Genomic DNA, 67,608 nt, shown 5'->3' on the forward strand with positions numbered 1-67,608 from the left:
TTGGTATGGAATGAACACCAAGATGCAACCTCTCATGCCTTAAGCACCTAGAAACTAGGGTTTTGCACCTTGATCACCATGATGGGCTCTTTACAATGATTGTAAAATCACAAATCCTAGGGCTTGATCCTCAAGCAAACCCTAGGTCCTTATTAGGTATAAACATCCTTAAACCTTTAAATATATGATGATGTTAGTGCACTAGATGATATGGATGTTTATGAATGTACATATATCTCAAACCAAAAGGTTAGATGAAAATGAAAAGGGGAGAGAAAATTTTGGGGTATGACAACGTCGAAGAAGAATTATGTATCGAAAAGGTTCAACAAGCTTTGTGCAAGTTTGGCATCCAATGTTAGAGTGACTATTATTATACCTTTCGGGCCCAAAAATAGCATTTTACTATTTTATGAAATTTTCTATTTTATTTATGTCTTGGATTAAAACCCATTAGGGTTTCTTTGTTTCTATATTTAAACACCTTTGGCGTGGCCATTAGGATCACTTTTGATCATAATAAAATTCAGTATTTTTCTCTACCTGATTGATTCAATAAGTTTTATCTGACAAGTTTGTTGCTTGCGAACCTGTATTTTCATTCTATGTTTAGTGCTTGCCAATCCGTATTGTTTCCAACTGCATCACTAAATATCGCCCTTGAATTTACAAAATGGCAATATACTTGTTTAGTAAAAAATCATATATAAAAATAAAATATGATACAAGAGATGATACAAATAGGGAAACTAGGTTATCCCCATTAAAAGAGGAAAACATGTTAGGAAATTATCAAATAATCAGAATATTTTTTAAACCTGTGCAATTTAAACAAACAACCAGCATAACCAGTTCCAGAGCACAATAATAATAACAACAAAAAACTAAATAACAGGGACACCAAATTTTTAACGTGGAAGACTTCCACAAAAGTGAGAGAGTAAGAACCATGAGACCTAGTCTAGTAAAACTTTATGCTATATAAATAATGGGTATACAAAAGTCTTCCTAGTAACACTAAGGAATAACAATCTTACCGATAAACAATAAAAGATGGAAAGCACACTCCAAACAACTGCTCCACAAAATATGTATATACGAAAACAATTTTAAGAGAATGTAAAACTACTCAATAGGAATATAAATAGAATTAATTAAGTGACAGAAACTACATACTGAATGTGTAGCTCAAATTGATAAAATTTGCTACACCCATTTATCACTCGGAGTCAATTTTCTCTTCTTATCTCATAACAGCCGTCGTACCTTTTCCTCTTCTTTATTTTTGTTGTTCTGAAACTCTTATTTTAGTTGCTTAGTTGTTGTGTTCCTTTAGGGATTAAAAAATCCCTTTTGAGTACATGTCAAATGGGTTTGACCCAAATAAATAATACTAATAAAAACTCTTTTTTTCTTTTATTATTTTTGCCTTTTTTTCTTTCTAAATAAATGGTGGGACTCACTTTAAGAGTGAACTGATCCTACAAATCTTCCCCTCACGACTCAAGTGAGAACGAGCTGATCCACCATACCCTCCTTCTTTATGCAGTTAATCATCATTGTCACAAGTAAAGTCTATTTCATCATATTTGAACCACTCTCGTCAGTATAGATCTTCTCAAGTGAAAACAATTGTGTCTCTAATGCATCTCGTATCCCATGATACCATGCCTTAATGTGCTTTGATCTAGATTGAAACATCGGGTTCTTACCATGATGAATTGCATTCTGGATGTCACAAAACACCATGAACTTCTCTTTCTAAACACCCAACTCTTGTAGGAATTTATTCATCCACAAAATTTTTGTAGACGCTTCATTTGGTGCAATATACTCAACCTTGGTAGTAGATAAAGCAACACACTTTTATAACCTTTATTGCCAAGACATTTCTCCCCCTGTAAAAGTCATCATGTATCCATAAGTAAATTTTATGAAATCAATATAATCGCCCATATCTACATTTGTGTAGCTATCTAACACAAGATAACTGCTCCCAAAGCATAAGTACACTCTAGAAGTACCTCTAAGATATATGAGAATCCACTTCACTACTTGCCAATGATCTTTACCAGGATTAGAGAGAAACTGACTAACAACACCAACAACATGAGAAATATATGGTCTCATTCATACCATAACATACATCAAACTAGAAATTGTGGACGCATAAGGAACATTATTCATATTTTCTTTGTCTTCTTCACTTGTAGGACATTGTTCAAAGTTCAATTTGAAATGACTAGCCAGTGGAGTACTCACATGTTTTGAATTTCTCATGTTAAACCTATCTAACACCTTTTCGATGTGATTTTTTTGATACAACCACAATTTACTTTTCTTCCTGTCACAATAAATTCTCATGCCAAGAATTTGCCGTGTATGACCTAAGTTCTTCATTGCAAAGGACTTCATTAACTTTTTCTTTAAGCTTTTAATTTTCTTTGTATCATGACCAACAATCAACATGTCATCGACATATAACAAGAGAATAATACAATAACCATCAGAGAATTTTTTTCATAAACATACAATGATCAGCAGTAGTTTCACCATAACCATTTATTTCCATGAAAGAATCAAACTTTTTGTGCCATTGTCGCATAGCTTTCTTGAGGCCATACAAACTTTTATTTAATCTACAAATAAGCTCTTCTTTAACTTTGACTTCAAAGCCCTCAGTTTTCTCCATATATATCTCTTCCTTCAAATCACAACAAAGAAAAGCAGTCTTCACATCAAGTTGTTCAACCTCTAGATTCAAGCTAGTTGTAAATCTCCATACAACTCGAATATATGTCATCTTCATCGCAAGTGAGAAAATCTCTTCAAAGTCAATACTTTTTCTCTAATTAAAACCTTTCACAATCAATCTTAATTTGTATCTTGGTTGAGATTTATTCTTTTAAGACTTTATCTTATATATCCATTTACTCTTGAGTGTTCTTCTACCCTTTGGAGATTTCACCAACTCAAATATGTGATTCTCATGAAATGAAATAATCTTTTCTTACATGGCTTTCAACCACTTTTCATTATAAACATTTGAAATGGCCTATTGGTAGTATTCATGCTCTCCATTATCAATGATTATCATATACTCGTGTGAAGGATATCTATGAGAAACTTGACGCTCTGTAGTATATCTTCTCAACTCAGGCTCAATTGGTTATTGGTTACATTTTCATCATCTACCTGCATATATATCCCATCAACAAAATTTCCACTAGGAGGTTTAGGCACAACATCAATGTAACTTCTACCATCAAATTTTGGTTTCTCTATTTTATCAAAATCTACAATAGTTTGGTCTTCAAGAAATATCACATCAGGGCTTTTGATAATTTTCTTGTCAACTGGGTCCCATAATCTATAATCAAACTCTTCATGACTATAACCTACAAACACACACTTTTTAGATCTTTATCAAGCTTGGATCTCTTATCTCTTGGAATTTTAACAAAGTCTCTACAACCAAACACTTTCAAGTAACCATAAGAGACATCTTTCCATGTCCATACTTTGTTTGGAACATAACGATCAAGTGGAACAGAAGTAGAAAGATTGATCAAATTCACTGAAATTGCCAATGTTTCACCCCAAAAGGATTTTGATAACTTTTCATGAGAGAGCATACACCTGATTCTGTCATTAATCTTACGGTTCATTCTCTTTGTAAATCTGTTATGTTGAGGCGTCTTTGTAACACTCTTCTCAAGCTTGATTTTACTCTCTTTACATTACTCTTCAACTGGGCCTCTATATTCACCATCATTATCATCTCTGACACATTTCAACTTTATTCATTTTTCTCTTTCAACACTTGCACGAAAATGCTTAAAAACACTGAATACCTGGTTTTTAGATATCAAAACAAAAGCCCACACTTTTCTAGAGTGGTCGTCAATAAAAGTAACGAAATATGATGCACCACCTAAAGATTTACCATCCATCTGAAGGAGAATTGCCATCCAAGGTGCAGCGGAATTAAAATATTTCTCCATTTAGTGATCCTTACGAATGGGCATGATCAGTGATAGAATCGTTACCTCTTGTGGCGATTCAAACCTTTGGTGCAGATCTCTTATAACGATCAAAACCTTGGATACAAATCCACGAAGCGATCACGAACGTTGAACGATGACAACGTCTCTACTCAGTCCACACGAACGGATTCCTTCAATCGCAGTGCTAACTGTTATGAATGAAGGCTTTGAGTGAGAGATAGAGGGAAATGAAATTCTAAGTCTTCACTTGAGTTGAGTCTGAGTGGAGTGACAATGCTTCTACCCAAGGGGTTCTATTTATAGAACCACTTGTGTGGGCTTCATGCTAAAAGCCCACTTAAGTGTATTTTGGCCCATATCTTATAATATGCCCAAAATCACTTAAGTATTTGGTACCTTACCATATTTCGTATTCCACTTAAGTGCACCGTACCTTACGATGTTCCTTAGTTACTCTATCTCTCATCAATCCGTCCTTTGTGTGTGACCCTGTAGGTTTTCCCGACGTTGGCAATTATGTTAAATCACGCATTTAACATAATAAATAGTGAGCAGTATCTAGCAACACATCACTGCTACCCAAGACACGAAAATGTCATATGATCTGACAAAACCTCCTGTGATAATAATTATGTGTATAATTACCCCTTTGACCTTATGTCTATATTGAACACAAGGTATAGACCGTGTCATCCTTGTCCAGTTCAATATTGGGCCCATAGACATTTATCCTGTTACGCAGGATGGGCAAATTCCATCTAGGTCACTCATGTCCCTCAGCATGCTTTGTGGAGTACCCATCAACTGTCTTTATAGTCATCCAGTTACGGACAATGTTGGATCAACAACAAAGCACTCGACTCTACATCTAGGGTCCATAGTGGTTTCAGGTCGAAGAGTGGTATACACTATTATCACCATGAGAATAACTTATGACACTTTGCATAACTTTCTATATAGTATTCTCATAGCGGGTCAATCCGGTATAAATATTACTCTTAATATTCATATCTATGTTTAAGACTTGATAACTCTTTATCCATGATCCATGAGATGTGATCATCAGTCTACAAACATAATAGTCTCAATGCTTTAATGTTATCCCACTACACAATAAAGCTCGACTATGGATACTTTAAGAATAATGTCCTTATGTTTAATGTGGTCTCATGATCAAGTCACACTTGATGCATTAAACGGACTAACTATTCTAGGGACTTTATTAAATCAACGTAATAAAGAAAAAACCTTTTATTATTAATAAATAATTCGATACAAGTACCAAAAGTATTGGCCTTTAGGGCTTACACCAACACCATCATGCAAACATCAGCGTGAACTAAATCTAAAATATTTGGCATCATATGAGGATCATTACTATTAAAGGAAACTTTATGTTGCTTACCAGAAACACAATGAGGGAATGTTTTTAGAGGAGTACCTTTCATCTAAAGTAAAATTTTATTTGCAAGAATGTTGAGTCCTTTCTCACTCAAGTGACAAAGACGTGTATTTCATAAATCACTAGATTCATCTTCAACTTCATTCACTTCCTCCCTACATAGCTTTACAGGCACCCTGTAAAGAGTTGTTGGACTTTTCTCCCTTGCTACCACTATTGACACATTGACGATCTTACATATTCCAGTATTACCAAAGTAAGTGTAATAACCTTCAATATCCAAGGTTTTGACCGAAATCAAGTTGAGACAAATATCAGGAACATGTCTCACATTCTTCAATTTAAGCTTGCATTCAATACCAGTTTTAACCCAAACATCTCCCATACCAACAATTTCACAAGCTCCCTCATTTCCCATTTGTACCGTCTTAAAATCACCAATAGTATAAGATGAGAAGAAATTATGCCTAGGAGTAATATGGTACGAGGCACCTAAATCAACTATCCAAGTTGAATATTGGCATGCAAGGTTTATGAAAATTTCATCATAAATAATGTAGACATCACTATCACGTGCAATTACTATTGTGTCTTTAACACTTTTCTTCTCATTACCTTTATCTCTTTCCCTTGAATAATCTATTTCGAAAAACCGACCGTTCATTTTTATGTTTCCCATCTTGCCACAATTGTAGCATATAATTTATTTTCTAGTTCTTGACTTGCCGCGACTCTTAGATTTGTCATTCTTATGAAAAAAATTGGTTTTGCTTCTCCCCCTTGACTCGGTAACTAGATTTTCAGACTGATTAGGAGTAACAATCAAATTATGCTCATTTCTTCTGACTTCTTCATTAAGCATGATATCTTTAACTGTTGACATTATCAATTTCTCATTCTGAGTTGGATTAGTAAGTGTCACAACAAGAACTTTCCAGTTATTAGGCAAAGAAATAAGCAACAATAAGGCTTGCAACCTATCATCCAACTTAATATCAATATTTTCCAACTAATTTACAATATTATGAAATATACTCATATGATCTGTCATTGAGTCATCATCCTTGTATTTCATTTAACTAGCTTCCTGATCAAACATGCTTTATTTTGCATGTTATTGCGCTCATACAACTCTTTTAATTTATTCCACATTTTTTGTGCATCAATTTTATCTTCAACATGTGGATTTACACTCAATTCCAATCATTGTTTGATTATAGCAAATGTCTTCTGATTTATCTTCTTCCATTCGACTTCTGACTTATCATTTGGTTTACCTTCCCCCCGATAGGATCATACCAATCTTTGTTGTATGACATATATTCCCGTGTCTTTTTCTCTTATATATTTCTGATATCTAAAACCCTAGTTTTAGTTGCTTTGTTATGTTATTTTTAGAAATTAAAAAAATCTTTTTTAAATACATGTCAAAAGAGTTTGACCCAAATAAACAATACATATAAAAAAAATTTCTTTTTTAAAAAAAAATGCTATGATCAATTTTAAGAGTGAATTCATCCTAAGAAATCTAAAGAAAGTGATACCTAATCTATTATTTACAAAATCATTCATAATCTCAATGAAGTCAAATAATATGGTGGAGCTTGTATTGAAAGCTATATTTTTGCACAGGAGTTTCTTTTCTATATATGTGAGTGATCACGATGTAAGTATTCTTAGATTGATCGAAGCACATAAGCCATCTCTTTCTAAGCCTTAAAGGGATCAAAAGGGGTTGAGAAAACTTTGACAACTATAATACAATATGTTTCTATTCAAAGTTTGAGCCAACCACCATTTTTAACTATTTCAATGGAAACAACTGAGAAATATAGAAGATCCAACCAAATCTTCTTTACAATTTCTAAAAATACCACAAAAACCAATAGTAACATTTATATTAGAGTTGAATGTCCCGTTAACGATCTACTTGATGTCTTCTAATATTTTACAACTAGCTGATTTTTTAGAATTAATTTAAAGAATTATATATATATATATATATAATTTTACTCCAAAAACAATATTCCGAAATTCTAAAAATGTGGATGTGGTATCTTTATAGACCAATGGTTAGAGCAGTAGCATCCTAGTGCCTAGTAGTAGTAACATGGCAAAGCCCTGAGACTCTATCCATAGAACACAGAAACTAATTTTGGTTACTGCAACCTCACGTGACCCACATAGAAAATGGCCCCACTCATGGTTGATGTTTGATACCGACACATGACAGAACAAAGGTCGGTGTTCGTACAAAAGAAAGAAGAAGAAGCACGCACGCATCATTGTTTTTAACCTTCTCAAAAATCTGTTCAACTATCTTTGCCTCCCATTGTCTTACGTTTCTTCTGCTCCAACTGCTATTGCTTTCTTTTCTAAGTATAATAAATTGTCGAAAACAAAGTACTGTGGGTGGTTCTTTAGATAGATTGTGAAACCAATATTTGGTGGGTTATGGTCAAAATATGAAGGGTCTTTCACTCTTCACTTTTCTTGTTTTTTAGATTTTTTTTTTAAATAATCATTATTTTTTTAAAAAATTCTAAAATAATTATTTTATTAAATTTTTTCTAAAATATTACATTTCAAAATAGATTCGTCAAATAAACTGACGCATTCATTTTATATTAGGAGGAGACGCCAGTTTGAGTGACGTATACATTGGAAGCCTCATGAAGAGCCGTCAATGTCTCTGACGCATGCATTTTGCATGTGGTGTATGCGCCAATTCATTTGGCGCATACACCTTTTTATTATTTTTTAAAAAAATTTAATTTTAATATTTTTTTTATTAAATAATAAAATATAATGTTAAAAAAAATTATTCATAATATAATAAATGTTGCATGGGATTGACAAAAATTTAATGACCGACCCGATCGAAACGTCCCCCTGTTCCACATTCAGATGCGTTGGTTTGTCTTCGAGATCTCCCACAATTTTCCTGAGGTGTTTGGGGTCTTTGCGTGCTGACCTGATCAAATGATGGCTGACGTGAAGGTCCGACGGAAGTTCCAACGGTATTTGATAGATGTGTCATCATTTATTCTCAATATCCGGGGGACTCTGGCCAACGGCGCTTCCGTAATGGAGTTTGGTACCCATGTCATCGTAGTTAGGTCGATGTGGTTGAGTGGATTGTGGACGGTATAGTTGCCCGAATTGGGACATTTAATCGTTTTGGAAACGAAGCAATGGTTCTTGGGGTGTACTATAGTTAAATAATGGTTGTGTGTTTTGGTGATGGGATGTTTGAGTGGTCATTGGTGGGGGCTACGACGAAGTGATCCATATGAATCATCTGAGTTATAGACGGTTGTGGTTGAAGCGTATAGTTGTTAGTGGGTAGGGTTTGATTCTTGATTTTGTGGTTGGGTGGGTGACATGAATGGATTCCGACGTTGGGTGTTTGATTGTTGGGTGGATGACATGAATGGGTTGCGAAGTTAGGTGTTTGATTGTTGGGTGTATGTGGTAGGTTAATGGTGTGAGGTGGGTTGTTGGGTTTGGGTGGTCTGACATTGGTGTTGGACGGGGACTTGTTTTGGGGCGTATGATGACGAAGCTAGTTGGCGTGGATCAATCAAATACCATAGCTCAAACACAAATTATTGCGTTGTTACCGACCTAACCCATGCCATATATTGTTGAGTTGGTCTTCCACCATGGATGACTGGTTCGTTTAAGATGTGTTGTCGTCGATTCCTCCATTGACGACACCTCTCTTTTGCGAAGTCTCTCCAGTCGGAATAATCCCATTTGACATCAACTCTTTTTTGATGTCAATCTCCCAAACACGTCGAAGGTTATGGAATCTGTTGTTGCATGTCGAACTGCAGTTTTACCCGGTCACTCTGGTGCATCTCCACAGTAGTGAACCGGATAATTGGTGTCTTTGCTGTTCAAACTGCAGCATCGTCATGATTGACCTGATGATCAAGACCCAGATATGACCTCCAGATAAACTATACAATAATACGACACAATTAGATGATAAATAATTTGATAGGTATTTTTAAATTAAAATAGAGTTGTGTAGAAGTATTACATCGTCTGGTCCAATGTGGTCCAATAGATTGCGATAGACTATTATAGCGTGTTTCAGACACCTATTGTAGTTCATCTGTCTAATTGACCACCTAGATCATAAAAAATTGAAAAATATTATTTACACTTAAAGTGTAATATAAAGTATAACTAATCAAATGATAAAGTGTTAAACTTACTCTGTTGCAAACGGGAACATGAATGAGTTCTCATTTACTGGGACGGGTGACGACATTCTTGACCAACCCCATGCTTGTAGCAAATACGCACACGAATAAAAAGTACAAGTATTTTTTTTTTGGCATTTTTACACATTGCACTGTATAGATGGGCCAATACAATTGAACCCTAACTATATGTGCTTACCTTATTAATGTTGCGTAACAACGGTAAATACAAAATATTTGCTGTATTACCAGTACTTTCTGGAAATAAAAAATTACCAAATAAAATCATAATATAACAACGAGCTTTAATTATTTTTTCGTACTCGGTTGATTCTTCGGACAATATTATACTCGCATAATATTGTTTAAGATATTTTAAATTTATACCTTGCCCCCTAGCTTGACCGGATGACTCTCCCTCAGTTTGGTCGTCACACAAAGGGGCATCCAATAATTCAATGAACGGATGAAATATTGTCTGTCATTGGCGACAATCCGTCGTTAAAGGTGAGTATAATAATCTCGCATATTGTAGCACAATACTAGTACATTCCATCATATAGGAAGGCATGGATAGCTAGGACAAAGGTTGTTGAAAAAGTGTTTGGCGATTGGGAGGCGTCTTACAAACAACTTCCAAAATACATGTTGGCTCTAAAACAGTATGCTCTAGGGACTATTGTCAAGTTGGAAACGTTGTCCGCGTATACACCAGACAAGACGTGTGCTATTGGAAATGGAATATTTCACCGTCTCTTCTGGGCGTATCAACCATGCATCATAGGTTTTTCTTTTTGTAAACCTATTATACAAATTGATGGTACATGGTTGTACGGGAAATACAAAGGAACGTTACTGATGGCAGTGGCACAAGATGGCAACAATAACATTTTTCCAATTGCCTCTGCCCTTTTTGAAGGGGAGACTGCTGAGGGATGGAGTTTTTTCCTAAAAAATCTCTGATTGCACATTGCACCTCAGCCTAACTTATGTTTGATCTCCGACAGACACCCTTCAATCATCAGTGCATATAATGACATTGATAATGGTTGGCAAGATCCTCCTTCGACGCATGTCTTCTGTATTAGACATATTGCTCAGAATTTCACGCGGGAGATCAAAGATAAAACATTGCGGAAGAAGGTTATCAACGGAGGTTACGCATTATCAGAACCTTCTTTCAAACACTACCGCAAAGAAATAAGATTGTCAAACGCAGATGCAGTACGGTGGATCGACAATATTCCATTAGAGAAGTGGACTAGGGCATACGACAACGGTCAACGTTAGGGCCACATGACAACAAATCTTGTGGAATCAATGAATTATATCTTCAAAGGCATTTGTAACCTACCTATAACCGCTTTGGTGCAGGCAACATATTTCAGGATAGGAACGTTGTTTGAGAACAGACGTTCCAAATGGAGTTCAGTGTTGCAATCTGGCAGTTGTTCAGTGATGCTTCAATGAAATTCATTAGACATGAAGCGGCCAAAGCAAACACACATGTGGTCACGGTGTTTGACCGCATTAAAGGTTGGTATAGTGTTGCTGATTCCATGGATCACAATGAGGGCATGTCGATGGGACAATACAGAGTCGAACTAGATAGAGGTTGGTGCGACTGCGGAAAGTTCCAAGCCTTTCGTACGTCCTGCTCCCATGTCATTGCGGCATGTCCAAAGGTTCGAAGGGATCCATCTTACTTGCTATCTGACGTTTACAAAGTCACCAGCCTATCAAATATTTATAAAATTAGTTTTTCTGTAGTGGCAAAAGAGGATTACTGGCCAGAATATCAAGGGGACATCGTCTAGCACAACGAAGTTATGCGAAGGAAGAAAAATGGTCGCCCAAACAGCACCCGCATTCGAACCGAAATGGATACGGCGAACAAAATGGTTAGATTATGTAGTCCATGCCATCAGCCAGGTCACAATCGTACTAACTGTCCTAGTGTTGGAACGAGCACAACCAGATAAATTCACATGTACCTTTGTTGCAATATATGAAAAACTAAATTTATTTCATATTATAAGTTTGTGAGAAAATATCATTATATAAACAACAACACAAACAATTAAAACAACTACAATACAATAACTAAGCGATTATAACCATCAAAACAATTTTGAACATGTAATGCATCATCCTATGAACGTCTCGGTCAATCTTAATATTCACTCATTCACACACTTATCCATTTTGGTTGAACGTGGACACAAGCCATTTGATTCTTCTAATCCTTTCAACATCTCCTATTTCTCCATCTAACCAACTGTTCAACGTCCAATTAAGACGTTCAAACGAATCTATATTCCAAAGTCGAATCCTTATCGGAGACGCAACGGCGGAAAATATTAAATCGACATCTCGCTTGTGAATGTATTCAAACATGGTTAAAAGTCAAAAACTTGAAGGAGAGTGATGTTGAATGAAAGAAAATGTGGTTGTATGGTAAGAGTTGTAAAAAATATTGCATACAGGGCGAGATATTTATACAGAGAAGCTAGAAAATGCATGCGCCAAAGGGCTAGGCGCCTCACATGTCAAGACATGTAGGCGCCAAAGGCATAAACACCTCTTCATGAGCCAAATGCATGCGCCAAAGGCATTGACGCCTCTTCATGAGGCTTCCAATGTATGCGCCACTCAAGCTGGCGCCTCCTCCTAACGCAAAATGAATGTGTCAGCTCATTTGACGCATCTGTTTTGAAAGGTTGTTATTTTAAAATTTAAAAAAGAAAATGAATTTCTTTTTAAAAATAATAGTTATTTTAAAAAAAAAATATATGTTTTTTACTATATTTGCAAACACACTCGATTAATAACATGTTTGTTTTTGTTTTTGGAAGAGAAAAAAATAATTTTAGGAAGGTAAATTTGAAAGTTATTTTGAAATGTTTGATTTTTTAAAAATATAATTCAGTCTGCCTTTAAAATTAATTTTATGATAAATTAGAATTTATAATTTTTGAAAATTATTTTTACATTAAAATTTATTATTTAACTTTACGTTTTTAAACATAAATCAATTCAGTTAAATTTTATTTTATTAAAATATCTTTATCAAATTAAATTTTATCAAAATTAATTTTATTTCTTCCGCCAATCCTAACACAATAGAACTATATGTTGTATTTAAACATTGTAATTTACTTTTACTATTCTTAAATGTTTATATTTAATCATTATATTCATTTTTAATTGTTATCTTTTTTATTTTTTATATAATACCAAAAAATTAATAATTATTATTAGTTTTCAAACTATAACTTTTCTTTTGTCTATATTACTCCTGACTTTTAATTATTTTGATTTTTTTTCTTTATAATAAATAATTAAAAGATAATTTTGACAAAATTATAATCTATAGTACTTTAAACTTTGTAAACAACAAGTAATTTTTTTACAAAAACGACGTTTATAATTATTTAGTTCCTCCAACTTAAAGTATTTTATAATTTACTGCCAAATAGTAGGAAATACATAACTTACATTTCTTGCATCTGTTTTCACACTTCTACCTAACAACTTTTACCCTAAAAAATCATCTCACTTTTCTTTTCTTCATTTCCTTTCTTATCTTACACTCTTTTCTATTGCTTTTTGTTTTCGCTCTAATCCAAACTCACTCTTAGAAATACTGATAGAGTAGTACTAGTAAAGAAAAATCAAGGAAAGCCATACTCAAAATTATAGTGGGGATTCAAAACTTTAAAACATTGTTTTTAATTAGAATTTATCTTTTCCTTTGTTTTAACCTTCTAAACCTTCAATTGAGTTAGTAAAATATAATAAAAAATTATTTCAGTTACTATTTAAGTCAAATTTATGAAAACATTTTTTTCGCTAGAATTTTTAATAGAAAAAAGCTTAATTCATTAAATTATTAATAAACGGTTGAATACATGTCTAAATAACAATAAAATTGTGAAAATTAATTTGAGATAAATTCTAATCAGTAAACATTTATAATCATTGTTAATATTAACATATTTAAAAAATAATAATACTAACTTGTGTACTAAGAATATAAATTAAAAAATATATTTTTTTTATTGAAAAAATATTAAAATATTAATTATATATTTTTATTAAAATCAATGCATAATATTTCTTTATTTAGTTTTTAACTTATACCTATGACACAAGTTAATATTATTCTTGAAAAAAAATCAAACTATCCCTCTTTCATAATTGAGAAAGATGCATACAGTATTATTTGAGGCGCCCTACTTAAAATTTTCTTTAAATATTATATGTAAACTTTAACCTTAGGTGGGAATGGTAGATCAGAATTGTTGAACATTCCTCCATCTCAATAATAGCTGAGAGACACAATGACAATGTCATTTCCGAATCATCTATTCTTTCCCTTCTCTCTTTTATAAAGAGAATTTTAACTTTTTAAATTTATTAAATAAACGATATATTTAAACAATATATAAATTAGATACATTAATTAATCAATAAATCTATAAAATTAATTTTACTTATAAATGAGAGAATAGAGGGAGGGAGTATGTGATTTAAATATGATTTTTCCTACACTTCAAAATGATCCACAATATAGCTGAGAGAACCGTTAATTAAAATTTATCAACCACTTTATCATCCAAATATATAACTACAGCAAAATGAAAAATATGTGCCAGTATTTGTTAAAAAAAATATTGAATATGTTTTTCAATTAGTTTTGATTCTTAAATAAAGAACGTCTGTTAGTCTTTTATTTATTTTAATATATATTTAAATAAATTATTCTAATGAAACAACTGAATCCATTAAACTTTTTTGATCTAAATCACTAAACTTCCACTTTACAAACGTGAGTGGCTAAATTAAAAATTCGAGGCCTAAAATCCTACTTGACTCACAACTAGAATGATGACAAAAAAAAACATTTATCTGAATTTTTAACTAGTTCTACGTTTGGTGTTATGGAGAGTTAGACAAAATAAAAATTGTTGAAGTTATAAAATGTAGCTTTTGCACATGATCCTCTACGATCATGTTACATGGTCTCATATGGCGGCAGATGTCTTGATATAAAAGAATGATTTTTGTCAATTAGTTGTTGCATGTGGGACATTATGTAGTAGAGTACTACTAAAGAACCAATATCTCACAACATTAACAATGTGTAGTATTAGCACACGAACGTCTTTGTTGACCGTGGAAGTTCTCAGCTGTACATGTGAAACAGACAAACAGTGAAAGCCATAAACTACATTTATGACACAAGGGCGGGTTATAGTTGTAGAGATGTTTCTTCCATACTACAAGGCCATTCGAATGAAATGAATTTTTGGGTCAAAGATTCATTTCACATCTAACTAAGATAACGTTGTCCAATAGACATGCGATTCGACACATAACACTTGTATGAAATGAAGTGCATTGTACAACAGTACATGCCAGTAGAGTGGGGACCCTCACTCTGATGAACCTCGAAATCAACACAATCAAGCATGCTTCCAAAATGAAACTGGGGACTCAAGGGCTGTGAATGTACTACATATACTATTACTAACCCAAATTCAAATCATTACAAAACAGTGGGCTAGACGAAAATATGACCATGAAATATGCCTTTGTACATCAGCATAATAATAGCAGAGGTTTACCAATAATGGAGCATGTTATTGGGTTTCCTTTACCTGGTTTATCCCAATAAACTGCTGCTCATGTTGGTTATATAAGGTATGCTCAAGATAAGTGCACACAAGTGGAACATATAAACAAAAAAAAAACTGTTGTACTGTGATTTGAAAAATGAGGCCACCAAAACTTGCTAAATGGTACATCGAGAAGAGTTCTAAACTTCTAACCACCTTAACAAAGTAATCGTGATTGTTTATCCTTATAACAAATTCTACTTTTATAACTGGCAATCGGCATCCCCCGTAAAGTCTTGCCTTCAAATACTAAAAACCTTTGCATCCAAAACAATACATATGGATGATAAAAAGGAATTGAAGGACAGCCCAGTAGTCCAACCGTGGAATTTATAATTTTACCTTTTTTGGATCAAGATCAAGTGAACTCGGGGCACACAGAAATTTTGGATGCATTGAAATCATACTCCAAATGAAGCTCTCAAGATTTGACATTTTGAAGTTTTGCGGTAGTTAACTTTGTAAGCATTCTGTCATGATTAAGCATGGCGCTTACACTTTCAATTACCAGAATGATCTGCACACACGAGAATTAAAAAGCTTTAAGTTTACAGAATAACAACACAATGAATCATTTAATTAAAACAATTTGTCAGCTCCAAACTAATTGAATCAAAGTTTAAAGACAAGCATTTTACAAAGGCAATGAAGTTTTCCACTATATATTTCTTGTGTCAAACTAGGAGCTTGTTAATTAGTAGAAAGAAGAAAAAAATGGTTCATGAGGTCGTGGCATATTGTTGGAATCTCCGACTTAATTGCGGCCCGTCCCTAGTTGTCTTAACTGCGGCACTTTGGCTTGCCTTCATTGCAGCCCCCAACACCTTAATTGCGTTGGGTATGAATGGGTGAATTTAGTCTCACATTGCTTAGAGATATGGCATGTATTGTGTTTATAAGTGGGGGCAATCCTCACCCTACAAATCGGTTTTGTAGGGTTTTGTAGGGATGAGTTAGGACCAACCCACATTCTAAGACATATCTATGTCAGTTATGAGCTGGGACGTTATGGGGTGGGTCGGCACCTCCCTTCCCCCACGCAAAGGCCCCACTAGAGGTGCCTCCTTCAACGGTTTCCAAAAAGGAGAAACCTCGGTAAGTACTAAAAAAAAGGTTCATAAACTTGCTGTCTCTTCAGCACTCAATATAACAAATATACAAGAAAAGACAAATAATTTTAACAAGGTCCACATTTACTAAAAATTATCTTAAAATGTAAATGCATTCATAGTTTATATCAAGATAAAATAAGTGAGGTGTGATGTGGATATAGTTTGACTTGGCCTTCAATTAAAAAAGAGCAGGGGAGAAACAAGAGACAGCAACAATATTGACATAAGACGAGTAAATATCAATTAGAAGAGAAAAGCACCTGCAAGAAAGCATAACCAATTGCAGTAGCGAAGTAAAAGTTTGCATTGCCCGTACCCTGTAAATTTCATTACACAGTTGATGAAATGAGGATAGCAAAATAACTAATCTATTTGAAAATGTAGATAAACCAAAACTACATACCCTCCATATCCATAAGTTATGCATCACAGGGCTAAAAAGTGAAACTCCAACATAACCAGAAAACAGGAAGAATGAATACTGCATATCTGAAAATTGAGAAAGTTGATTATTCAAGAAGAGATTAAGTTGGAACTTTGCCTTAATTGCGGACCGCCCCTAGTCGCCTTAATTGCGGCACTTTGGCTTGCCTTCATTGCAGCCCCTAACACCTTCATTGTGTTGGCTTTGAAGGGGTGGATTTAGTCCCACGTTGCTTAGAGATATGGCCTGTGTTGTATTTAAAAGTGGGGACAATCCTCATCTTGCAAGTCGGTTTTGTAGGGATGAGTTAGGCCCAACCCAAATTCTGAGAGATTATCATCAATATAAAAGAACAGTAAGAAAGAGAAGCTACCTTTGAGTTCATAAGCAAATAAGCCCAGTAAACCCAAGTACAGAGCAGAATCACCAACCTAATTAAAACGGAATACAAATAGTACAAGGATCAATAAGACCGCATCAAGATGCAAATTCACAATATGCCTGTTTATTAATAAGTTATGGACAGAGAGAGTATAGTTAACTAAATTGTAGATCCGCATTTTCAACTAAGTTCTGATTGTGTATGACCATGTGCAAAGTGTGTAGATGTCTTTATTTGTGCACTTTTTGGGATAAATACTCTACAATATCATGGTTTGAACATTTAAAAGGATAATAACATCTTTCATTCAAAATTATAAGAATATATTCAGGAACAGCCACTAAAACCTTTGTTGGAAAATGTGTTAGCTTAATTACTTTCTTGTAAATAAAATATAACAGTATACCCTACTAATGCAAAGTAAAAGTAGAAATGACTGGAGAAATAAACAACTTACAGAAGGATAAGACTTCAGCATGGAAGAAAGCACAATGTATACAAAAGCTAGAAAGCAAGGCCGGTGATTAAGACGTATGGCTAATGGCACTATCAACAATAGAATATTCCCATGGAATACTATAAGAAAGAAACTTCTAAAGAAGTCAAAAACTTCTGCGAAGAAGTACCTGTATGTAAAAATCATGAGACCTAAGTAAGTGTAAAAGATTATAGGATTAAAACAGTCCAGTCTAAGAAGTATTGCTTCCTGCAGAACATACCAAAAAACTCCAATATTTGGAGACAAATCTTGTATGGTAAGAATGAAGCCATAGGATCTGCATAACCAAGCTGAATGTTTATTTACAAGATGTTGAAAAACTAGTAATTCTCACCAAAAAAGAACCATGAGATAGTTGACAGTCTTCATTCATAATATTTATAATAGAAGATAAAAGGAAAAGAACATTTCAAAATCAAAATCAATGTTTTTCAACAGAGCATTATACAATAAGGCCATCAAACAAAATTCAGCCAGAAGCACAGTAATATAGCCATCAAATAAAATTCGGCCAGAATCACAAGGTACTTATTTAAAACTAACGTTGAAAAAACATGCATAATCGATATACACGTGAGTGATCTGTGAAGTGAATGATTTGACTTCCCAAGCTACATTTATGTTTTACTTTGCACTAACAGTAGATTCATCTTTCAAGCATTGCAGGAAAATGCATTTACAATACTTCAGGTGGCTCTATTCATATGTACAGTATTGACAATGTCAATAATTCAGTACTTCTGCACCTACTTTAGAGTGACTTTCATGTGTACAATTGTCTTCACATGGTACTCCATACACTATTGTTTAATTCTTGAAAAAGCTCCACCAGAAGCAATGTTGCTTTGCTGAAGGAGAGCCATTGAAATTGCTTGAAGGTCGCAGAATCTGTCAGGGTCTGGGGCACAGACTGTAACCCAAATGGACAACAGCTCACCAAAGTATAAGCCCAAGACTTGGAAGGTATATTTTACAAGGGGTAAGATGGGGTACCAATGGGAATATGTGAACAGAATGGTGACGTGGCTGTGTGAGGGAGAGACTGATATCTATTTCTATTAGAGTTATACCTTAGGATATGAAAAATCAGCTCTATAGAATAATTAAGGCCAGCCTTAATTTAATAGAATAAGAAAAGTTCAGCACTATAGAATAATTAAGGTCATCCTTAAATGTAGAGCTTGAATGATTCAACTCTTGAATGTTCAACTCCTCTTGTATAAATAGAGCATCATGCTCCATTCCAATTCAATAAAAAAAAAACAGAATTAGTTTCTCTCTTTTCTCTTTTAGCTTTCTATCTCTTCTCTCTCATATCTCACTCTAATATGGTATCATAGAGCTTCGGTTCTATCCATGGCAGCGACTCCGGTAACTACAGCTCCGGCCACCGCAGCATCTATGTCATTCCAACTCAAAATCACAGAAAAACTTGATGAGAAGAATTTCCTACTTTGGCGCCAACAAGTAGATCCTTTCGTTAACGCGAATAATCTTCAAAACTACCTTTACCTTCGTGACATACCGAATCAATATCTAACTGATGAAGATCGTGCAGCTGCTCGTGAGAATCCTGCGTATCGCACCTGGATTACGCAAGATCAGTGGCTTATGACGTGGCTTCAATCCACGCTTTCACCTTCAATTCTTTCACGTGTTCTTGGATGCGTTCATTCCTACGAGCTCTAGGAACGTATTCTTGCGCATTTTCAAAAGCTTACACGTGCGAAAGCAAGACAACTACGAGCGGAACTCAGATCTACAACACTTGAAGACAAATCTGTTGGTGATTACCTGGTTCGCATCAAAGTTCTTGTTGATGCGCTTGCTTCAGTCGGAGATCCAGTTCCAAATCAGCAACACATTGATGTGATTCTTGAAGGTCTTCCTCAAGACTTTGCCTCTGTTATTTCAGTCATTGAAAGCAAGTTTGATTCAGTAGAACTTGAAGAAGTTGAAGCTCTTCTTCTTGCTCATGAGATGAGATTCAACAAGTATAAGAAACACTCTCAAATGGAGGTGGCTGCCACAGTGAATCTCACTCAAGCTAATTCTCAACCTGAAACTGATAACTCCAATAACAAGAACACTGAACAAGCTGTGAATTCAACCTTTAATCCAACCTATTCAAGAGGAGGTCGTGCATCTGGCCATGGTGGTGGACGCGGCCGTGGGAGAGGTAGGTTCAGCAACATTCAATGTCAAGTTTGCTTCAAATATGGTCACCTTGCTGCTAACTGCTATCACAGGTTCAATCAACAGTTTCAACCTAACATACCTGTTGATTTTTCATATCCTAAGTTTGCTCAGCCCATGGTTAACAGTTGGTCACGCCCAAGCTATCAACCAAGACTTGCTCCTCTTCCTGTTCCTCAGTCACAGATCACTCTCAATGCTATGATTGCTAACACAGCTTCAGTTCCAAGCAGTGCCTGGTTCCCAGACTCAGGAGCTTCTTATCATGTTACCAATGCCTCTCAAAACATACAGCAGACCACACCTTTTGAAGGTCCTGATCAGATCTTCATTGGTAATGGTCAAGGTTTGCACATTCACTCTTCAGGATCTTCTTATTTTCCCTCTCATTCTAAACCCAACACTCCATTAGCTCTTCATAATTTACTGCTTGTTCCTTCTATTACAAAGAACATGATAAGTGTCAGCAAATTCTGTCTTGATAATAGAGTTTTCTTTGAGTTTCATGCTGATATGTGTTATGTCAAATCTCAGGCTACTAATGAAATTCTGCTCCAAGGTCGTGTAGGAAGTGATGGCCTGTACCAATTTTCCCACCTTCAGCTTCTTAAGTCTCCTTCAACAAGTCAAGTCTCATGTCTCACCTTAGACTCTAATGCTCCTGTTTCAAGATCTGATTCCAGCACTAGTGATAAGGTTTCAGTTTCTAATCAAAATGTATCAGCTAATAACTCATATAATTCTCAACATACTTGGCATTTATGCCTTGGTCATCCAAATCCTAATACTATGAGACTTGTTTTAGCTCAATGTAATATTCCTTATTCTAATAAAGCTGAATCTGTCTTTTGTTCTGCCTGCTGTATGGGAAAGGCACATAGGCTGCACTCCCCTCAATCACAAACTCAATATCACTCTCCTCTTGAATTAATTTTCAGTGACCTATGGGGTCCTGCCCCAGTCAAATCCTCCCAAAACTTTACCTACTACATCACCTTTGTTGATGCATACACTAGATTTACTTGGATCTATTTGCTCAAAAATAAATCTGAAGCCTTAACTATCTTTAAACAATTCAAAGTCATGGCTGAATTACAATTTGGATTTCCTATTAAATCTGTCCAAACTGATTAGGGTGGTGAATTTCGCCCATTTACAAAATTTCTTTCTGATCTTGGCATTATTCATCGTCTAATTTGCCCTCACACTCATCACCAAAATGGTGTAGTGGAGAGGAAGCATAGACACATTGTTGATCTTGGTTTAACTCTCTTGAGTCATGCCTTTTTACCTCTCAAATTTTGGGATCATGCCTTTTTAACTGCTGTCTACCTAATAAATAGGTTACCAACCATGTCTCTCAATCAACATATACCATATGCTGTCCTTTTGAATCAAAATCCTGATTATAAATTCCTCAAAGTCTTTGGGTGTGCTTGTTTTCCTCTCCTTCGCCCATACAACTCTCAAAAATTTGACTTTAGATCCCATGAATGCCTTTTTCTAGGGTACTCTACAGCTCACAAAGGTTACAAATGTCTCTCCCCAAGTGGTAGAATATTCATCTCTAAAGATGTCCTTTTCAATGAGTCCAAATTTCCTTACAATGATATTTTTTTTCCTAATGTTTCTCTCCCCTCATCAACCATTCCATCCTCTTCTTCATCTAAAGTAACCCTTAACACACAAGCCCTCCCTAATGTTTTTCCCGTTCCTACTGCTTCCACTACCTCACTCCTCTTCTTCTTCTCAATTCAATTCCAACCACACACCTACTGCCTCTGTGTGTGTCAGCCAACCCTATAACACAAACAGCCAGCACTAATCCTACTCCTTCACCCTCTTCAAATGCCAACAATCAGCCCACTACTACCACTTCACCATCCTCCTCCTCTATTTCTGCTCCTAGGGATCCTAACCTTAAGCCTCTCCCCACCAATACTCATCATATGACTACTAGAACTAAATCTGGTGTACCCTTACCTCGTCTAAATCCTTCCATTTTTCTTGTCAATTCTGAGCCTAAGAGTGTTAAAACTGCTCTCCAAGATCCTAAGTGGTTTGCTGCTATGCAAGATGAGTATGGTGCCTTGATAAGGAACAACACTTAGTCTTTGGTACCACTGCCTGCTAACAGGAAAGCAATAGGCTGCAAGTGGGTTTTTCGTGTAAAGGAAAATGTTGATGGGACAGTAAATAAGTACAAAGCTAGGCTTGTTGCTAAGGGGTTCCATCAAGTCCATGGATTTGACTTTAATGAAACTTTCTCTCCTGTTATTAAACCGGTCACAATTAGAATTATTTTGACTCTTGCTCTCACTTATAATTGGCCTCTGCAGCAATTGGATATAAACAATGCCTTTTTGAATGACATTCTTGAAGAGGAGGTCTATATGATGCAACCCCCTGGATTTACTGCCCCTAATTCATCTCTGGTTTGTCACTTGCACAAGGCCTTGTATGGCCTCAAACAGGCCCCAAGGCAATGGTTTGAAAGACTCAAAACCACTCTTTTATCCTTTGGATTTCTGAACAGCAAGTGTGATACTTCATTGTTCATCTACAAGCATCACAGTGCTGTCATTTATATGCTAGTTTATGTTGATGATATAATCATCACAGGAAACTCTCCTCCTCTCATCAAGCAAATTACTCAACAACTAAATCATGTGTTTTCTCTCAAACAACTTGGTGACTTGAATTATTTTCTGGGCCTTGAGGTGAAGAAACTGTCCAATGGTAATCTCCTTCTCACTCAATCTAAGTACCTAATGGAGAATTCCAATCCAGTTGCTACTCCTATGGCATCCACCACCAAACTCATCAAAACAGGATTTGCTGCCTTGTCTGATGCCTCTCACTACAAGTCCATTGTAGGGGCCCTGCAGTATGCAACAATTACACGCCCAGAAATCTGCTATGCTGTTAACAAAGTATGTCAGTTCATGGCACACCCATTGGAGTCCCATTGGCTAGCTGTCAAGTGTATTCTACGCTACCTAAAAGGCACTATCACCTCGGGTTTATTGTTCACTCCTGCCTCCACTGTTCCGTTCTCTCTGCAGACCTACTGTGATGCTGACCCAGATGATAGAAGATCCACCTCTGGGTCAGCTGTGTACTTAGGCTCTAATTTGATCTCTTGGTGGTCTAAAAAGCAAACTGTTGTTGCTCGTTCTAGTGCTGAGGCAGAATATCGCAGCTTGGCGCACACCACAGCTGAAGTTTTATGGGTTCAAACTTTGCTAGCTGAACTAAAAATTCCCTTGACAACTCCAGCCATCTATTGTGACAACCAGAGCACAGTTGCTATGGCTCATAACCCTGATCTTCATGCGAGAACAAAGCATATGGAAATTGATCTCTTTTTTGTAAGAGAAAAGGTCCTTAATAAGTCTCTCACTGTCTGCCACATTCCTGGTGTTGACCAGACGGCTGACATCCTCACCAAGCCTCTCTCAAGTTCAAGATTTATGGAGCTCAGCAGCAAGCTCAACCTGTCTGCCTCAAGTCAGCCTTTGCAGCCACCTTGAGCTTGTGGGGGAGTATTAAAGTTATATCTTAGGATATGAAAAATCAGCACTATAGAATAATTAAGGTCAGCCTTAATTTAATAGAATAAGAAAAGTTCAGCACTATAGAATAATTAAGGTCATCCTTAAATGTAGAGCTTGAATGATTCAACTCTTGAATGTTCAACTCCTCTTGTATAAATAGAGCATCATGCTCCATTCCAATTCAATAAAAAGAAAACAGAATTAGTTTCTCTCTTTTCTCTTTTAGCTTTCTATCTCTTCTCTCTCATATCTCACTCTAATAATTTCCAAGATATAAGGATTAGTGGACGGACTGAGAAGGGGATCTTGAACAATTGAGAAATTAGTTATGAGTAGGAAGCATTAGCTTCTCATAGGAGCTTAGCTCTATGGCAGAACTAGGGTGCTATTTCCCTATCTGTAAACCCCCACTTTTCACAATAATAACACAGTCCCCTCTATTCTTCATTTGCTTGCTAATTGCTGTTTTTAATCTTTCCGGTACCTAACAAACTGGTCCGACCTGTCGGATACGTTTGCAGGATCAGTGTTCTATCATCCACCATTTTACATGTGAATGCAACCAAAGAAGAAGAAAGGGATGGACGCTAAGGTTTGCAGGATCAGTGTTCTATCATCCACCATTTTACATGTGAATGCAACCAAAGAAGAAGAAAGGGATGGACGCTAAGGTTGCAATGCTAGAAACGGAATTGTTGGAGGTGTGTTCTGCACTAGCTGAGGTGAAAAGCATGGTGAATGAGAACCAAGTAAATCTCATTTCCATTCTTAAGAAATACTCGTCAAATTTAGAGATGAGAGTGTGAACAATGGGGAGAAAGGATCTCTCGCAAAGAAGGACCAAGTGTTGGGATCAGGTGCCAAATCGTTGACGTCCACGTTCAGCAAACTCCAAGGTGAAGTGATCGGTCACCATTTGCACATAGTTTTCATCATCCATCCAGCATGAATCTTCAAGAATCGGTAACACTTTGTTCTTTCTTTTAGTTGATTTCCTAAGTTTTATCGCATTTCATAATTTCCTTCTTGTTTATGTTTTATTAGTGGTTCATCTCTTTTTGTCGCATTTTATGCGTTTCCGTGGTAGTTCTATTTGGTTTCCAGGTCCAGCAATAAGCCCGAAAGATGCGTAAGGGAAGAACGGGAGTCAAAAACAGTTTGCAAAGCGAAATATGCGCAAAACAGGTGCCTAACACGGGTGCCCGTGTCAGCTGACACGGCCCGTGTCAGCTTATGCAGAAGGTGGAAGACTTGAAGGCAAAAACAGGGTGCTGACACGGGTGCCTGTGTCAGCCTGTGCAAGAGTGGAGAGCAAGGAAGTAGAAAACAGGGGGCTGACATGCCCCACGGGTGCCCGTGTCAGCTGACACGGCCCGTGTCAGCAAAGGCTGAAGGAAAATGAGTTAAGAGAGAGCCAACACGGGCGCCCGTGTCAGCTGACACGGCCCGTGTTGGCCAATTCGCCCCTTTTGCTGATTTTTATTGTTCAAGTCTCTTTGTAAGGCCGGAGGGCAGTCTTGGTATTTCACGATGCTTTTAGATGATTTGGAACTATTTAGTCTACTATTGGTAAAGAGAAAAGGGGACTTTTTTGGATCGTACGAAAGAGAGACAGAAAAGAGAAGAGAGCTTTCGAGAGGTTTGGAGAAGAAGAGATTTTCAAGATCGGAAGAGATTGAAGATCAACCTTCATCACCAAAGAATTGTAATGTCTCTATTTTGTAATTTGCTTTCTTTGATACTATGAGAAGCTAAACCCCCCAATGCTAGGGGGGTGTCCCTGAATTGCTAATGTATGAACAATATTTCTATGTTTTTATGATCATCAACGTTGTTCTTAATTCAAATCATTATACAAAGTTCTTAATGCTTTATTTTATCGGACAAATAGAATTTTGATCTATGGTTGAGGTCTAGGTCGGACAAACCACCTTATCGCTTTTTGTATAATAATACTTCGGTATAATCGTTTAGGAATAAGGATCAAACCGTAGTAGCCGTAAATTCTTGTTTCAATTGCGTATTTCTTGACGTCATTTTGAATAGCTAAGGAATTAGGATGGAAAATGACTGTCAATGGTTTTCGGCTAAGGAATTAGAGAAAATAATTCTTGAGAATCGGCGTTGAATAATTTCAATGTAGATATTATATAATATAGAAGTAGTGTAATACAAAGCAATTCATACATCTTGCCCTAGCATGCTTTCTTATATCGATTAAAAGATTTTTATACGCTTTGTGTAATTTATTCTCGTAATTATCATTTCGGAAACAATCAACGAAACCCCTTTGATCTTTTGTTCAATTGAATTATTGTAAAGGTTTGTACTTAATACGCAGTCCTCGAGATCGATACTCGGGATAACTCCTATTTTATTACTACATCGGTGCAAATAGTACACTTGCTATTTTACCGATCATGAAGCATTGGCAGAATTTCGACAATCAATGAAGAAAATTGAGCCCCCTATGTTTGAAGAGAAGATCCCACCGGCTGGATTTCTAGGGCGGAGGTGAACTTCCGAGTGGGTTGACAAGCAACACAACAGCTGCTGGAGGAAGTCCACAGTGATGAGCAGCTGGTGAAAATCATACAGGACTTGAAAAAGTCCCCCCCCGCATCCAGGATTTGTGTATAAACAGGGAGTTCTATTTGTGTATATACAACCAAGACTAAAACTAAAGTTTTCTCTAAGTAGGTAGTCTGCCTACATGTAGTCCCTTCATCATTGTCAGTGACTGAGATCCAGTTTTTGTCGGTCATTTCTAGATGGAATTGTTTAGGCTGCAGGCGACCCATTTGAAGATGAGCTCAGCATATTATCCGGAGTCGGACGGAAAAACAGAGGTAATGAACCAATGCCTTAAACTTATTAGAGGTGCTTCATATACGATCAACCCATATGACTTTGGCCTCCTGGGTTCATTGAGCAGAGTAATGGTTTAATACAACGTGGCATGTCGCCATTGGACAGGCCCCTTGAGATTGGGTATGGAAGAAAACCTCCGGTTATCAAACGCAGGCTGCAAAGGGAAACAAAGGTGGAGGTTGTGTGGAGGGAGTTGACAGATCGGGTGAAGCTTTAAGACAACTTCGGGCTCATCTGCACAAGGTTGTGGAGCGGGAGCTGACAGATTGTGATGAAGCTTTGAGACAACTCCGGGCTCATCTGCAGCGTGCTCAAGATAGAATGAAATTCCAGGTGGATAAGAAAAGGACTGATATGAGTCTTGAAGTTGGGGAATGAGTGTTTGTCAAATTGCACGTTCACCGGAGGCAGTATGTTGTGGCCCGCATCAATGCCATATAAGAAAATAAGTATTGTTAAAATACGAGAGACTAAGAGACATTTGAATAAATCGTATGTCTGAATAGTACTACGGACACTGTTTTATATAGAGAGAGAGATTTACAACTAATTACACGCTATAGTCGATGTGAGACTTTCTATATATAAATATTCTTAACATATAAAATATCAACACTCCCTCTCAAACTTGAGCATATAAGTCAAATGCACCAAACTTGCCACATATATAATTAATTATGCGACTTCGCAGAGATTTTATAAACTCGTCTGCCAATTGAGCATTCGAGTTGACAAAGTTTGTGACGATGTAGCCTGATTCAATCTTCTCTCTGACAAAGTGACAGTCTATCTCAATATATTTGATCCTCTCATGGAACACTGGATCTGACGCAATGTGCAATGCAGCTAAATTATCACAAACAAGTGTCATTAGTCTTGAACAACTGGTTTAACCAAATGAGTTCACATGTTACCATTGCCATGGCCTTATACTCTGCATCGGCGCTTGATCTTACAACTACATTTTGTTTCTTACTTTTTCGGATATAAGATTTCCTCCAACAAATACACAATATCCAAAGGTGGATCTTCTATCAATTGGTGACCATGCCCAATCAGCATCAGAGTATCCAACTATCTGAATATGTCATTTATCTTCATACACGAGACCTTTTCCTGGAGCACATTTGATGTATCTCAGAATTCGGACAACGGCATCCATGTGTTCCTGGCAAGGAGAATTTAAGAACTGATTTACCACACTAACTGCAAAAGAAATGTCTGGATGAGTGACTGTGAGATAATTTAACTTTCCAACCAATCTCTTATGCCTTCCTGAGTCAGATAAAGGCTCCCCCTGATTGGTTAGGAGTTTGACACTTGGATCCATAGGAGTATCAGTTGGTTTAGCGTCCAACAAACTTGTTTCTTCCAAAACATACATAGCATATTTCCACTGAGAAATCACCGAACCATCTTTAGACTGAGCTACCACAATACCCAAAAATAACGGAGTTTACCAAGGTCTTTCGTCTGAAATTGATTCAAGAAATGTTGTTTCAACTGGAGTTTCCCTGTTGATCACTACCAGTTATGACAATATCATCTACATACACAATAAGATGAGTACATCCTTGGGCTGAGTGGCGATAAAACACATAATGATTAGCTTCACTACGTACAATACCAAATTGTTGTACTACAGTGTTGAATCTGCCAAACCAAACTCTCGGAGATTGCTTAAGACCATAAAGAGACATGTGTAGCCTACAAATCATAGTCGATGACTCCCCCTGAGCAACAAACCCAGGTGGTTGCTCCATATATACTTCCTCTTCAAGATCACCATGTAAAAATGTATTTTTGATGTCAAGTTGATGAAGAGGCCAATGTCGAATGGCTGCAATGGCGAAAAGAAATCTAACTGATGTCATCTTTGGTTACAGGCTAGAAAGTATCACTATAATCCAACCAACAAATCCGAGTGTATCCTTTGGCTACCAAGCGAGCTTTAAATCGACAAATCTTAAATCTTACCATCTGGACTAACCTTCACTGTATAAAATCAACGACAACCTACCAAAGATTTCCCAGGGGGAAGAAGAACCAGTTTTCAGGTACCACTGCTTTGAAGAGCACACATCTCATCAATCATTGTTTGCCTCCACTAAGGGTGAGATAACGCTTCACCTGAAGTTTTAGGAATACAAGCAGAAGACAAGCAAGTATATTGTAAAGGGGAAAGACAATAACATAAATCAATATAATGTGGAGAAGAATTTCATGTTTGACGTATACTTTTTCAAAGGGAAATCGGAAGATCGGACTCAGGTTGCAGGATCGGATCCGGTGATGGCGAGAGCATCGGAGGAGAGTCTGCAATGACCTCAGGGACAGGAATGACCTCGGGGATAGGTACGACAAACGTTGGGTGACGATGTTGATATGTTTGTAGTGGTTGAGAGGTGGGAGGGTCATCCCTAAGGATATCTAATGGGTCAGACTTCCTAAACTGAGTGGAAATAATGGTAGACAGGACATTAATAACTTCTGAAAAATAGGTGTGAGAGTAATTTCTTGAAGGGGTTCTTGAGTGGTCGAGCTGATAGTTTATGAATTCCAGGAGAGAGATTGTGAACAAAACATGTAGACCCGAAGACACGGGGAGGAATTGGTTGAAGGAGGGAATGGGAAAAAAGAATTGAGTGAGGTATTTTGTCGTTGAGGACAAATGAGGGCATGCGGTTTATAAGGTAACATGTCGTTAGCACAGCATTCCCCCAAAACCGGAGTGGAACATTACCATGGAGAAGTAGGGTCCAAGTGGTTTCTATAATATGCTTATTTTTCCGTTCGACTACCCCATTTTGTTAAGATGCATGAGGACAAGATGTTTGGTGGAGTATACTATTGCTGGACATAAAAATTTGAAATTGTGGGGATAAGTATTCCCGAGCATTGTCACTTAAGATAAGAATAAACACGCCAAACTGAGCTTTTATTTCTTTATAAAATTGTTCAAAAATAGAAAATAATTCATATCAATTTTTCATTAAAAATAACCACGTGCAACGTGAAAAATCATAAATAAAAGTGACAAAATACACAGACTCAAGAGTAGAGACAATACGCGAGGGACCCAAAACATTAGAGTGAACTAAAGCAAAAGGGAACGAAACTCGTTTGTTGACTCGATTGGAAAATTGACTACGAGTGTGTTTCCCTAACTAACACAACTCACAATGTAAATTAGATACCTTCAATAAACTTGGCACCAACTTTTGTAGTTTGGGAAGACCGAGATGACCTAACTGAGCATGGATAGTGAGTGAAGAATCTTTGACTGAGCATGTCTTAGATGACACTGAGAGGTCATAAAGGCCTCGAAACTCACATCTGACGTCAATCGTCCGACCCGAACTCCGGTCCTACAGGGTAACATTATTGTTTGTGAATGTGATAATACAATCAAGAGAACGAGTTAAACGACTGGCTGAGAGTAAATTAAATGGACAATTAGATACATAGAGAACAGAAGTAACAGAGAGAAGATAGAACTTGGACAATACCATTCCTAAACGGATCGGGTTTGAGAACCATTGGCAGAAGTTATAGTAGGTAAGAAACCAGAGGTAGAAAGAGAAGAGAAAAGACTTTTACTATCGGTAACATGATCAGACGCACCAGAATCAATGACCTAAGATCCAAGAGAAGATGATTAGGAGAGACAAACAAATGAATTACCAGTGTGTGCAACCGAAAAATGTGTGCGACCGAAGCAGTAGAGTCTGAGTTCTAATAATTCTGATACCACCTGAGGAAATCATCGTAGTTTGGCGTAAAATTTCGAGGAGTAGCCATGAGTATCTGAAGAGAGAAAATATCACGCGAACCGGGTGAAAAAGGCTCGGTTAGAACTGAATCACAGTTTTCCGTAAGTGAAAAGTAAAATTTAAGACCGGATCTGGAACAAGGGCAGGAAGGCGAGTGGTGCAGTGGAAAAATCGTCGAGATTGGTCGGCAGACGTGCTGACACGCACGGTTCAGGTGGCGGCATGTGAGGCCCACGAGCGGAGACGGGTGTGGCGTGTGTGGGCACGTGCGGAGACGGGGGTGGCGTGTGTGGGCACGTGCGGAGGTTTCTGACGATGAAAAAATAGGGAAGGGCCGAGTCGGAGGAGACGCTCCCGCTGGTAGAGTTGGTTTGCCGAAAGGTCGTCAAGAACAGTAGCGACGGTGGTGGTAGTGCAATGGTGACCGGAGAATTTCGAAAATTGATGCCGGAATGAGTCACGACAGTGGATGGAAGGGAAATCGGAGATATGACACGGTTTGTCAAAAATAATCTCACTGGAAGACAGTGGGTCAACCGGGTAAAGCACGGTAAAGGGTTGTCTCTCATTAGGCTCTGCATACTATATTAAGAAATGTAGTTGGACCTAATTCAACCCTTTAAAACCGGCTTGTAGAGTGAGGATTGCCTCCACTTATAAGCACATGTTCAGACCATATATTATCCGATTTGAGACTCTTAACACACCCCCTCAGATCTAGAACCGGACATCTGGAACGTGAAAATAAATGGTGGGTGGCTCAATAGCGGAAACCAGATAGCAGGTGGCCCACCGGATCTTGAACGAGACTCTAATATCATGTTAAAATACGAGAGACTAAGAGACATTTGAATAAACCGTATTTGAATAGTACTACGGAGACTGTTTTATATAGAGAGATTTATACTTAATTACATGTACTATGCCCCATATAAGCATACATGCTCAAAAATCAGAGGGATCTAAGGTTAATCCAGTCATCCATAATCGCTCTTGAAGAGGGTGGTAGGTGAGTATCACGGGGAAGAGGAGCTGCTCGATAACATCACAGGAGACGGTCAAGAAACCGCTGAACTTAGAACTATCCTAGCAGCCCATATGGTGCAGAACAGGGGTGAGGAAACTCGACAGGTGCTGATACATTGAAAAGGGAAGCATGCTGCATGCAACATGGGAGGACGCCATTCATGATAAGGAGTTGATTCCCAAATTTTAGCCTAGAGGGCAAGGCTATAGTTTCAGGATGGAGTATTGTTAGGGCCTGGGCAGCACAGTGTGACCAAATGGACAATTAGTTAACCAAAGTACTAATAAGTCCGCCTACTTGAAAGGTATATTTTAGAAGGGGTAAGATGGGTACCACTTGGAATACGTTAACAGATTAGTGGCGTGGCTGTATGAGGGAGAGACTGATAATTTTTTCCATGATATAAGGAGCAATGTACGCTGAGGAGGGCATCTTGAGAAATTGAGGAATTTGTTATGAGTAGGAGGCAATAGCTTCCTATAGGAGGAGCTAAGCTTTGTGGCAGAATTAGGATGCTATGTCCATGTCTGTAAACTCCTACTTTTGAAAATAATAATACAGTCCCCTCTATTCTTCATTTGCTTGCTAATTGCTGTTTTTAATCTTTCTGATACCTAACAGATTCAGGTTGTGAAATTAGCCTCTTGCGAAAGCAAGGTAAGGTTGCCTATAGACCCATTATGAGTTTGACTCTTTCTTCAACATCACATGAACTTTATAGCATCCGGTTGCCTTATAAGCAATGATCTAAACATACTACAGAGCATTTAATTCTAGCAGCTACTGTAACAATGAGCTTTCAAACTGACCAAAAAGAAGTATCTGGACACATTACACAAACAAATATCCAGATATGTTTTGTTACTTGCAAAAGTGTTGTCAGAAACAAATAATGGCCATAGCAATTAAGTAAAACCTTTTGAACATCTCTTGTAGACCACCGTGCTGTTGGACATAGATGCCACAGAGGATCAAAACGTAGGATGACCACAGCAAAGCCCAGAACAAAAAAAGCCCAACTGGCCTCCATGAGAATACTTTAAGCATCCTTTTCTTGTTTACCAATTCATCTTCGAAAAAATTTCTATCACTTGAGTTGGAATCATCAACTTCAAGATTTTTTCTTTGCAGGAATAATTTCCTGGGGGGAGCATCAGGGCCATAACCAAACAACAGTACTACCTGTAACATAAGATAATAGATGTATCTACAGATAGATAAAATGATAAATTAAGATTATGTTGCAAATGCTACTTAATGGGTTGGAACAACAACATACAGGGATAATAAGGATTGCCGGGTACAGAGACAAATGAGTAGCTATGACCCACCCAAAAGCAGCAAGCGGAGCTACTCCTGTTGCACATCAGTACAGTTTCAACATAAAATGAAGTATTAGATGAAGATCGAAAGCCAGATAATACAAGGCAATGACATAATGTTCTATTCATGCATTTCAATCTTTTATGATTTACCCCGCCCCCAGAATGTAATCTCTATATGAGTTGATGAGTTCTTGATAGCATTTTGAAAATCTGATCTGCTTGCGGACTATAGCAATTTGCGACATTCTTACTCAAGTAGATATCAGCTTGATGAATACAAGTAAATTCCATAGTTATGATTATAAATTAAATAGTGCCCATAAAGCAGAGGAATAAATATGAGAAGATGAAGCAAATAAGATGGAATATAGTCTTAAGGTTTCAGTTAATCAGATAAACCAATGGAATTCTTCTAAAACATTGTCAACTAACTTAATGGAAAATGGGGTACTGGACGTCAAATTTGTATCTGATGGTATGTTTTCGTATAAAATATACACAAGAAACAATGGAGTGATAATAAAACAACAAAAGCAGATTTGTCCTTTGAATATGCCTTGTTTACTTTATCTTAATACACTTCTTGTGTATGGGCTCATGACACATTAGTAGACTCTAGTCTTGTTTTATTGGCATTATATCAACAAATACAAAAAATCACAATTCTTTCTATCCGAAAGCAACCTAAAACCAAAAGCATTATCATAGAAGAAATCCTTCAGCTAAAAACGAGATTCCTACCATTACTTCTCATAATCTCAATAGAACTTCTCAGGAGGTACCTGTTAGACTCTTCAGTTTTGAAGGAAATTATTAGGATAATTATATTATTAATTAAGAGTGTTTAGGTTTAGAATAAATAGGGGAAGACATTGGGGAGTTGATCAACTTGGAATTGAATAGGAAAAGAGACCATTTTGGCATTGGGAGGTGCAGACCCTCGAAGTTTTGCGATACTATTTTGTAATTCAAAGGGTTTTCCTTATTTTCCTTTATATATTAGTTGGTTTCTATCAACTGACCTGGTTTCTATCAACTGACCATCATCTGATGGGAATGAAACTCAGAAGAGAGATTGAATTAGTGAGTGGTTATTGGGAGAGACCCAACTCTCAAACATTTGGGAAGGGAGAGATCCAAGACTCTCGAATTTCTTGGAAACTCATTGTAATTACTATTAAGTTTCATTGTTTGGTATCCGTTTCTATCAACGGGTATCAGAGCAATTCTGATCCATAAAGATTCTACCGTTGTGCTGGAAATTTTGGCATAAATATGGCTGCTGATTTGATTCCAAGATTTGATGGAAGAGAGGCCTATTGGTGGTTGATCCAGGCAGAACAATATTTTGGGTCAAGAAGAATGAGTGAAGAGATGAAGCTTGAGTGGGTTGTTGCATTTGCATTGAGAGGAGATGCTCTTGATTGGTGGATTTCTTGGAAGGAGAGTCATCCAAATACTTGTTGGTGGAATTTTGTAAAGGCCATTCTCAAGAAACTCCAACCAGAAGTTTGGGATTTTCTACGCTTCAGTTTTGTAGAAAATTATTAGAATAATTATATTATTAATTAAGAGTGTTTAGGTTTAGAATAAATAGGGGAAGACATTGGGGAGTTGATCAACTTGGAATTGAATGGGAAAAGGGACCATTTTGGCATTGGGAGGTGCAGACCCGGTAATTCAAAGGGGTTTTCCCTATTTTCCTTTATATATTAGTTGGTTTCTATCAGTACCATCCTATTTTTTAAATAAAAGGGGTCACATAGCACTTACCAGAAAACAACCAATAAATAGCATTAAGAACTTCAAGTGAGTCAATACTACTCAGTAAAATAAATGAAATATCTAAAACTTCAGAAGCTAAAAGGCATAGATTGTTAGCAGCTTACGTGTGCATGCTCCATAAAGGGTTAACACAATCATCAAGTTCTCGATTACAGAAGTTGATAGACCAACACATGCAACAATCGTAAAAGGATTCCACAAGTATACAAGAGCAGCAAAGTCCCCTGAAGGAAGAATATCTGAAAACAATGGTGCTATCAAGAAGGATAAACAATAATTTGCATAGAGGTTGAAAAGATACACAGCCTGACAAGGAACTTTTAACATTAAACTGTATGATCATTGCTTACCCAGCAGAACAATAACTTTAAATGTCATTTGCTTATTGGAAATTTAAAGACATACTTTTTCTGGAAATAGCGCTAGTTCCCAGTATATTCTTTTTAAGTGTAACCCAAAGACCACATTGGCATATGTCTTACCATGTATTTCTTATCTGACACCATGTAAACACTTAATTCTATCCACAAGTTTCTATACAACAACGACCAAACCATATTCTACTAGATGTGGTCGGCTAAATGGATCAATTTTAAAGCATGGGTACTTCTAAAATGGCAAAGTACCCGCACTGGATACACACCCGTACCGGGTACACGTACCGTACTTGTGGTACTTCATTTTTTTCACATTAATTTGTTTAGAGTCAAATTTTTCTCATATACTAATATAATATATTATGTATTTTGGCAATCATAACCCCTCATACATATCTTACATAACTCAAATATAGGTAATTCTAACCCCTTTCTTCTCTAGGACTTTTCACAAAATCTCTCTAGGCACTCTATCATACGTCTTCTTCAAGTCAATGGAAATTAAGTGCAAGTCTCCATCACACGTTGTGGTAGATATATCACTTTCATGGTTGACCTCCCCGGTATAAACCAAATTGATTATCAGTAATTTGAGTCTCTTTTCTTAGTCTCCGTTCAACCACTCTTTCTCATAACGTCATGGTATGACTCATAAGTTCAACCTCTTATAATTTGCACAATTTTGTTTATCCCCTTATTCTTATAATAAATTGAAACTAAAGTGTTTCTTCTCCACAAGTTTCAACGTTGTAGATAAAATTATGAACTACTTCTAGATATTGACAAATGAGATGTTTCATAACACTATCTAGCAATATTTGTGCAAGTACTCTGTCATGATTATCTTGTAATATAATCAAGTGCTAAATAAAAAACCTCAATACATATAAACATTTTGTGTTTATCACTTAAAGACAATAAACAAAAACAGGAGAGAAGCACACTCAACCGTAAAGAAAAAATCAAACTTGTAGCTTATGCTAACAACCTGAATCCTGTGATAATTGATGAAGGCCAACAGATTGTAAACTTGAACCATATGCCACCTGAAGTTTTTTACCAGCAGCACAAATGAGCATTGCCGTGACAACATCTGCCATCACAAAAACCAAACTATATCCAGAAATGAGTTGATATTTGCTGCTTAACCAAGTACACTAAAAAAATCAAGAGAATAACGAGGGCAAAAATCTAAATACACAAATTATATCAAGAAAAAGAACAAAGACAAAGATCAGCATCATTTAGATTATACAAACAAATGCAGTCAGGAAGATCAAACGCATCTAAAAATCATTTAGTAGCGGCCGTACGTACAAATTAAAATTGAAAAGGAGCCGTTGCCGATTACTCATTAACAGCTATAATTAAGAAGCAACAAAGATCTAAGCAATTATGGTTCCAAAGGTTAGAAAATGAAGAACTCGGACGGATATGCTAACTACAATTAAAAGGCGGAGAAAGTTACCTGCATAAAAGATGATCGGGTTGTCCTTCAATCCTGCATTCGTGGTAACATAAAACATTCAAAACTTGTCTCCATTGTAGTTAAGCAACAGAAGCAAATAAAAAATAAAACATTAAATGTATACTTTGTAACTGTTAATGGTCCAAGAAGTGTCAACAACAAAGGAGAACCATGGTACATTGATCCTGGAAATACAAACAACAGCTTGAAAATTCTTAGAATAAATAAACAAAAATAATAACAATAGAGAACAATGGAGAGAAAAAAAACCTGCATAGGGTGACATTGACGATTGCTTCAACCAGTAACCCTCAGCAACTGCAAAATATGAACAATTGAAGTGAATAAAAGAGAGTACAGTAATAATTGAGTTGAGTCGGTGAGAAAGAAAGAGCTTACGACGACGAATGCTAGTGAGAGGGGTGGAAACTTCGGGGCGAGAAGAGAGGTTAAGGTTTTTGGGGAAGTAAACGAGAATCAGTCTCAAAATGACGGAACCGATCACCCAAGTCCAGAACCATTGCACCTTCTTCGTCTTCACCGTTGCCTCCGTTTTCGTTGACATTCGAACGCTACTCGGATCGGAACTTCCAAACTAAGCAAGTCCCTTTGTCGCTTTCTGTGTATTTCTCAGGAGGAAGACGATACTGGACTACCAGCCATGAAACGGCTTCAATTGCGGTCGTTTCATTTCAATTGTGAATTTATATATAATTATGGCATAAAATTCCATGTACTATCGCTTAGTAGTTGTATTTTTTTTTTTTTACAAAAGCACGAGATCTTAAGAAAGTTTTTTAATCCATCTTAGATGATTCTACTCTATCATCTGAATTTTCAAAAAATATTTTCTATTTTCAAAGATGTATGTCTGGACGCACCTCTTCACACTCAAGTAAGGTCATTTTGAGAGACGCTTAATTTTTATTTCGGATATGCATCTCTGGAATATTTTAAAAAAGACCTTAGTTATTTATCAATTCAATAAAAAAATTGGAGATGCGTCTTCGAAATTATGAACGTCATTTTGAATTTTTTTGTCACCTTTGTATGTTAGATATTTCCGGAGATGCATCTTCGGAAATATCTGATAAAATAACCAGTTGCATGATCACACAACCATTGTTGACATAGTTGGTTTTTAACAAAATCCTTCACCCTAAAAACTCTTCATTCTCAACCCATTTTTCAGTCCAAATTTTTATCATTTTGACTCATCACATCATAGGGAGTAGAAGAAGATAGAATTTCAGGTAAAGATTCTTCTTTTTCCTCTACATTGCTCACATTAATCATCCTTTTTTTTCTGAAAAAAGTTATGTCATGTCCGGAAATGTATCTCCGGAACGTATATGAACTTGTCTGAAAATGCATTTCCAAAATGTGTCTGTGTTTATTTTTGAAGTCATTCTACAGCAGTAGTAGTGTTTATGTTTTGTTATGGTTTTAATTGTTTTCATTAGATATGGTGCACCCCGATGTTTTCTCAAAACAAGTTGTTTTTCTGAATGTCCAATGTGTGGTTGTTTCTTCGAATGTTCAAGGTGTTATTGTGAAGGCGGTAGATGTTGGCAACGACTTTAAAAACAACCAAGAGTTTGAATCCTGTGATCAAATGCTTCAATAGATTTGTATGGAAGCCTCTAAACTTGGATTTGGTATGGTTATTGGAAAGTCCAATAATGGTTCAGATAAGAGATGTGTCTTTGTGACAATGATTTACGGAAGAAGCGGGAAATATATAACTCTCTTCTGGAATTTTAAAAGAGACGACATTGGTACAAGAAAATGTGATTGTCCGATTAAGGTTCGTGGTTAGATGTTGGCAAACAAAAATTGGAGATTTAATGTGATATGTGGTTTGCATAACCATGATTTGTGTTTAAAATTAGCCGGTCATCCTAGTGTATGTCGGTTCAAGCCGGAAGAGAAAGAATGTGTTACCGACATGACCTTGAATCTTGTTTAACCAAAAAATATACTTGCAACATTGAAACGAAAATGACCCAAAATTATATCAAATATCTATCAAGTGTATAATACTCGGTACCCCACTAACAAGGCGCTTATGAGGGATAGAACTAAGATGCAACAACTCTTGGAACTATTGGATGATAACAGTTATGTGTCTAGGTATCGAATGTGTGATGATAGAGTTACTGTTAGAGGTATTTTTTGGACTCATCCTGATTCCATAAAGTTGTTGAACATGTTTCCTACGGTGCTTAATCTTAATTCAACCTACAAGACCATTAAGTATAGACTTTCATTATTGGAGATGGTTGGTGTGACCTCAACTTAGAAGAGATATTCTGTTGGTTTTTCATTTCTTGAGTGTCAAAAAATGACAATTTTACTTGGGCATTAGAGGTGTGTCGGAAACTGTTGAAGGTACAAGGTGAGATGCCTAAAGCGATTGTTACCGACCGCGATACCGTATTGTTGTATCCTAAAATTTGTCATCCCCTTTTCTTTTTTAACTTATAACTTGAGATCCACCCATACTCATTCATGACTCATTCATGTGCATCATTCATTCATGATTAACATCCTCGATTCAAGGTTTATGGTTTACAAAATCAACAATTTAGCTTGAAGATTATGGTATCGCTCAGGTGGGTTGAAGCCCTAATCAGGAGTATTTGGTTCATGTGACTTGTTTGGTGGATATTTGGCCTGGGACTCATCAAAACCCTAAGTTCTGGATGATACGGTTATGGGACTTTATGGATGTTCTCTAGGCCTTGTCTTGGCCATCTGTACCCTAATGGAGGATTCATACAGTGGAGATTTGCTTGTAAAACGTCTTAATTCATTCAAAGGCATTGTTTGAGGAGTATGCCTCATTGAAACCCCAATCAGGGAAGATTTGGTTTGTATGTGCCTTGTGGCTTAACCTTCTTATGGAGATGATGGAAACCTTAAGTCATTAAGAGAGGTGTTGTCCTATCATATCATGCCTCACCAAATACTCCATGTGATTTTGGGAATCACCCATTTAACCTAAATACCTTCCCCTTGCATAACCGACTTCCTTACCCGACATATCTCTTTCCCCCGAGTTTTATAGATGTTTTCACTTTCCTTCGGGAATAAATAAAGTTCGATGGCGACTCTGTTGTATGTTCGAGCGTGCGATACGTTCAGGTATATTTCTAATAGCTTCAGCTGGCGACTCTGCTGGGGAGTTTTGCTTCTTGGAGCATTTCATAGTCGCTAAAAAGAGTCAAGCTTAGTTTTGATCGCTTTCTTAGCTTGCTTAGGGTGTTTATCTTTGCGCTTTACTCGCTTTACCATTATATTCATTTGTTATATATTATGGACATTATCTATTATACTCCCTGTTGGATTGGGATAGATTATATGAGTGAAGCTCTATACCCGAGTTTAGTATACACATAGGATAAATTCGTGGATAGTCGTGAACACCTGCGTTTCGCATATTGGGTTGTCACGAGAATCACACTCAAACTAGATTCACTTGAAAATACTTTTGTCCTGTGAGCATTCACTACGACAGGGTATTTTCATTTCGAGTCGATGACTCTGGGAGACCTTCTAGGGACCACCTTGAAGCATAGCCCATACCTTATTCTCATGGACATCGAACCTTTGATCCTGAATCGGGCAGTATACACAGATTATCCAGACTATTAGTGTTGTTAACAGATGTTATTACATTGTTGTACATATGATTGGAGCTTGGAACTTGGGATGTTATACTATCAGTGCTTTGAATATATGGAGGATGCATAATTATTTGCATTCTATCCTCAACATATGCATTCATTCATTTATATTTCATGCATGTTAACCAAAAAACTCACCTTATCTATTCCTCCGTCAAAAAGATACTGATTCGCTGACACCAGTCATCCGAGGATCATGGAAGAGACCAAGAGCATTGACAGAGCTGACATGATTCTGGGGTTATTCTTAGATATCATGACGACAGACTTCCCAAATCGGGTTGTGATTAATGAACAAGCTGAAGGCAGTCTGAAGAAAGATAACAAACAGAAGATGGTTGCATGTATTCTTCCATTTCTTCCTCAAGAATAGTGTTTTTACCACATCAGAGGCCTGCTCAAAGCAACCAGAAGTTGAACCAGAAGCAAATCAGTCAGAAGAATAACAATCAAGAAGGGAGACGTCCTCGCTATGATCCAATTCTTGTGAGTTACGCACATCTGCTACCTGTACTGGTTAATGTTGGGGCAATTCTGCCTAAACAAACTGAGCCTGCTAGGTTTCCCTACAGTCGTAAGCATGACCCTCATGCCATATGTAGATATCATGTCGGACATGTAGGGAATTCTATAGAGAATTGTTACTTTTTCAAGACCAAAGTTCAAGAACTCATAAATCTGAATTGTTTGTGCTTTACACCTGTGACTACCAAGGTGCTTATTGAGAAGTAGTTCAAATACAAGGATCCTCTGATTCAGGTGCAAGTTCCTCCATCTGAGATCCAATCTATTACGCAATATCCGAATCAAGGATACCACCCTGGAATGTTGTCGGTCTATCCTAGGGCATCATCTCCTGCTATTGCAACACCTCATTACACCTATGTTGAGGCACCCTACGTCCCATTTGGAGTTCATTATGGTTAAACTTCTCATCAGATAGTCAATCCTGGATCGGTGCATTCTACTCAAATGTTCCAACCAATGGTTATTCCTCATATTCATTCTCAATCGCAGATACCTTTAGTGCCTATGTCATGCTACTCATTCCCACATGGTGATGCGTCCCAGTATCAGCAGCCTCCTCAAGCTCAAGCTCTACAAAGACAACAAACTATGCCACATAACCATCAAGGGCAAAGGCATACTAGACAGTTTGATAGAAAGCATCCTCAACGTGATCAGATCCCTATGACATATGCTCAGTTGCTACCTTATCTTGTTCAGCAAGGGGCAATTGTTCCAAAAGAAATACCACCAGTTGTTTATCCTTATGGTCCGAAGTACAATCCTAACGCTTCTTGTGCGTTTCACATCGACTATATAAAACATTCAATTGAAGATTATGGGATGTTCAAGACTAGAGTACAAGAGCTAATTGATCAGAAGGTTTTGTCATTCTCTGAGGCGGGACCCAATGTCATAACCAACCCATTGGCAGACCACTGTGGACACATTAAGAACGTAGTTAGTGGTGATTGCTCATATTTAGTTGCTTTTTTAGAGGAGTATCAAGGCTAGTTGTAACACCCCAAACTGCTTTCAGGATTATCGACTAACCCCACAAACCAACACGGGTCTTTTCGGCATGTTTTGTCCTCACTCACACACTTTCCGGGAAACTTCCCAGAAGGTCACCCATCCCAATACTACTCCAAGTCAAGCACGCTTAACTATGGAGTTCTTATCTATTGGGCTACCGAAAAGAAGATGCATCTTGTTGGTATAGGTAGTACCAATTAATCCTTATAAGCCTTCACTCAACCATGCAGTCCCATACCTGCATAGCCTCAGGATCCCTCTCATTCCGATGTGAATTCGGTTTTTCCCCTAGAAGCTGCTAGGAGTGTCTCATTGTCATGCCTCATGCATAAACAACCACTCCCTCGCCCTCGGGTGTCACATGTAACCACTCTTCGGCCTCTCCGACCTCGGGTGTTACATGCCCACCAACTTCCGCTTGGTTCGTCCCCGAACCACATCGTACTGGGAGAGGTTTGGCTCTGATACCATTTGTAACACCCCAAACTGCTTTCAGGATTATCGACTAACCCCACAAACCAACACGGGTCTTTTCGGCATGTTTTGTCCTCACTCACACACTTTCCGGGAAACTTCCCAGAAGGTCACCCATCCCAATACTACTCCAAGTCAAGCACGCTTAACTATGGAGTTCTTATCTATTGGGCTACCGAAAAGAAGATGCATCTTGTTGGTATAGGTAGTACCAATTAATCCTTATAAGCCTTCACTCAACCATGCAGTCCCATACCTGCATAGCCTCAGGATCCCTCTCATTCCGATGTGAATTCGGTTTTTCCCCTAGAAGCTGCTAGGAGTGTCTCATTGTCATGCCTCATGCATAAACAACCACTCCCTCGCCCTCGGGTGTCACATGTAACCACTCTTCGGCCTCTCCGACCTCGGGTGTTACACTAGTAATATCATATTGATTCAATCATGTCTCATTTGTAATATTTTCTTGTTTGTTATATGGTGTTCATTTGTAACACTTGTCTAGTTTTCAGATGATAATAATAATGAAATAAACATTCATGTTTTGCTTAAATCCATTCGCGTTCACTCACATTTTATTTTATCAGTATCAAATTGTTTGTCAAATGAAATCAAAAGAGAATGATGCAACAAAAAATACGCAAGATCGTTGCTTGTATGCTTTTGAATAAGACCGTGTTGATGATGTAAGGCATTGTTCAATCCCTGAATACCGGAGATATAAGGAAGTTAATCCCTAGTCAACCCCTTTGGGCCTTGAAGTGGGAGTTCCTTTCTTTACACACATACAACCCTCATGTTTAACCAGGGGCATGGTAGTCTTCAGTTAGCTTGAACTTGAATTCAAATTTCAAAAGGATAATATCCCATCAAGTGATCAATCATATCATATTTCTCCAAAGAGGATGGAATCACAAATCCAGAATGGTTATCCCTTACCAACAAAAGGAGCGAAATAGTCACGAACCTTGCAACAAATCACGAAATCAGAGTGTCGCAGGATTTGCTCCAATACAAAAAAAAAAGATGAAATAAAAAAAGGCAAATGAAAAGCCCGCTAAGTCAAAAACTTGAAAACAAGATTGACTTAGGCAAAAGTTAGGGCAGACCGGTGGGCTACAGACCTAAAGGATCAGCCCAGGCAAAAATAAGGGAAGCAAAATAATAAGAGGATCAATATCAAAATCCTCAGCAAAAGCAAATCTCTGTGACTGCAAATAAAAGCAAAAGGCGAGTAAATATCGCTCCAAACTCTCATAGGGTTCCTTAAACCATAATGTCGCATCCTGCGAAAAATCAACCGGCGAGACTCAAAATAAAAACACACAGAGCCGCCACTAAACGTTATTTATCCCAAGATAGGGAAAGGAAACGCTCAGAGAAACCTGGAAAGACATGGTCTCGCGACCAGAGAGAAAAGGTTCGGGAGTCGGTTACGCAAGGGGAAGGTATTAGCACCCCTCACGTCCGTCGTACTCGACGGGATCCACGTCCTAGAATAAAGAAAAGGTTGCTAAACATCACACACACACACAGGGAACGCAGGTGGGGTTAAGAGAAACGGGCTCGATAAGGCGTCGCACCTTATGCCTACATATCTTGTCTGGAACAAGAATCAGAGCCACTGTAGTTCGGCTTACGCACGCCAAACAACACAAAACATACAAACAAGGGTGGCAAACATGGAGCCCGACAACCACTGGATGGAATTACGTCGGCATCCGAACCAAAACACACTCAAAAGGGCAAACGTGGAGCCCGACTGCCAATCACTGGGCTTACGTCGGCATCCGAACCCAAACATATAATCAAATAACAAACAAACACACGTAAAAAAGAAAAAGGTTGCCCGGAGTGGTCTCGCACGACCACCTGCCTACATACCTTGTCTGGAACGAGGATCAGGGCGATGTAGTTCCCCTAAACAGGGGAGAAACTCTCTCCTAACCAGAAACAGAGGGAAAAACACGACACTAGGGAGCTGAGACTCGAGCCTAATGTTGTCATGCAAAGTTAACCCTAAGTTCGGTTTTCTATCCTACTTGCATAAACAAGCCTATCCTAACCAGGAAAGAAGCTAGCACACAAGCATACAATCATATATCATCAAATGAGAACAGGTATCTCAAACAAGCATGTCAATCAGATATCCACATAACACGCACTATAGCCAAACAAGGGGCTCAATCAATCAGGTTTGACTGCCTAAGCAATCGTCTGTACAGGCTGTGTTTGCTCTTAACCTTGCCATTACGAGGCTAAGGTGAAGCAGATGAAAGGATGAAGTGAGGATGAGACCTCACAGCTCTTATCCCTAACCAGGGAGAGCTGACAAATGAGCATGGGTCCAGAATGGGGGAACCCTTCTATACTCGATGACTCCGACACAACAGATCTTGGGCTTTTGATCTCAATGCTACAACCATGTAATGGGAGCAAGGAGAAGACTCACTGAATAGTGGGGGACAGGTTGCTTGTCCCTACCTTCCACCAATTGCCTTACTTGAAGGACTTTACCTGCTTGGGCTTAAAATAAACATACACAAGCATTGCCTCTTAAGGAGGACTTCAGACAATTTGCCCGGCCCGGTAACAGCCGGGTCTCCAGACTACATGAAGTAAGAAAGTTATACCTCTATGCAAGTTGCTTAAGCAAAGCAAAGCAAAGCAATAGTTCACAAGGAACTGAGCAACTAAAGTACCTGGAAACAATCAAACTCAGTCAGTACTCAATCAGACAAATTGTACAGCAAACAATCAAACAGTTTAAACAATACAACACAAAGCAAGCTCAAGGCTTAAGCCCAAGCTCCAACACCTACAAAACAATGTTATGTTAGTGTACAAACATCCACAACATCAATTAAAACCAACTTGTATCATTCTCCATGTACATTGCTTTTTTGATCCTGAAAAATCAAGCAAATATTAGCAACTAGACCACTAGGCCAAGCCTAGGGTCCAAAAGCAAGAAAAAATATTAAACAGCAAGGCATTCACCATCCAACATCAAATTATCATCAAACACAAGCAAACATCATTGGTCCCATGTCTATATCATCCATCATGTTCAATTCATGCACAAAACAATCCATATTGGTTCAAATGAAGCATCAAACATACAAACAGAAGTATTGCATTCAAATCCATACCAAAACACATCAAAAAATTCTCAAATTAAATACACCTAAACAGGGGTCAATCAAGGTCTACCATGTCAAATTTGAGCTCAATTGGGCAAATGGAACCATGTTAATGAAAATCAACAAAAACAGACACAGTTACATGCTTCAATTCACAACATCAATGCATACATCCACTTCAAAAATTCATAACTCAATGAAAACAAAAAAGAAATGGATGAGACCAAAACAGGGAGGTCACACAACGTGTCTAGTTCATGCATATCAAATTTCATGGCCATACAATACAATATGAGGATTTCCCAATCAATCTACCAACATGTATCACATGAGCTTGCAATTTCAATCACCAGAAATGAAAAATCATGATCAAATTGAAAATACAGTGAAAAATTCTACAAAATTCATACAACATCCTAACATATCAACAATTCATCATGCAAAATTTCAGCCAATTCCAACATGCATAGGTCATCCAATTAAATTCAACAAGTTGACATCAAGAGGTGTGACACAAATTGTCACACCTAAGTTCCAGAATTTGCTGCTCTCTAACCAGGTATCAAAAATTCATGAAATTTACATATAAATAATCCTCAATGAGTCAAGAACCACCACAAAAATTTTCAAGAATTTATTTTATGATATGAGTATTTCATGATCAAATTGCAAAAATGTATCAAAAATGGACATACATCGGAAAACCCTAGGTCAAATAAAATATTCCCCAAGCACAACTTTGACCAATAGGTCAAAAAAAACCTACACTCACCAAGGAAGCTATAGAAAAAATTTCCATATTTTTTGGATTTTTTTACTATTTTTTACGATTTTTTAAAGGTCATATGAATTTTTTAATAATTAAAATGAATTAACTTAAATTAATGAAATTGCAGTGGCATTATGGTAATTTTTGGCGCGGCGGGAAACATGTAATTTGAAAGTTTGAATGGCTTTTTGGATCAAACAGGTTCCATCATCGTCTTCCACAAGAATTTTTCCAGAAACATGAAAAAATCGAAGAACACCAAACGTTAACGAAAATGGACATGGCCATATCCGTTGGACTCGTCTCTTCAAGAGGAACACGAATATCACACTATTACAACCTAAAAGTTCCTAAATCGAACGGATCGACTCACTTAGGGTTCTAGTTCGAAACTTTAAATCTCGATTTCGTAACCTACGATTCACCATTCTATAAACCACAAGCACCATTGGATTCTACATGAAACGCACTACACAAAGCACCTATCAATCGAACAAAACAGGAGATTCGAATTTTCGACATACCGGCAATGGCAGTGTGTAAATCGCGGCTTTAAGCTCCAACTCTTCAAAACAGATGCACAAGAAGTATATAGAAGGTGAATGCTATGCTCCGTTTCAATTACTTCCACTCCTATTGTCCACAATCGCGATTTGCCATTAACGGATGAATTTTGGACAGCTGCGTTTTCCAGCTCCTTAGGCTCCAATCTCCAAAAACAGTTTGAGAAGATGATTAATGGAGTTCGATGCAAAAAGAATTTCGAAAATTGGTTGAAGAATGAAGAAGTTTGATGAATTTGAAGATTTGTGTTCTTGATAAAAGTTGAGAGAATTGGAATGGTTTTGAGATCCAATCTTGGAGTGTGTGAATTCTGTTGTGATTAGCAAGAGATTATGAATATATATGGTAGCCTTAATCATGCTTAAGTGTGTAATCAACCAAATTAGCATTGTAAGTGAAAATGTCATTTTCCAAATGAAGGGTAAAATTGGAATTTCACCATGACAGCTAGTGCCACCTGTTTTGACAGCACATACACCTTCTAAATATCATATGTGAACTGTAGAAACTTGTTTCATGCTCATTGGTTGCTCCATTCTCAAATTCACCATATGTATGCATTTGGTCCATTTTTGCCATTTCCATTTTTCAAGACAAAATCCAAATTAAAAGCCTTATGCATGAAATGAAAATTCAAACACATTCTAAATGCCATTCCTGAGGTGTTGGAAAAAGTCCCATTCGAAAATTCCAATTATTTTGACATTTGGACGATTTTGCCCCTGGTCCAATTCAGCTGTCCAGTTGAAAAGTGACTTTTTGCCTTGGCCATTTTTGGGAAAATCCAATGATGCACCCTCAAAGTACATGTCAAATGGAGTTTGTGCATATAAAGAACTTGCAATTTGGACAAACCATGTGGAAGTTATGGCCTCCTGATTACGGTCTTTTCTGAAATTCACTGAGCCATATCTTGCAAACCGTACATTGGATTTTCAAGTTCTTGGACTTTTTGGAAAGGTGAGAACAAGATCTACATCTGTCATGTTGAACAATTTTTCATTTGAAGCTTCCTTGGACTTCTGTTTTTGAGGTCAAAACTTTTCCATTTTTGGAAACTTCAACTACAAGTCACCTGCTATTTTTGGCAGTTTTTGTCCTGACTTGATTTTCTTCATTTTTAAGCTTTGCAATGTCATTCAACACTTGTTCCAACATGAATGAAGTGTGTCTAACTCATTTCCACCTCCAAATCCATCAGATCATGTACAGTTGACCACAGTTGACTTTTCATCTGATAGATGAATCTGGCAATGCATAGATCAAATTGAACCCCAATCTTCAACTGAAATGGCTCAAGGGTGAAACCCTAGCCTCAATAATCACCATATAACCATCAAATGGTCCTCATCTCCTTCATAAACCCCATCTCCTGATCCAGCCCTGATTGGCCCAATACAACTGATTAGGGTTGACCAGTGGTCAAAACCCTAATCTCAAGGAATCTTCTTCCATCTTCTGATGACATCCAACCATGATGATGATGATGTATCAATTCAATCAAGATGAAGACCAATATCCTTGGAAATCATGAAACCCTAATTCACAGCCCAATCCTCAGATGGCTAATGATCAGTCAATAAACCCTAGGCTTGCACTTGACTTCCTCATCCTTTGATCAAGACTTGGGAAGATGGCTTGCACAATGTAACCACATGTTATGCAATATGAAATGCCTAATGCCCTAAAATGAAATGCAAATATGTTAATGCTAGTCCCAAGAGAGGAGGGCAAATTTTGAGGTGTTACAGCTGCCCCTATTCAATCCACTGTGAACCTGTCGATACGAAATAGCCTCGGCTTTCGGATGATCAGGATGAAGAGTGATTGAATACCAAGAACAGACGAACAATTTGCACTCTGATGAGATAATAATTAACAACGCCTGTCAGCATCGGCGAAGAAACAAACTCGAAACCGTCGACCTGGATACCAAAATAAATGGTAGCACAGGGATAACCATGGTCTGAGCACCACACATCCACTCAGGATTATCATTCTCTTTTTTTTCTTTTTTTTTTTTTTTTTCTTTTCTTGAACCCCGAAATTTCCTCTGCGCAAACGATCCTCAGATCTCTGCATTTGAACCCCGGAAAATGCCTCAGCACTCCTTCTTTGCCAAAATAATGAACCCCATCTCCAGTTTGAACCCCAGTCGCCTGACGATAACTCTCGATCGCCAGAATGAACCCCATTCTCCAGAAAATGTCGCAACATCTCCCTTTCTCCGCTTGAACCCCGTCTCCAGAAAATGTATCCACATTTCCTTTTCTCCATTTGAACCCCAGAAAATGCCTCAGCATCTCCTTTTCTCCAATCTCTCGTGATAATTCCGCTGGCAACGTCGGAAATAACACTCAACCACTCTGAGGGCGACATGTCAGAGGGTAAACCTTCACAAAGGAAGGTAGCATGTGTATCTCTTCCTCAGAAGACACCTATAACAACCTCCATTGGCATCCGCCAAGGCCTAAGGTGACACATGAATAGAAGACACTCCTAAGGACCTCATCCCGGATACAATCTTCAACTCCAATCTCCATTTGAACCCCGCTCTCCAGAAAATGTCTCCACATTTCCTTTTCTCCATTTGGACCCCGCTCTCCAGAAAATGTCTCCACATTTCCTTTTCTCCATTTGAACCCCGGAACATGCCTCAGCATATGCTCTTCTCTGATTGAACCCCGATCTCCAGAAAACGTCGCAACATCTCCTTTTCTCCGCTTGAACCCCGGAATCGCGTTGATCGCGTAACGTCGTCTGATATCATTCCCATCTCTGTCCGACGGAAACATTTCCTCCAATATCGCACTACTGGGGAACACTGCTGATCTGACGCCATGGTACCACACTCCTCAGAGTAACACTTTCAACCAGACACTGACTGATGACTGGGAGAAAATTCGACGTTTACTGGACATCGAACAATGATGTTGACAGGACATCGAACAATGATGTTTACAGGACATCGAACAATGATGTTTACAGGACATCAAACAAGGATGTTGACAGGACATCGAACTGATGTTGACAGGACATCGAACAATGATGTTGACAGGACATCAAACAATGATGTTGACAGGACATCAAACAATGATGTTGACAGGACATCAAACAAGGATGTTGACAGGACATCGAACAAGGATGTTGACAGGACATCGAACAATGATGTTGACAGGACATCAAACAATGATGCGGACAGACATCAAACAATGATGCGGACAGACATCAAACAATGATGCGGACAGACATCAAACAATGATGCGGACAGACATCAAACAATGATGCGGACAGACATCAAACAATGATGCGGACAGACATCAAACAATGATGCGGACAAACATCAGACAATGATGCGGACAGACATCAAACAATGATGCGGACAGACATCAAACAATGATGCGGACAGACATCAAACAATGATGCGGACAGACATCAAACAATGATCGACCAAACACTTACTGATGTCTGGGAAGAAACGGTGGTTCCAAACTCCCAATGCTGAACTCCTCGGAGCATCGTCTTCGCTGTCAGACAAAACCAAACCTCAAGCGGTAATCACGGCTTGAATCGCGCTGATCGCGTAACGTCTTCTGACTGTATCCCCATCTCTGTCCGACGGGAACATTTCCTCCAATATCGCACTACTGGGGAACATTGCTGATCTGACGTTGTGATGCTAATCTCCTCAGAGTAACATCTTCACCTTTGGTGAACCCCAAATCTTCAAGCGGTAACCACAGTTTGGGTTGCGTTGAATACATCCCTTTTCCATCTCCGTCCGACGGAAGGAGTCTTCTCCAGTGTCGTACCACTGGGACAATACCTGTGATCCAATCATGAGGCTATACTACTCGGAGTAACACTTTCATTTTCTGGCAAAATACCTCTCAAACAGTAACCACGGCTTGAGACTAGCTGACGTTTGCAATGATGCATGCTTGATTTCTTCTGCGTAATGCTCCATAATTATGGAAATGCTACGCGATTATATTTTTCTATGCAATATGCAATGCTTATTCTACATGATGAATGCATAAAAATATCCCCCTCAAGGGAATTTTCTGGGGAAAACGAGACTCTCTGCTGAGGAACTCGCCACTGCTCCGATTTCCACCATGCCGGGGATAGCACTGCTGCTAGGAAATAGACAACCCTTGCTGGGGATACAGATCCTTTGCACCCAACCCTCTCGAGGACATGCTGGGGAATACCTCCTTTGCAACCCACCCTCTCGAGGACATGCTGGGGATACAGATCATTCACTGCACTCTGTGGGAATACCACAGTCTTTGACTTGCTGGGGATATAGATCCCAACTCTGCTTTGGGAACCCTCACAGATACTCCCGCTGGGGAAATGAGCAATCTTCAACCTGCTGGGGGAATACCATCCAGACCCTGCTAGGGGAACGACAACTACTCCGCTGGGGAGGACCCAATCAATCCACATGTAGGATACCCTCGGCTGGGGATGCAGATATTCGTCTGCTACGGAAACTCGTTCAATCCACTGGTAGAATGAACATTGTTGGAGAGATATGTCATTGAAAAAAACCCGCTCCACTCGGGGAGTAGCAACCTTCTGGCCTGGCTGCTGAGGAAACATCGTTGTAAACCTGCCGGAGATAACCACCATGACTCGGCTGGAGAAGTCCACAGACATTGGAATCCGCTGGGAAGCTAGTCCTATGACTCTGCTTGGGGACCTAGCTGGGAAATGAGAAAAGTTGGTACAGAACACCCGTCGACTCGTCGAACCACGGTATCCACCTCCCAATCTCGTATCAGCTTTCCACTTTTGAGAATTTCCAGACTCGTCTGGACCTTTTCTGCTCCATCATCTTGTATTCCAAACCGCTCCGAGCTCGACGAGAGACGTACTCCCGGAATTTATACATACTTTTCAATCTTTCGACTTTGAAGAGTCTTCTTGATTAATTCCAAAGGTCGTCGGACGTCTCAACGTCTCCCCTCCATCGTCCCTCTACCCATTCATCTCTGGTCAGACTCTGCGGGGAATTACATACTTTCAAGTCTTTCGACTTTGAAGAGTCTTCTTGATTATCATCAAGGATCGTCGTACGCCTCAACGTCACTTCGTCGTTCTTTCGTATTCATTCGTCCCTGAGCGAACTCTCTGGGGATTTGCTACAAAGCTTCCACACCACAACCTGCAAGTGAGTGAAGAATATCTAACAGTTCCTGCAAAACAGACCGTTAGATAAAACCGTGCCCCAGGCGTGTCAAGATTTCAACACTTGGGTCACTCAACCTTCCGAATAAGATTTCAAGCTTTCCATCTTATGAACATGCATTGGAAGGAACCTGTATGTCTTAAAATGCAAGATTCTTTATCAAAAATTTCTGGATGTTTTTGCAATCAAAGCGGTAATGAAAAACAAAAACAAAATTATTTGACTGAATATGCATTTTATTGATTGGAAAAGTGTGTGGCTCAAATGAGCAATACAAAAGGAAGCAATTCCTGAAAAGAGGTAATTGCGCACAAAAGGAAAAATCTATCCTAATCGCAATGTGAAACTCGTGATCTCATCAAGTTCCAACTCGGTTACACCCCATATGTCCTCAGACTCTCCATGCTTTCTGCCTTCTCAAAAAGACGTTTCTGACTGATCCCCACGGGGTATTATCCATGATGCTTTAACCAAAGCGCAAACGATCCTGCTGGACGCAGTTGTTCGTTTCAATCCCTCTTTTGCCTGGACCGCCCTTTCAGGTTTTCAGTCCACCGGGATACCCTTTTTTGCCCAAGTCGCCTCTTCAGGTTTTCGACTTGCCGGGTGTACATTTTTCATCTTATCCCTAATTTTTGCCCGAACCTTTTTCTGTTTTTCGGTTCGCCGGGATGCCCATTTTTGCCTGGACTATTTTGTTCTTTTCGTCCAGCGGGTCAATTTATACGAAGTATTTTTTAACTGCGTCCGCATTCACAGGGGATGGAAAATCCTCGCCATCCATGGTCGTTAACAACAAGGCTCCGCCAGAGAAAACCTTCTTGACCACGAATGGACCTTCATAATTCGGTGTCCATTTGCCCCTACGATCGTTTTGAGGAGGAAGGATCCTTTTCAGCACCATATCACCTACGTGATAAACCCGAGGTCGTACCTTTCTTGTCAAAAGCACGCTTCATCCGTTGCTGATACAACTGCCCATGACAGATGGCTGCTAGCCTTTTTCTTCAATTAGGCTCAACTCTTCATACCGGGTCCTTACCCATTCAGCCTCTTGCAATTTCGCGTCCATCAGGACTCTCAAAGAGGGAATCTGAACCTCAACCGGTAATACGGCTCCCATTCCATATACCAACGAGAAAGGAGTTGCCCCAGTAGATGTGCGTACCGACGTTCGATACCCATGCAATGCAAACGGCAACATCTCATGCCAGTCTTTGTAGGTTACCACCATTTTCTGCACAACCACACCGTCGGTGCATTCAAACGTTATCCGGGCAACAAAGCTCATTCACCTTAACCTCCCCATCAGACATCAGAATCCGTTCGGATTCAGGGTCAGGCCCCTCCTCCGGGATTGGTTACTCTCAATCTTTCGATTAGAGCACCTTGAGATGTCCTCATCAGGGACTTCAAACTTCATTGGTTGATAATCCTCAATAGGTTGCAGAGAGATGTAATCAGACAATACACCCCTTTGATTGCTTTCTGAGAGCATCACAAATCAGTCAATATTCTTTTTCATTCCCACAACCCGTCCGGTCAATGTTGGATTCTCAAACCCATACTTGATCGGATCCATCTCGGAAATCCACAAAGTGGTATGAACCAGCATACACTGTCTCAGTCGGCGAGCAGCCTATGCCAAAGTACATCAAGTTTTCTCGAACAGTGAATGTATTGTTTCACAGTCGACAAACTTTTTGCTAAGGTAAATTGCATGCTCTTTTCGACAAGACGCGTCATGCTGACCCCATACACCTCGTAGACCCCTCGAAGGCGGTCAAGTACAGATTAACAGTCTCTTTCCATAGGAGACATCGGAATCAGAGGTTCCCGCAATTTATCCTTTTATCTTCAATGCCCCTTGGCAATCATTATTTCACCTGACCGTTTGATCTTTTTTTCTCAATATCTTGAATAAAGGTTCACACGTGGCTGTTAGATGAGACGTGAACCATGACAGGTAGTTCAATCTTTCTAAGAAACCACGAACCTCTTTTTCTTTGTTCTCGGTCCAGGCGTTTCTCTTAATGTTCCTTTTTTTTTTTTTTTTTTTTTTTTTTTTTTTTTTTTGCAGGATGAACCTCGATTCCTCCCTTACAATGAACCCCACATCTTACCGGACCGCACTCTGATAGTGCACTCACTTGAATTCAACCTCAGTTTGAATTGTCTCAACCGGTCAAACAGCTTGGCCAGATCTGCCAGGTACCCCTCTCCTGTTTGGGACTTTGCTATCATGTCATAGCATAGCATTCGACTTCATGATGAATCATCTCATGAAACAAAGTCACCATGGCTCTCTGATACAGGCACTGGCGTTCTGCTTCTCTAGAGGACAGTCTCCTTTCTATGGGAGCTTGTGCACAACGACACCGGTATTCGACCTTGGCATATCCTGACATGACCAAGTGAATGCGTCCACCTGCTCCTTCAACAAGGCTACCATTCTGTTCTCGATTCGCCTCTGAAGCGGCTCCAATTTTCCTTTCCTTCCTGACCTCGGCAGTACACAGGTTAACAATCTCAATTCGCTCTTCGAGCGGCTGAATCACCTTCTCCTCTTGTTTAAACAACCTGGCTAATTCCGGCAGATCACAATCTTCTTCGCCTTCTTCTTCGGCATGATTGCTCGGTTTGTCGAAGTCATATGAGGGGTAACCAAATTGTCATCAATGAGATCCGGAGAATTATTTTTGAACTTTGGGACGAGACAAATCAAAAAGAAAAATGAAAACAAACATCGCCATTTTTATTTGTTTTTAAACTGCAAAAATAAATGAAAAACAGGGAACACCGCTTTTTGACTGAAAAACATCCATTTATTAATGATGCAGAAAATGCAAATTTATGAACATGAGGTGGCCCTTACAATGGACCATTACGTGTCGGGCAACACGTAAGGCTTTCATGCAAATAAAACCGAAAACAGGAAATCATTACTCTTCAGGACGAGTGACAGTGCTGATCTGTTTAAGCCTTCCAGCTTCCTGGTACGCACGGCTTTATCCAACCACTGAACTTGCAGTCACTGTCAGTCTCTCCACCTACCGCACAGGCGCGATCTGAATTTTCAGCAATTGCACCCACCATCGCCTGTCCATGCGCCGGCATGGGATTGGCATCAGCATTCAATGACAATGTAAAATTGAGGGCCTTGGAATCCACCAGGTCTTGGACTACGTGCTTAAAAGCTTTGCAGTCCTCTAAACTGTGCCCGGGAGCACCCGAATGGAATTCACATTTGACATTTTCATCAAAAGCGGTTGGCCTTTGATCAGGTCCCATAGGTGCCAAAGTCCTCAACTGTACCAGCCCCATATCTTTCAACTTTTTCAATAGGACAGAGTATGTCACAGGCGGCCTGTCAAAATGCCGATCACTCATCCTCCTCCTGACTGGATATCCTACCCTCGGAGACCTCCGCTGAAATGGCTGACGCTGCTGTTGCTGTTGTGCAGGCTGATTGTCAGCAGGAATAGTTACCGCAGCGGTGTGCTGGTAGTAACGACCCCTACCGTGTCCTCTCTGGGCGTACACAGCACTCGATTCACCCTCATCCTTGTGCTGGTCATTACCAAAAGATTTCTTCGGTCCAGACGACGAAGCGTTTCCTTGCATGTTCCCCATCTTCAGCCAGTCTTCAATCCTCCCCACCTTTTTGGCAATTACTTTCTGCCCCAAGGCGAACTCTTGCATGACACTGATCAGCTCTCCCATCCTCTCTTTCAGTTCGAGGATGTCGGCGTTGGGAGGATCCATCAGTCAAGGAGCATTGCGTCTGGTGAAGTATCTGTGAGGTCGGGTTGAGTGCAAAGGTACGGTTCTGCGAGCACGAGCAATGATTCCTGCAAAACAGCAAACAGGTTAATATGCATGAATGCAACGTCTATCCATATGAGGAAGATTCTGTCCTGGATTCTGGTTTCATCGAGACAGATAACGTTTTGCCAATAACATTCTGACATTCAGATGTCTCTCAACCAGATTCTCAATCAATAATACTCCCCATATGGCTAGACGTAGTTTGGGTGCAGATGAATGCAAAATGAGAATGATGCAGATGAATGCAATGGGCCGGGCCATCCTCCAAGTCATCTGATCATCTGTTGCTCTGAACTACAGCTCGGATCCCTGGACTGATCACAACCATCTGAGGAAACTGTAACCACAAATCCAACTCAAGGGTTCCGAAACAAACGGAAGACAGATACATCATCATCATCACTGGTCTCTGAGCAGACACACCACCATCATCTGAATCGGCCCGGGGAATCCTGAAATAAACGGATCCCCACTGATAAATATCTCGGCCCGGGGAATCCTGAAATAAACGGATCCCCACTGAGGAATAATTCGGACAGCACTCCGGCGTCTCAGAAATAAACGGCCATAAATCCGACTTATAAATAGGACTCTGATCAACTGAACCATTAGTCACCATCTGAGTCACCAACAGAACATGCATCTGTAAGAATCACCCTCCCCTCACAGGTAAATTCTAATCAGGTTATCCTAAGGCGGATAATAGTCTCGACAATCGGGCAGAGATACTCAATGGGTTTGCCCTTTCGGGTGTGCCATTGTAGCTCTCTTAAAATCGTCTAAACCAAAGATCCGGGAATGATCGGTCACCAGAGTCAACAACTCAGATGGAGTAACTCAAACAAAGCGGAATATCCACAGAGATGAGCACTACCAAATGAGCCTCGTCCGGCTTGTGGTACATCACGCCGCCAGGCACATGTTGACTTAACATGAAAGAGGCGACATGAGACCACACTAGTCCTAGGTGTATACTCGGGCCTGGGTTTTAGCCCCACTCAGAACGCCCACCCCAAACAACATAATCACCTGCACAGAGGACGGCAACAACATGATAGTATGATGCATGCAGACATTAATGCAAATATATACACAGTGGTTAGAATAATAAATGCAATAAATAATACACACAAGCAACCTAACTAATCCTAGAACGCTAGGAAGGACTCGCTTAGGGATGATGGACCAGCATAGGTCTACATCAGTTGACAAGGGAGATCCCCAGCAGAGTCGCCAGCTGTCGCATCCTGCGAAAAATCAACCGGCGAGACTCAAAATAAAAACACACAGAGCCGCCACTAAACGTTATTTATCCCAAGATAGGGAAAGGAAACGCTCAGAGAAACCTGGAAAGACATGGTCTCGCGACCAGAGAGAAAAGGTTCGGGAGTCGGTTACGCAAGGGGAAGGTATTAGCACCCCTCACGTCCGTCGTACTCGACGGGATCCACGTCCTAGAATAAAGAAAAGGTTGCTAAACATCACACACACACACAGGGAACGCAGGTGGGGTTAAGAGAAACGGGCTCGATAAGGCGTCGCACCTTATGCCTACATATCTTGTCTGGAACAAGAATCAGAGCCACTGTAGTTCGGCTTACGCACGCCAAACAACACAAAACATACAAACAAGGGTGGCAAACATGGAGCCCGACAACCACTGGATGGAATTACGTCGGCATCCGAACCAAAACACACTCAAAAGGGCAAACGTGGAGCCCGACTGCCAATCACTGGGCTTACGTCGGCATCCGAACCCAAACATATAATCAAATAACAAACAAACACACGTAAAAAAGAAAAAGGTTGCCCGGAGTGGTCTCGCACGACCACCTGCCTACATACCTCGTCTGGAACGAGGATCAGGGCGATGTAGTTCCCCTAAACAGGGGAGAAACTCTCTCCTAACCAGAAACAGAGGGAAAAACACGACACTAGGGAGCTGAGACTCGAGCCTAATGTTGTCATGCAAAGTTAACCCTAAGTTCGGTTTTCTATCCTACTTGCATAAACAAGCCTATCCTAACCAGGAAAGAAGCTAGCACACAAGCATACAATCATATATCATCAAATGAGAACAGGTATCTCAAACAAGCATGTCAATCAGATATCCACATAACACGCACTATAGCCAAACAAGGGGCTCAATCAATCAGGTTTGACTGCCTAAGCAATCGTCTGTACAGGCTGTGTTTGCTCTTAACCTTGCCATTACGAGGCTAAGGTGAAGCAGATGAAAGGATGAAGTGAGGATGAGACCTCACAGCTCTTATCCCTAACCAGGGAGAGCTGACAAATGAGCATGGGTCCAGAATGGGGGAACCCTTCTATACTCGATGACTCCGACACAACAGATCTTGGGCTTTTGATCTCAATGCTACAACCATGTAATGGGAGCAAGGAGAAGACTCACTGAATAGTGGGGGACAGGTTGCTTGTCCCTACCTTCCACCAATTGCCTTACTTGAAGGACTTTACCTGCTTGGGCTTAAAAATAAACATACACAAGCATTGCCTCTTAAGGAGGACTTCAGACAATTTGCCCGGCCCGGTAACAGCCGGGTCTCCAGACTACATGAAGTAAGAAAGTTATACCTCTATGCAAGTTGCTTAAGCAAAGCAAAGCAAAGCAATAGTTCACAAGGAACTGAGCAACTAAAGTACCTGGAAACAATCAAACTCAGTCAGTACTCAATCAGACAAATTGTACAGCAAACAATCAAACAGTTTAAACAATACAACACAAAGCAAGCTCAAGGCTTAAGCCCAAGCTCCAACACCTACAAAACAATGTTATGTTAGTGTACAAACATCCACAACATCAATTAAAACCAACTTGTATCATTCTCCATGTACATTGCTTTTTTGATCCTGAAAAATCAAGCAAATATTAGCAACTAGACCACTAGGCCAAGCCTAGGGTCCAAAAGCAAGAAAAAATATTAAACAGCAAGGCATTCACCATCCAACATCAAATTATCATCAAACACAAGCAAACATCATTGGTCCCATGTCTATATCATCCATCATGTTCAATTCATGCACAAAACAATCCATATTGGTTCAAATGAAGCATCAAACATACAAACAGAAGTATTGCATTCAAATCCATACCAAAACACATCAAAAAATTCTCAAATTAAATACACCTAAACAGGGGTCAATCAAGGTCTACCATGTCAAATTTGAGCTCAATTGGGCAAATGGAACCATGTTAATGAAAATCAACAAAAACAGACACAGTTACATGCTTCAATTCACAACATCAATGCATACATCCACTTCAAAAATTCATAACTCAATGAAAACAAAAAAGAAATGGATGAGACCAAAACAGGGAGGTCACACAACGTGTCTAGTTCATGCATATCAAATTTCATGGCCATACAATACAATATGAGGATTTCCCAATCAATCTACCAACATGTATCACATGAGCTTGCAATTTCAATCACCAGAAATGAAAAATCATGATCAAATTGAAAATACAGTGAAAAATTCTACAAAAATTCATACAACATCCTAACATATCAACAATTCATCATGCAAAATTTCAGCCAATTCCAACATGCATAGGTCATCCAATTAAATTCAACAAGTTGACATCAAGAGGTGTGACACAAATTGTCACACCTAAGTTCCAGAATTTGCTGCTCTCTAACCAGGTATCAAAAATTCATGAAATTTACATATAAATAATCCTCAATGAGTCAAGAACCACCACAAAAATTTTCAAGAATTTATTTTATGATATGAGTATTTCATGATCAAATTGCAAAAATGTATCAAAAATGGACATACATCGGAAAACCCTAGGTCAAATAAAATATTCCCCAAGCACAACTTTGACCAATAGGTCAAAAAAAACCTACACTCACCAAGGAAGCTATAGAAAAAATTTCCATATTTTTTGGATTTTTTTACTATTTTTTACGATTTTTTAAAGGTCATATGAATTTTTTAATAATTAAAATGAATTAACTTAAATTAATGAAATTGCAGTGGCATTATGGTAATTTTTGGCGCGGCGGGAAACATGTAATTTGAAAGTTTGAATGGCTTTTTGGATCAAACAGGTTCCATCATCGTCTTCCACAAGAATTTTTCCAGAAACATGAAAAAATCGAAGAACACCAAACGTTAACGAAAATGGACATGGCCATATCCGTTGGACTCGTCTCTTCAAGAGGAACACGAATATCACACTATTACAACCTAAAAGTTCCTAAATCGAACGGATCGACTCACTTAGGGTTCTAGTTCGAAACTTTAAATCTCGATTTCGTAACCTACGATTCACCATTCTATAAACCACAAGCACCATTGGATTCTACATGAAACGCACTACACAAAGCACCTATCAATCGAACAAAATAGGAGATTCGAATTTTCGACATACCGGCAATGGCAGTGTGTAAATCGCGGCTTTAAGCTCCAACTCTTCAAAACAGATGCACAAGAAGTATATAGAAGGTGAATGCTATGCTCCGTTTCAATTACTTCCACTCCTATTGTCCACAATCGCGATTTGCCATTAACGGATGAATTTTGGACAGCTGCGTTTTCCAGCTCCTTAGGCTCCAATCTCCAAAAACAGTTTGAGAAGATGATTAATGGAGTTCGATGCAAAAAGAATTTCGAAAATTGGTTGAAGAATGAAGAAGTTTGATGAATTTGAAGATTTGTGTTCTTGATAAAAGTTGAGAGAATTGGAATGGTTTTGAGATCCAATCTTGGAGTGTGTGAATTCTGTTGTGATTAGCAAGAGATTATGAATATATATGGTAGCCTTAATCATGCTTAAGTGTGTAATCAACCAAATTAGCATTGTAAGTGAAAATGTCATTTTCCAAATGAAGGGTAAAATTGGAATTTCACCATGACAGCTAGTGCCACCTGTTTTGACAGCACATACACCTTCTAAATATCATATGTGAACTGTAGAAACTTGTTTCATGCTCATTGGTTGCTCCATTCTCAAATTCACCATATGTATGCATTTGGTCCATTTTTGCCATTTCCATTTTTCAAGACAAAATCCAAATTAAAAGCCTTATGCATGAAATGAAAATCCAAACACATTCTAAATGCCATTCCTGAGGTGTTGGAAAAAGTCTCATTCGAAAATTCCAATTATTTTGACATTTGGACGATTTTGCCCCTGGTCCAATTCAGCTGTCCAGTTGAAAAGTGACTTTTTGCCTTGGCCATTTTTGGGAAAATCCAATGATGCACCCTCAAAGTACATGTCAAATGGAGTTTGTGCATATAAAGAACTTGCAATTTGGACAAACCATGTGGAAGTTATGGCCTCCTGATTACGGTCTTTTCTGAAATTCACTGAGCCATATCTTGCAAACCGTACATTGGATTTTCAAGTTCTTGGACTTTTTGGAAAGGTGAGAACAAGATCTACATCTGTCATGTTGAACAATTTTTCATTTGAAGCTTCCTTGGACTTCTGTTTTTGAGGTCAAAACTTTTCCATTTTTGGAAACTTCAACTACAAGTCACCTGCTATTTTTGGCAGTTTTTGTCCTGACTTGATTTTCTTCATTTTTAAGCTTTGCAATGTCATTCAACACTTGTTCCAACATGAATGAAGTGTGTCTAACTCATTTCCACCTCCAAATCCATCAGATCATGTACAGTTGACCACAGTTGACTTTTCATCTGATAGATGAATCTGGCAATGCATAGATCAAATTGAACCCCAATCTTCAACTGAAATGGCTCAAGGGTGAAACCCTAGCCTCAATAATCACCATATAACCATCAAATGATCCTCATCTCCTTCATAAACCCCATCTCCTGATCCAGCCCTGATTGGCCCAATACAACTGATTAGGGTTGACCAGTGGTCAAAACCCTAATCTCAAGGAATCTTCTTCCATCTTCTGATGACATCCAACCATGATGATGATGATGTATCAATTCAATCAAGATGAAGACCAATATCCTTGGAAATCATGAAACCCTAATTCACAGCCCAATCCTCAGATGGCTAATGATCAGTCAATAAACCCTAGGCTTGCACTTGACTTCCTCATCCTTTGATCAAGACTTGGGAAGATGGCTTGCATAATGTAACCACATGTTATGCAATATGAAATGCCTAATGCCCTAAAATGAAATGCAAATATGTTAATGCTAGTCCCAAGAGAGGAGGGCAAATTTTGAGGTGTTACACATAATTGCTGATATTCAAAATCCTTTTCTGAAAGACGAACACTTATTATAAACCAACAGAACGTAGGGCTGAAGAACATCATGAAGAATGGGCGGGTTAGAATAGGTTTTGAGCCTCATATCTTTTCCTTCTAAAACCGTGAACCAGACCATGTTACAACCCTGAAAAGACCTAATTGAAGCATGGTCTATTTCAAAAGCATATTATGGTAAGATCGTGTTAAGTTGACTCCTAAAGATTTGTTTGTCATTTATATTGATACTGATATGACATTTTAATCAGTGATTCATTCACTAGATGTCATAATCTTAAGTGAACACACTTGAGTTTTCAAAACTTGCATGAGCATGACATTACGATTATCATTTTCAAAATGAGCATGTTTACTTGTGAACAGTCACTTGACATTAAGGAAGCTTACATATTGGGAAGGTTGATACCCCATAGCTCAGATCTCTTCAAGAGTCTGTCAATCTGGGGCAACCACGTCGAGATTCTACAAATCTCTCTGAATCAGTCAGATAAGGGCAAAGGTTATTTCAAAGCTCATATTGGGGCAGGCCACTTCAAGAGCATGAGAAGTAAATAACTCCTGAGATGGTCAATCAAGAGAATACTGTTTCAATACGCTGGGGCAAGTCAGTTTGAGATCCTCAGCTGATGAGACTACTCCACGATTGATAACTGGGGCAGTTGGTGCAGATATCCAATATATTGGGGTAGAGACAAGCTACGTAGGTACAAGCTCTCTCCATGTTCCAGACATAATCCAGAGGTGTTACAACAGCTTTTGCGCTTGAAATAGGTGTCGGAGAATCATATCTATATGACCTTTTTCCTAGCCCAAAATTCCCACAGCTCTCTATATGAGCATTTGGCTTAACCATTGCATAAATCACGTCGTTTCACTCATGCACATCATTGATAAAGCATAACATGAAACCATGCAAATAAGAAAAGACAAAAATCTAGTTTCATTTACTAACCCAAATCCTAACCTTAGCTTGGCTTTCATCACATTACATTCATTCCCAACGGGCAAATTTTTAGATACGTTAGTATTTAATCCTCTTCTACCTTGAATACCTGAAAAGCTTCCGCAATTCTTGTATTCGGGTTCAAGAAGATTAAATAGGGGCAATTGTTGTACCCCAAAATTTGCCCTCCCTTTTCGTTTCTCATCTGACTTATGGCTTGAGACTCATTCATAGTTCATTCATGTGCATCATTCATTCATGATTAACACTTTCTAACAGGCATCATAGATTTAATGTTTATGTTTGGTAAAAACAAGGGCTTTGCTTGAAGATTATGGTACTGTACACCTTATAGGATGAAGCCCTAATTCTTGACTTTGCTCCTATAGGATCTTGTGTTTGACCTTCTATGTAATTAACCTGACTTCTGAACCCTAATTGTGGGTCCATGGTTTGAGGTGTCACTTGTGGAGCTTTGGGCTTTGTTTGAAACCCTAATCAGGGATAGTTGGTATTCAAGTGCTTTGCTGGTTTGGGCTTTTTGATCTATGGTTCATCAAAATCCTAGTCCTTGTCTTTGAGGTTTGTGAACCCTATGGTTTGCATTGGGTAGTGGAAACCCTGGTTATGGTTCGTGGCATTGATACGCCACTTGAGTTGACTTCTCTCCTGGATTTAGATTCTTGATTGATACACGTCTTTGAACTTTGACACAGTAAACCCTAATTCATGGTGCTATATGATTGATTCAAGGCATGTTTGCATTCATGTTTCATTAACCTCATGGTCTCATGATCCATTTGATCTGAGTCTTATTTAATTCTCACTTCATCCATTACTTTCATAGTTTTATCAAAATGTCAAGATTCATCTATGCTTTGATTTATAGTCCCATTGATACAAATTCATTGTCCATTTGATCAAGTCATTCCATGACCCACTAATTCAATTCCATTCATTCATTCAAAGAAAGTCAAGCCATTATGCCTCATACATGACCCCATCACTCTCATTACACCAAGGCTCTCTCAGACTTGACCATTCTCTCAAATTACTCATTGCAAATTCAACTGTTCTCCTCTCACTTCATCTTCTTCAATTCCCCTCCCTACACCAAAGCTCAAATCACCATTAGAGCAAGCTTCACATTGAATTTTGTTATCAATTAAGCTAAACCTCTTGCATTCAATAATTATCCCTACATTCACATAATCAACATCAACAACAACATTTCAATTCAGAATTTTTCAGACTTAATTCTTAAAGAGAAGGAGTTTATAGTAGAAGTAGAAGACTAAAGGTTCAAAGTAGCATACCTCTGGTTTTCTCTTCTTCATCTTCATCACCTCCAAATTTCAACAAGTTCCAAGATAATCCCTCGTCTTGTAGGTCGGTGAATCTTCATCTTTGCTTGTTTACTGAATTTTTGATACCACATCGTAGATTATATAGTGGAGAATCAAAACCCCAAGGTTTAATGGTTTGATTTTCCTCCACCTCCATTTAATTTCAGATTTTGTGCTTAGGTTCTTGAATTTAATGGCTCAATTTTCAGAATTAATTAATTTTTGGTTAGAATAGATGAGAGATTAGGATAGAAGAGGTTGAGAGGAGTAGGAAGATGGTGTCTTTTCTTGATTTCGGCCAACTCCGCCGCCTCCGGCGCGGTGGTGCCGAAGCTTCGGTGGTGGTTCCTTTTTGACATTAAAATTGAAAGTTGATGTGTAGAGAAGAGAGTGAGTGCTGAATTTTTTCAAAACAGAATAATATAGTTTTCTAATTATTTTAATTAGAATTTAATTGGAGTTTTATATAGTTTTCTAATTAGATTTTAATATAGTTTAATTAGATTAGAAATTAGAAAATAATTAGATTTTAGTTAATTGTAGAATTTAGTAAATTCTTGAACATTAGGTTAAAATAGATTTTAGGACTTAATCAATTTATAGGTTATAATTAGACTTTAATTAGAAATAAATTTGTATTCATGATTGGATATTTTTGGGAAATGATCTTTTTACCCTTAGGGGATCATTTTGACATTTTGACCATATAATTGCATGTTCCCTTAGGAATTTTTGACATAGATTTTTAATCAAACCATGACTAACTATAACATGATCCTTTAAATTAGTTTGATTAATTCTAACCATTAAATTAGGTTCTAACCCAATTTTCAAACTAAATCTCAACCCACGATTCAAATTGATCAAAAGTAATTTTGATCAATTAAATCCTCTGATATTCCCACAGTCTAATTTGAGTTACCAAAAGACCCTTGGTCACTTAATAAGACTTTTTTCTGTAAGATGTGGAGCTCGAAGCCTCAAGTCAGATCTTCAATCAAGGCATCCTCAGTCATACTAAGTAGTGGATAATATAAGCATATCAAAGGTGACATCTTCAAGAGTTTGTTAAATCAAAGTTAGGATTGTGTGACATGAGCCTTAAGTAATAAAGAAGGAATGGGACTGAAGAATTCCTACCCCCATTCTGAATATCTTGGGGTATGGGATGAATGACCCAATGCTCATCGTATTCACCTTTATTCATAGACTTTAGCACAATTCTAATCATACGATTGACAAGTCTCTTTCTCATCACAAAGTAATGCAACAAGCAAGGACCATAACAACAACTTATAAATCATAATTCAAGTTGTACGATACGAGCCTTAAGCAATGGAGAAGGAATGAGACTAAAGAATTTCTACCCCCATTATGAATATCTTTGGGTACGAGACAAATGACCCAATTACTCATTGTATTCACCTTCATTCATAGACTTTAGTGCAATTTGAATCAAATGATTGATAAGGTCTTCAATTGCAAGAAACAATGACAAAGATTCTCTTCTCCATCAACTTGAAAGTTAAGATGAGAACTACAAGCCACGAGCCTTAAGTAGTAAATAAGGAATGAGACTCTAGCTTTCCTACACTCATTCTGGATATCTTTGGGTGCTAGACGTTTGCCCCGTTGCCTATCGTATCCACCTTTAATCGTAGACTTTAGTGTGATTCTTATCAGGTAACTATCAAGTCTATCCTACTTTTTCATTTAAGTCATTCTATCATCTCTTCTTGCCTCCTTGATCATCTTGTTTTCATCCCTAGTGGGTTGAACTAAGAAAACTCTGATTTCCTTATTGCATTATAAGGATACATAGGCAGGAGAATTCAGATTCTTAGCGAGCTACCTTATTTATTGATCAATCATTCTTCATTCATCAATCAATACCATCTCTTTAAGATCAAATATCATTTTTCCTTGGATTCCATATATATCATTTTAGGACGCCTAATGAATAACCCACCTTGTGAACCGAGAGTTGTTTGGATTGTCCCCAAGCATTTAATTTGCTGTGACAAGAGTGGGTATGCCTAGTTTCCTCCACCATCCTAGTCAATACCTCTTTCGCTCTTCGGTTCAAAGTTTATTCCATCATGGATCCAAGACACTATTCTCCTTCGATCTTGAACTGTTTGTTTCCCAACAAGTGATACATTCTCCCTTGCACCCAACAATATTTTCTTGTGGGCCTCATATATATCCTTTTAGGACACCTAATGAACAACCTGCCTTGTGAACCAAGAGTCATTTGGCTTGTACCCAAAGATCTAATTCATTATTTTGGTAAGACAATACAATGGGTATGCCTATGTTCCTCCACATCTTAGTCTGTACCTTTTCACTCTTTGGTTCAAAGCTAGTTTACCTTATGAGTTCCCACTTTACTGTTCTGCTGGTACGAGGTACACTTTCTTCTCACTGCTATCATACTTTGGAAGTTGTTTGTCTTATTAATCCTAGTTATTTAGACAAGCACTTCTTTATCTCTCCTTTTTGTTCTCGCAATTCCGAACTACGATTGCTCTGACTTTCTCTTTTCACAATGAGAATACGTAGGCACGAGGATGCGAATCCTTGGCGAGTATACTTCTAATTATTTCTTCTTCCGCCTTAGGGCACCATTCATATCTTTCATGATCCATTACCTATCTTCTATCATAAACCGTTCACTCCAGTGACATACTATTCCTTTGAAATCAAATATATTTTCTTTGGATACCCATATTCATCATTTTAGGACACCTAATGAAAAGTACGCATTTGTACCAAGAGTTGTTTGGATTGTCCCCCGATATTTAATTCCTTCTTTTTGGCCAAGATGCATGTTTCCCTCTATGGTACGGATCCCATTTCTCCTATGGATTCCAATATACCTTGACTTTTAGTTTCGAACTATACCTTTTCAGTCACTTGTTACATAATACTCTATTCTGTGACTTTGGTTACTTCACTCTGTTCATCTCCATGATGCACTAATTATTCTATCTTCATTCACTTCATGTGATATATCAGTTATTTGAGCCAAATACAATAATCTTTTTGTGCTCCATCTTGTACCTCTTTGTGAACCAAGAGGTGTTTGTGCTATGAAACCAAACACTTAATTCAATCTTTTTTAGGTTGTTCCAATACAGTGTTGTAGGCCCTCACTTGTTGGTTCATATCAGTTTTACTCTTGGATTCATGTTTTCACCCCTTGTTGGAGTTCAAATCATACAATCCTTTGGTTCAGACCATACTTTGATCACAATTCCTTTCATCTCCTACCACTAGTTCTTTGAACCATGGAGCTCTAAAATCCTCATTGCACTATGAGGATATGTAGGCATGAGGGCCTTATTCCTCACCGAGCACTTTATCTATTCTTTTCCTTTTCCCCCATTCTTTTACGAGTAATCTTTAGATATAACACCTATTCGAGTGAGAACAAACAAAACGGTTCCCATGGAGTACCATGGATGTTTGGGGTGATAATACCTCCCCCTTGCATAACCGACTTCCTTACCCAACATATCTCTTTCCCCCGGGTTTTATCGATGTTTTCCCTTTCCTTCGGGAATAAATAAAGTTCGATGGTGACTCTGTTGTGTAATACCCCAAAATTTACCCTTCATTTTTTCCAAAAAAAAAAAGAAAAATAAATAAATAATTAAAATATAACAAATTATTTTGGACTTGGGTCTCCCTCATTCCAAGCCCACAAGTCCACGAAAATCAGCTATAAATATAAGAGTTTCAGTAGGGTTTCAGACACTTGGAAATTCCCTGAGAAATAGACTTGGA

The 67,608-nt window shown here is 38.4% G+C and overlaps 1 protein-coding gene across 4 annotated transcripts; it reads right to left on the reverse strand.

Moving 5' to 3' along the window:
• Positions 1-15,362: 15,362 nt before the first annotated feature.
• Positions 15,363-36,819, reverse strand: LOC127074078 (uncharacterized). 4 transcript variants are annotated; one of them, XM_051015356.1, is made up of 14 exons: positions 36,500-36,818; positions 36,371-36,418; positions 36,225-36,285; positions 36,101-36,133; positions 35,621-35,745; positions 34,360-34,494; positions 32,425-32,501; positions 32,062-32,327; positions 17,942-17,998; positions 17,680-17,848; positions 17,214-17,271; positions 16,820-16,905; positions 16,677-16,733; positions 15,363-15,821 (listed from the first exon to the last, which is right to left on the reverse strand). In XM_051015356.1, exons 1-14 carry the CDS (start codon positions 36,663-36,665, stop codon positions 15,726-15,728), a joined length of 1,434 nt encoding a protein of 477 aa, XP_050871313.1. In that variant the 5' UTR covers positions 36,666-36,818; the 3' UTR covers positions 15,363-15,725. The 4 variants fall into 4 exon arrangements, with proteins under 4 accessions (XP_050871313.1, XP_050871314.1, XP_050871315.1 ...); XM_051015357.1 differs by lacking the exons at positions 15,363-15,821; positions 16,677-16,733; positions 16,820-16,905 and adding an exon at positions 16,929-17,086 and having other exon boundaries at positions 36,500-36,819; XM_051015358.1 differs by lacking the exons at positions 15,363-15,821; positions 16,677-16,733; positions 16,820-16,905 and adding an exon at positions 16,954-17,120 and having other exon boundaries at positions 36,500-36,819.
• Positions 36,820-67,608: the final 30,789 nt, after the last annotated feature.

The sequence above is a fragment of the Lathyrus oleraceus genome, chromosome 4 (assembly GCF_024323335.1).
Source record: "Lathyrus oleraceus cultivar Zhongwan6 chromosome 4, CAAS_Psat_ZW6_1.0, whole genome shotgun sequence".
In the NCBI taxonomy this organism is placed as follows: Eukaryota; Viridiplantae; Streptophyta; class Magnoliopsida; order Fabales; family Fabaceae; genus Lathyrus; species Lathyrus oleraceus.

Coding starts and splice junctions, on each gene's coding strand:
- LOC127074078 (XM_051015356.1), bottom strand. CDS start 36,665: ATGTCAACGAAAACGGAGGCAACGGTGAAGACGAAGAAGGTGCAATGG. Junction 36,419..36,499: donor TCTCACTAGCATTCGTCGTC/GTAAGCTCTTTC, acceptor CATATTTTGCAG/TTGCTGAGGGTTACTGGTTG. Junction 17,272..17,679: donor TGCTGAAGTCTTATCCTTCT/GTAAGTTGTTTA, acceptor CGTTTTAATTAG/GTTGGTGATTCTGCTCTGTA.